General features: G+C 33.5%; 8 protein-coding genes across 8 annotated transcripts; all 8 read left to right on the top strand.

The window, feature by feature from the left end:
• The first annotated feature begins 1,260 nt into the window (after positions 1 to 1,260).
• LOC132699754 (trypsin-6-like) lies at positions 1,261 to 3,178 on the top strand. Its single transcript, XM_060666635.1, has 6 exons — positions 1,261 to 1,401; positions 1,456 to 1,511; positions 1,910 to 2,004; positions 2,384 to 2,558; positions 2,610 to 2,876; positions 3,023 to 3,178. Exons 1-6 carry the CDS (start codon positions 1,347 to 1,349, stop codon positions 3,164 to 3,166), a joined length of 792 nt encoding a protein of 263 aa, XP_060522618.1. The 5' UTR covers positions 1,261 to 1,346; the 3' UTR covers positions 3,167 to 3,178.
• Positions 3,179 to 4,302: 1,124 nt separating this feature from the next.
• LOC132699762 (trypsin-7-like) lies at positions 4,303 to 10,512 on the top strand. The gene is made up of 6 exons (XM_060666644.1): positions 4,303 to 4,445; positions 4,519 to 4,574; positions 8,486 to 8,580; positions 8,749 to 8,917; positions 8,975 to 9,241; positions 10,349 to 10,512. Exons 1-6 carry the CDS (start codon positions 4,391 to 4,393, stop codon positions 10,490 to 10,492), a joined length of 786 nt encoding a protein of 261 aa, XP_060522627.1. The 5' UTR covers positions 4,303 to 4,390; the 3' UTR covers positions 10,493 to 10,512.
• Positions 10,513 to 17,479: 6,967 nt separating this feature from the next.
• Positions 17,480 to 24,643, top strand: LOC132700066 (transmembrane protease serine 9-like). The gene is made up of 12 exons (XM_060667183.1): positions 17,480 to 17,621; positions 18,230 to 18,288; positions 18,739 to 18,833; positions 18,892 to 19,054; positions 19,113 to 19,373; positions 19,558 to 19,698; positions 21,105 to 21,192; positions 21,257 to 21,312; positions 23,602 to 23,696; positions 23,751 to 23,913; positions 24,166 to 24,426; positions 24,482 to 24,643. Exons 1-12 carry the CDS (start codon positions 17,561 to 17,563, stop codon positions 24,623 to 24,625), a joined length of 1,587 nt encoding a protein of 528 aa, XP_060523166.1. The 5' UTR covers positions 17,480 to 17,560; the 3' UTR covers positions 24,626 to 24,643.
• Positions 24,644 to 26,017: 1,374 nt separating this feature from the next.
• LOC132700067 (chymotrypsin-1-like) lies at positions 26,018 to 27,024 on the top strand. Its single transcript, XM_060667184.1, has 5 exons — positions 26,018 to 26,021; positions 26,066 to 26,081; positions 26,144 to 26,306; positions 26,357 to 26,617; positions 26,702 to 27,024. Exons 1-5 carry the CDS (start codon positions 26,018 to 26,020, stop codon positions 26,843 to 26,845), a joined length of 588 nt encoding a protein of 195 aa, XP_060523167.1. The 3' UTR covers positions 26,846 to 27,024.
• Positions 27,025 to 30,413: 3,389 nt separating this feature from the next.
• LOC132699808 (trypsin-7-like) lies at positions 30,414 to 34,278 on the top strand. Its single transcript, XM_060666704.1, has 5 exons — positions 30,414 to 30,499; positions 30,567 to 30,661; positions 30,711 to 30,870; positions 33,742 to 34,005; positions 34,063 to 34,278. Exons 2-5 carry the CDS (start codon positions 30,579 to 30,581, stop codon positions 34,204 to 34,206), a joined length of 651 nt encoding a protein of 216 aa, XP_060522687.1. The 5' UTR covers positions 30,414 to 30,499; positions 30,567 to 30,578; the 3' UTR covers positions 34,207 to 34,278.
• A 718-nt stretch (positions 34,279 to 34,996) lies between these two features.
• LOC132700068 (transmembrane protease serine 9-like) lies at positions 34,997 to 40,495 on the top strand. The gene is made up of 12 exons (XM_060667185.1): positions 34,997 to 35,096; positions 35,159 to 35,214; positions 35,264 to 35,358; positions 35,413 to 35,572; positions 36,469 to 36,732; positions 36,791 to 36,931; positions 38,163 to 38,307; positions 38,388 to 38,443; positions 39,199 to 39,293; positions 39,743 to 39,905; positions 39,957 to 40,217; positions 40,275 to 40,495. The coding sequence occupies exons 1-12, from the start codon at positions 35,042 to 35,044 to the stop codon at positions 40,416 to 40,418; spliced, it is 1,635 nt and encodes a 544-aa protein (XP_060523168.1). The 5' UTR covers positions 34,997 to 35,041; the 3' UTR covers positions 40,419 to 40,495.
• Positions 40,496 to 41,425: 930 nt separating this feature from the next.
• On the top strand, positions 41,426 to 46,723 carry LOC132699825 (trypsin-7-like). The gene is made up of 6 exons (XM_060666744.1): positions 41,426 to 41,554; positions 41,615 to 41,670; positions 45,549 to 45,646; positions 46,024 to 46,186; positions 46,235 to 46,492; positions 46,557 to 46,723. Exons 1-6 carry the CDS (start codon positions 41,431 to 41,433, stop codon positions 46,698 to 46,700), a joined length of 843 nt encoding a protein of 280 aa, XP_060522727.1. The 5' UTR covers positions 41,426 to 41,430; the 3' UTR covers positions 46,701 to 46,723.
• A 2,918-nt stretch (positions 46,724 to 49,641) lies between these two features.
• Positions 49,642 to 54,613, top strand: LOC132700069 (trypsin-6-like). Its single transcript, XM_060667186.1, has 3 exons — positions 49,642 to 49,812; positions 54,148 to 54,408; positions 54,470 to 54,613. The coding sequence occupies exons 1-3, from the start codon at positions 49,642 to 49,644 to the stop codon at positions 54,611 to 54,613; spliced, it is 576 nt and encodes a 191-aa protein (XP_060523169.1).
• Positions 54,614 to 62,382: the final 7,769 nt, after the last annotated feature.

Raw genomic sequence — 62,382 nt, forward strand, 5'->3', positions numbered from 1 at the left:
GCTCTACTTAAAAAAATACTCAAACTACACATCAAATACTTAAATCCAATGTAGAGAATATGAACTTTATGCAAAAATTACCAAAATATTTGATATAAAAGGTAAACAATTAAACGACAAGTTTTCACTGAACTGTTATAGTGTCACAATGAATACTGCGCATGCGCGTATTTACTACCATAAAAATCACATTCGGCACTTCCCTCCTTCTTCTTACAACTCTCTGAAACCCATTTTGTATGTATATTTACTTTTTGTAACGTTGACGAATGAAAACATTGAAAAAAAAAACAAAATTTTGAAATATAAAAAAAATCATATCAAAAAATCTAGACGTGATAGAAAAAATCGGCCAACGGGGATAGATTGAAAACGTTTGAATCGTTATATTTATCACAAAATTTTTTAAAGGAGGATTTCATTGCCAACCAGTGTAATTTACCTAACGAGATATAATGCGGTTAAATTGTTAAGAAGATCTCATGGGTGGACAGGGTATCAAAGGAGTCAGTGCTGGAAAGAACGATCAAGGAAAAGGAAGTGATAAGCACTATAAAGAGAAGAAAACTTGAGTACCTAGGCCAAATAATGGGAAACCACAGCATATACTACGTTCTCAAAGAAATACTCCAAGGAAAAGTTTAAGGTAAGAGAGGACCTGGAAGACGAAGAATATCATGGTTGAAGAATTTAAGAACATGGTTTTCCAAAACAACCACTGAATTGTTCAGAGCAGCCGTGAACAAGGTCATCATAGCCAGAATGATCGCTAATATTCGAAACAAATAGGCACCTGAAGAAGAAGAAACCGTCAATTAGCAAATCTGAAAATTTTAGTTCATATACTGTAGAAAAAAATGGGGAGTAACAACATCCTACGCATTTTTTTGTTTTCGTTAGTTCATATTAAGATCGATTCCAGCCAGTTGTTACTGCCATTTTAAGGGGGGCATAAAGTAGCTCAATGGCAAAATAATTTATTGAAGTCATATATTTATTAATTTATTTTCCTTAAAAAAAGCTACTCTACCTAAATTTTAATCTTCGATCTTCAAGGTCGCAGACGTGTTTTTAATAAGTGTGTGACAATTATCTAACGATGGAACTATTTTATCAACAGGATGGAGGCCCTTCAAATCCAATTGATAAAGTCACATACTTAGTAAGAAAATAAGTGTAATTTCTGGCATCGTTTTTTTCAACTCGTACAAAATATGAATATTTACTTATCATTGATGATTAAATTTAACTTCAACGTTTAATTCTGACAACAACTTTTTCGTTGCGTTTTCAACTAACGCTTTTGAAACTTAACGATAAGTTTGCTAGTTCATTAAGTATTAAGCATGTTTATTGCAGCTTCAATTTTGGTGTGTGTGTTGGCTGAAGCTTCTTCTTATCGTAAGTTTAAAAGTAGCAATTTTTAACTGGACATAACCTGCAAAACGTTTTCAGCGACACCGAGAGTTGTTGGAGGGCAAAATGCAACTGATGGCGAATTTCCCTTCGCGGCAAGTATTGTTTCGATTACACTGCTTTCAAAATTAACTGAAAATTTTGATTTCCCTTATTATGTTGACACTTAATAAGGGTTCTGGTTTCGCGCCGTTTAAATGAGACACCGAATCAAAAAACAAAATGAATTGAAGATATTATTAGGTTAGGAAACATTGGTTGTTCTATTTAAATCTGCATTCGCCAAGGTAGTCTCATGTTAGCAAATTACAAATATTTTATTCGTGTGTTAATAATTAAAATTATGAAATCCAGACTAACGCGTTTCTCACTTATATTTCTAAATGGTCTGGGACTATTTTAGGACAAATTCAAAAACAGTAACAATAATAAAATTATTATTTTTCCGCTTTCGCACTTCATTGTCTTATAAATGTCTATAAACTCACTTCAGGTGCAACTGTGGGAATATAACAGTTCATACTTCTATTGCTCTGGATCAATCATTGGAAAACGTTGGATATTAACTGCAGGTCATTGCGTGGACGAGTACGTAAACATTTAAATTGCTGACGCTACAATAGGCAGTTTTTGGGCCACTTTATGAGACTACAATAATACTGCAATGATACTTAGTTTAATAATAATACTTACAATAGAATAATACTTAGTTTTCATTCTTAATTTGATAAGCTTTTCGAGGAGGAAACCCTTATGACATAAATACCTTTAAATCAATAAAAATGATAAAATGTGGGCTTAAATGGACCGTACAGAAAGAAGCATGTAATATGGCAAATAAATCAGCTAAGAACATTTTTTTTTCTGGTTCAAAAACAACTTTGACTTTGTCAAATCTTCCCTTTTATCTGGTCCAAAAGCGCCTTAATAATTTGCCGAGTAAGTGGCTTAACTTCGACCATTTCAGAGATGCGAATGCAGTTCGATACGGAACAATAAAATTTGGCAAAAAAGAGTTCGATCCCAACTACGATGCAAAAATAATAAAGCAGTACCGTCATCCAGAGTTTGAAGACTGGTTAGAGGTCTTGTCCCCTACTTCTATTAAATGGCATTTTGCGAACGACATTGGTCTCTTCGAAGTAAGCATATTTGATTTGAATGCTGAGGAATCGCGTATATTCAAATTCTAGCTAGAAGAAGATTTACCATACGGACCCAACGTCCAACCTATTGCTCTCCCCGAACAAGATGCTGTCGTTCCCTTCAACGCTACCGCAACATTAATTGGTTGGGGCTACGTTAATGCAAATCACGATTTTCCGGAAGTGCTACAAAAAATTGATCAAACAATTTTCGACAATACGTATTGCGATTCACGTTTCACAGATAACGACCCCTACAATGGCACTCAGATGTTGTGCGCAGGAGATATACAGGATCGTACAGGAGAGTGCAATGTAAGGAAATGTAAAAAAAAATCGAGTGAAACACAATATCGCGATCAAGTGTCAGTCCTGATGTCCACGATAGAGTGTCTCAATTAACTTATTTTCAATCCTTAGACAAATTACTACAACACAGGGAGATTTCGTTATTTTTTCAGGGCGATAGCGGTGGATCAATCGTAGTTGACAATGTACAAATCGGCATATCTTCATGGTCTAACAAACCCTGCATATCAGGTCCCGGAGTCTTTACGAGGATCTCTGTTTACCGAGATTGGATAAGAAATGTATCTGGAATTTAAAAAAAAAATAATAAAGGTGTTTTTATGAAACTGCTATGTTAATTTGCTACCTCATCATCATCAAATACCACATAAACTTCATGAAATGATTTAGGCCAGTTTAAAGCTGCTATCCTAGAATTACATGAGTGATTGTTTGATTAAATAGCAAAGCAAGGCGTACTGCGCGGTTCGATTATTTCTCCATTATTGTTCTCCATTTGCACCTCTGACCTGTGACATTTTAAAGACTTCCAAAAGTCATTCAAAAAAGACGTGCATTTAATTTTACAAAATGATAATTTTCAGAAAATCTTGACCTAATGATGGATATTGATTTGAGATTAATCATATGAAAAGCTTGCGTAGTTTTAAAATTGCTCTATCTGTATAGGAACCTCCGTAATACAAAACAAAAGTTATTCTTTCAGATTATTTGGTTCATAGCAATTTCAACTATTGTATTACATTTGCATTGCTATATACTGACCACGTATTGCTCAGATATATTATTTAAATAAACATAAAAAATAAAAAATTTAGGTAGTCAATTGATTAAACAGATCTAAAATCTCCAGTCACCTTCCTTTTGCAGATCTCATTACATGTTTAAAATTGTATTGTTTATAGTTACAGACTTGCAGTATATGTCCATTTTGAACGACGCAACAGATCTAATTCCTAAAACTAATCGAAACTAATCAACCAATTGCAATGAAAGGCAACTTGAAATGGCACGAATAATTTTGAAGCAATCGAGTTGTAGCAAGGCGAATTCGTTGGCAACGTGGTTATAGCAGTTGATTGCTAAGTATTCCAAAACAACAATACTGCATAATGAATTAGAAATCAATAGAGCAAATTTGAAAACCTCGATAAGGATGTATACACAGAACAGTGCCCCCTGAAACACTATCGCTAATGAAGTTTGAAAACGCGCCGCGCGTGGGAACAATCAGGTGCTAACTGTATACCTAACCATGTCTGCCTAGAAAAACAAGGAAAAAATTTGTTCCTCGTTTTCCCGATATGAGAGTAGGAAGTGACGTTTGTTGGTGTTATTGAAAACATAAAATTGGAGTAGTATCTTTTGATTTTGATGGTCAATTTCCTAGACGTATTACCAAAATCGCGTCAACAACAGATTGTCCCTTAAGTTTAAATCAAGCAATCTGAATTTATTGATAAGATTATTTAAACGACCGGCAAACCATTCGAACAGTCAGTTGCAGGTATCGTTTAATCATGGCCCTTTCAGCAGTCGTTATTTTTTTTGTGCTTGCTAGTGCATATGCGATTCGTAAGTTTTCTCTTAATAGTTCAAATTAACTTTACACATAACTGCTAACAAAAATATTTCTAAATATTTGCAGCAGCCCCAAGGGTTGTGGGCGGTGTGAATGCCACCGAGGGGGAATTTCCGTTTATGGTAAGCATCGCATTTATTTATTAAAACAGTTTCATTATTGGTGTCTGTTTCATAAGTCCAACTTTTCCATTATATAGGTAGTCACGTGCCACTTTCAAATAACCCTGAACTATAATTTGAAAGTGAGACTGTGGAAAGAGATTGCTTTACCTTGGCAAGGATAAACAAAACGGTATTGAAAAAATGTTAATACGCTCTTTGGGTCGCGTATAAATTTCGTACCATTCCTGAATTATTGTATTATGACTGGAAAATCAACATCGAGTGCCATTCACTCATTTCTTACTCATGTGATTTTCTATGATCTTCACAAGGCGTTCAACTGCAATGGTCATGTCATGCGAGAACGAATGATAAGGTGCGGAGTTTGTACAGTGACATGTTGTACATTCTCATCTTTTCTCACAGATAGAAGGGAATTGGTGCAGATGAGTGATTCAGATGGTAGATCAGTTCAATCAAAAGATCTGAATGCCAGCGTAGTTCCACAGAGATTAATGGGACGTTCTTTTTATTATATTTTTAAATCCTCTGTTGAGTGAAACTATTCACAACGTTCTCACAGCATATGCTGAGAATTCAGCCGTTTTAAAATCTTTAAACGTCTGTTCAAACGACAAAGCTACAAACGCAGCTATAAAAGAATTTAGTAATTGACTTAACAGATATGTCCTTCTTTAATCTAAATAAAACTCATTTCATAGTTTTTCATACTGCACAAACACAAATAACTCTATATATTTGACTGTGAAAACGCAAAACTTGTTAGACAAAATTATGTTAAATTCAGAAGCAAAGTAACTATTGACGATACTCTTTTTGTCTTGATGTTGTCTCCCAAACTTTCTAAACTAAAGTCTTTTCTAGAGATAAATCATCAAACTTCTAATTTTAGCTATGCCCTCAATTGCAATTTTTAGGAAATGCGTATTTATGTGTTTAATAATAATTCCTCTTTTAAAAAATAAGTCGTATCAAAGTTATAAATAATATAAGTGAATAAAACTATAATTTGAATTGCAAAAAAATATACTCAATACGTACATCAAAACCTTTTTTATTGAATTTAGGACCACAGCTGTTTATTAAGCTACCATAACAAGTTCAAAATAATAAAACAGGGAAACATTTTTAGTTGAAAAATGTTTTTATAATATTAATACTTTTTAGATTATAATTGTAAATTTGGGTGTTATAAATCAATATTTAATATAACTGAAATCTTTTTTGAGTCCACATATATGAAATATTAAAGATTTATTTAGTTAGTTAGTTACGATATTAGATATGCTGAGATATAGAGGAATAATAAGATAGTAAGAATAAGATGTTGGTGCCTCAATTTAATTAAGCAACGGTATCATATTTTGTTTAATGTACATTACTCTTATTAAGGTATTATTTGAAAAAAACTCGAAAATAATTTATAATAATCCAACGATAATAATATTCGGAATTATTATTTCTTTGAAGTTTCGCCCTTATGATTATTACTAAACGCTTATTATTCATAGATATTCATATACTCTTTTAGATTTAATAATAACAAGTGAAGACCCCTATGTAACAGCCTCCGACACATTGCCTGTACCGGTATTATCAGATTGTGATTGTGAATTTGTCGTCCCTAAGCTTCAACGAAAGCCCATTATGACACAGTATCGTGGATATAGAGCTTTGGATGCTCGTCAGTTTTGGGCAGATCTCCAGTCCACACTGTGGGGCAACATTTTTCATTTAGAAAATATAAATGATAAAGTAATCTTTTCTAATAATAATAATGTCTCGCTATTAGATTTATATGCTCCATTGAGGAGGGGCCGATTTACGAGACGCTACAAGAAAACTAGAATCCCTCAGCATTGGGACTTTTATAAAAGTTTTAGAAATTTTACAACTTTAACGATACGCAGAGAAAAAAAAGTTTCTTTTCAATCTCAATTTCAAAATAACGCAAATATTTGGAATAATTTAAGAAAGTTTGAAGTCTGTAACTTTAAGCCAAAGATCGAACTTCCTAGAATTCTCAGCAACCCGAACGAGCTCAATAACTTTTTTGTAATTAGTGTGGATGTTCAATCACCCACTAGTGATGAATTTCTGAATTTCTATAATCAAAACATTTCTGAAACTGTAACATCTATTTTAACGTTTAAGGAAATTAATGAAACTCAGATACTCAGTATTATTACAGCAATGAAGTCCAGATCGGAGGATGCTGACGGTATTGGAATAATGGCTTTACAGCTTTGATGTCCATTCATTCTAGCTTTCCTCACTCATGTTAATAATTTTTGTATAGTAAACTCAGTCTTTACGGAATGCTGGAAAAGAGGTCTAGTATCGCCATTGCCTAAAATTTCCAACCCCAAAAGTTACAAAGATTTTCACCCAATTAGTGTTTTACCGTGCTTGTCGAAGATACTAGAGAAATGCATAAAGATCCAGTTTTTCAACAACATTCTTCCTGAAATTCAGGCTTCAGAAAAACTGATAGTTGCGCTACAGTACTAATTAATGTAACAGACGATATATTTAGAGCAGCATTCGAGGGTAATCTCACGGCGTTGGCTTTATTGGATTTCTCGAAAGTATTCTATATGATAGATCATAAATTGCTTCTGGCAATTCTGCATTATGTCGGTCCTAGTAACACATCGATATTTTTTTTTCTAACTTTTTATCAAGTAGATCCCAGCGTATCAGAATCGGATCTGTATTATCAAAACCACTCCTTCGAGGTGTTCCGCAATAATCAATTCTTTCCCCATTGCTTTATGCTGTACTATACATCGGATCTTCCAAAGGCACTAAAAAGTGTTTAGCGCAATTTTAAGCCGACGACACGCAGGTGTATCTGTCGTTTAGTAGGGGGAGCGTCGGGGAGAGCTGTGGAATATTGAGTACGTAGCTGAATGCACTGAAAGAATTGTCTTTAAAGCACTCCCTCCTTCTTAATCCCCAAAAATGTTGTTGATTATTATTAGGACGTAAATTAGATATTGCCAGTGCAAAGGACAATATAAGGGTTAAAATCGGGGATACTGTGTTGCCCATAAAGGAGACTGTGCTTAATCTCAGCTTAGTATTTGATGGTTCTCTTAGATTTACCGCTCATATAATAAGAAAAAAACATGTATATAGTAATCGTCACTTTATATCAAAAAAAGGTAAAGACTTTACTTTGCGACTCCCTCGTACTATCCGTATTCAATTACTGTGATGTCGTTTACACAAATTGTTTAAACAGTTCTGATAAAAGAAAAACTCAGTTAATTCAAAATTCATATCTTAGACTTATTTATGGAATAAGGAACTACCAGCCAAATTCACAAAACAAAACACAAAGAGGAGGAGAGAATTACACTCTGCTTGCTATTTTCATAAAATTACAAACTTCAAATGCCCTACGTACTTATATAGACGTATTGTATTCAGAACACATGTGCATAATTGAAATAGCAGGTTTAGGGTAAAGATCACTCCACCATCGAATAGGACGGCAATGTTTGGGCATAGTGTAACCGTTAACATTGCCCGACTTTTTAACTCACTTCCAGACGCATTCCAGGCATTGTCTGTCTCCAATTTTAAAAGAAAATATAAAAATTATATTTGGCAACGCATACATGCTACTTCGTTTTCTGCAACATATAGAGCTTTTTATTTATTTATATAAGTTTTTCTAAATTTCTTGCTTATATCACTTTCAGTTTTTTTTCTTTTTTTTTATGTATTATAGGTACACTTCGTGGCCTAGGTTAAGTTTATAAATTAATTTATTTCCTACTTTGTTAAGGGCAGGGAGTTACTCCTGTGACTTTGTTTACTTACTTCTCGCTATTCATTTGTAAAATTTATGTTCGAAAATAAATATATTATTATTATTATTATTATTATTATATTCCTAGGTGCAACTCAGAGAATATAACAGTACGGTGTTCGATTGTTGTGGAACCATCATTGGGAAACGCTGGATCTTAACTGCAGGCCACTGCGTGGATGAGTAGGTGTCACCCAAGAAATTATTTTCGAAAAGCTTTAGCCCACTGCCCGTTTATCTCAACAAATTAACTTTTAAATCCTGGAAGTAATTTACGGTTTTTTGGTACATTTGCACTGAAAACTCCTATTTTTGAAATATCTGAATATCACTTTGCCGTACGTATTTCAGTGAATTAACGGTTCGTTACGGCACAATCCACTTTGGCCAAGAAAGTTTCGATCCCGAGTACGACATAAAAGTTAAAAACGTGTATCCCCATCCAGAATTCGAGAATTATGATGAAGTTACGTGGACGTCGATAATATGGCATTTCTCGAACGATATCGCACTCTTTGAGGTAACCATTAACGAATCCCTTTCGCGCTAGGTAATTATCTAGTTATCTTTCCTATAGCTCGAAAAAGATTTGCCCTACGGTCCCAATGTTCAACCAGTTGCCCTTCCAGAGCAAGACGCACCGGTGCCTGTTAATGCCACCGGAACACTAATCGGCTGGGGATATGTTGACAGTCGCTTCGATCTTCCCGATACTCTTCAAAAGGTCGACCAAACCATCTTCGACAACACGTACTGTGAAAGCCGCTTCAAAAAAGACGATCCTTTCAACGGCACCCAAATGTTATGCGGAGGTGACCTTGAAGATAAAACAGGACAGTGCAATGTAAGCATTAATTTAGTTTCCATTTGAATTGAATGATCAGTATTTTATTGAGTCTTTATAAAAAAGTCTCAGGAATCAACAACATTTGTGAATGCTTTTCAATCTACTGTTGGTCTTACATAGTGGTGCTAACCAATAACTGTTATATTTAAGTCTCTAGCTCATGCTCGAAAGGAAAGGAAAATAAATATTACTATTTACACCACTGCAGGATACTTCCTGCTTCGGTTGTTGTCGTTTAGCCAATCATCCTGTTGGCTTCTTCAGAATTGCAGGAAGCATGCAAGTTCAATTATTTATTACAGTAGCGTCTGGAAGTTTCATTAAACAATTAAAAGACGTTTGTATATAAACTATTTATTACGCGTCTTAGTCATTGTACCATTAGGTACCATTCTTTTGTACGCATAGAATAATATAACAGCTGTTGAGATTTCAAGTTTCGTAGTACAAAATCACGCGTTTATATTTTGCACCATAACTGTAGCCAAATCTTGAAGAGTGAAGATTAAGGGTTTGCTATTTGGTAATTACAGAATGAAACATGCACTTTCTTCAAAACTTCGAGATTATAAAGCTTGCCTAGCCGTTTTTCCAATATTCGCGTTTAAGTTTTAGGTTTAGGTGAAATTATTAAAACTTAGACAAAATTTGTATAGCTATTATATAAATATGAATTAATTTGCATGACATTTATATGACTTTTTATTCTATGAATGACTTCTAAAGAATGGCCTATAAAAAAATTCAAATTATTTCTTTATAAATTATATATAACTTTTGTATTTTTAGAATCATAAAGAACAATTCTTTTGGAATATATTAAAATAACCTGGAGTCATACGGAGTATACAGTAGGTCGGATCAAAAAATAAAATATTATCTTATTAAAAATATGTCTGGAGATTTCTTTTACCACTATCAATATCCTTAAGTATATTAGTAGCCAGTAGCAAATATTAAATATCATCTGCTTATATCGCTAACTTGGTAACGACTAAGTGATTGTGACTTAGTATCAGTTTCCTTTTCAGTTTTTGATCTGAAGTGCAATTGAAACTCCAGTTTAAATACCTGATGACAATTGATTACCTATTTGTTTTTTAGGGTGACAGTGGCGGACCACTCATAGTTGATGATGTGCAAATTGGCATAGTTTCATGGTCAGACAAGCCATGTATCACGGGTCCGGGTGCGTTTACGAGAATTTCGATTTATCGTGATTGGATTAGAAATGTAACGGGCATTTGAAGAATAAAATAGATATATGTCATAAGAAAGCCGTTGTTTTACTCAACCGATGCATTAAATCAATGTCTCTCGTCGAAGAATGCGAGCGTAATGATCTAATATGATTTAAATAGATCTGTCTTTCCGATGTGGAAATCAAGCGAGGAGTTAGACAAGGGTGTGTTCTTTCACCACTCGTCTTCAACGTCTACTCAGAGGAAATCTTCAGCAAAGCCCTCGAAAATGATACCGCTGGGATAAGAAATAACGGCATTCCACTGAACAACCTGCGTTACGCTTATGATACAGTACTTCTCGCCGAAAACATGCAAGACCTGCAGAATGTGTTAAATAATGTCGTCAAGACTAGTCGAGAATATGGTCTGGCACTCAATGTTAAGAAGACCAAGTACATGATTGTCACCAAAACGAAAGTGCTCCATGAACATCTGAATGTTGAAAACCAAAAGCTGGACAGAGTCGAGAGATATGATTACCTGGGTACGAGTGTCGACTGCAATGTGGATTATTCTTCGGAAATAAAGATCCGCATTGAGAAAGCCCGTGCAGCCTTTGTGAAGATAAAGAAGCTGCTCTGTAGTCGCGATTTGAGCCTAGATCTGAGAACTCGAATGCTCAAGTGTTATGTATTCCCGGTCCGTTTGTATGGTGTGGAAGCTTGGACCCGCAACCTGTTTTGTGAGCGGAAACTTGAAGCCTTCGAGATGTGGGCATACCGTAGCATGCTGAGAATACCATGGACGGAACATGTGACCAACGTGGAGGTTCTGAGAAGAATGAAGAAAGGGGTAGAGATCCTACAGGAAGTGAAAGAAAGGAAATTGCAATATCTCGGCCACATCATGAGAGGACCAAAGTATGAAATTTTACAACTCATAATCCAAAATCAAAATAGCAATGATGAGAGCCAACCTCCGAAGTGGAGACGGTACATGAAGAAGAAGAAGAGTCTTTCCGATAAGAGGTCCCAGCATCTAAACAGGGATAATACACAATATTGTAGGACAATACATCTTTAGCGCTACATGATCCAAAAACTTTATATTCTCATCAATATATAGACCCAGATTTTTAACAGACTACAACATGAATAGGTTCATTTCAGTTTTCATATAAACTTTGCATTTAATTAGTGTATTGCCCTGAGTTGCTTTGCCAGCTGAACTTCCATATTCCACCTGTATTTTACCTAGTAACTCCAGAACCATTTTTTTTTATTAAAGGTGTTCTCTATCAGTTGTTGAAATTATTTAATGACTTCTGTGATGATATTGACGTTTTGTATCTTAGTCGCTCACAGTTAAACACATTAATTATACGTAAATTTCAAATATTATAATTGCTAATTACTTTGCTGGAGTGTATATAGTTGACTACTTATTATAGTTATAGTTATAGTTCTCAAGATGAAATTGTCTTCTAAATTTATTTTAATCTGTTAGACAATAAAGGTTATTATTATTATTATTATTATTATTATTATTATCATTATTATTAAATGACCTCTATTGCTGGCATACATATAGATTTGCCATCTCTAATGTGATTCTTTTCAACCCCATGGCACCAAATTTTATTTCTAATACGCTTTCGGTAATATAAGAAATTTCATTTGACTTTGTTATAAGAGCTTCAGCAATATTTTGCGTTACAAAATCGACCTTATCATTGTGCTAGGGAACATAGTGCAAGTAAATATAGAACTCCTCAATGTTTTAGGTCCCTATAAGTAAGTGCTACGTTTAGAACATTGAAAATATTTTCACACACATACAAGATGATGATCAGATATGTGGCCTACATTCAAGGGGGGATAGGGGATGGGTAGATTAAAGTTTCAGAATATTCATTTAATATTTGCTCTAAACCATGAGCACTGACTGACTGATGTAATTGTTTAAGTTCAAAAAAATTACGTTCATATCTTAAAGAATGAGAATATTGTTGAACGACGGGGCAACAAATAATATTATTTTACCAATATCGATGTGCGACTAAAAGACGTTTTTAACCATATATATATATATATATATATATATATATATATATATATATATATATATATATATATATATATATATATATATATATACATATTGTCACTTTCACACTTGCACATTATTTTACCAATATCGATGTGCGACTAAAAGACGTTTTTAACCATATATATATATATATATATATATATATATATATATATATATATATATATATATATATATATATATATATATATATATATATATATATACATATTGTCACTTTCACACTTGCACATTGTAAATGGCTCCTGATAAAAACACCAACACCTCCCCCAAGGCCTTGCCTAAAAAGAATCTAAAAGCCCACCACTATTCAAAGCAGAAAGTTATTAATTACAATTAAACACCGGATATTCCGAACTCCTCGCTATGTGTACTTTCTAAATGTCTTATTATAATTTATACAATATATACATGCGGATTAATCCCCACTGTAATCGTTAAACTTATGATTTTTGGTGCACTTGCAACTATATAAAAGTTTTTTTTTAGCCATTTCATTATATAAATTGGCGGTTCTGTCAACTTGACGCCAAACGGAAAAGTATTTACATTTTTTATTGACCGTTGCTGCGTCTCGTAGTATTGAATGACAGATTTTTGTGAATCATTAGTATATTCTAGCTCCGATAGCAGTTTGTCTAAAAGAACCTTTTTACGATGTAAACATTCTATTTCTTTAGGCGGAATTTCTGAGTTTGAACACCCGCTATTGTCCTTTGTAAATTTCGATTCAGTTTCACAAGAAAAACCAGAAAATATTCACATTTTCATTGATGAAATTTACCCACGAATCTTTCACGCTTACTGTGAGTGGAACAGTTTTTACACAAATCGCACTTGAAACAAGAAAGTTGACGGAGCAACTGCCGCCCACGTCCACATCGTGTGCCATCATATCGTCGAAATTAAATTTGAAAGCCGTACAATAACTGTAATTGAGCCACCCCTTTATATTTAAAGACATCGAAAGGTTGTAAAGTGCTATTTGATAAGTGGTACGATGTTGCCAGGTGCCATGCACCAGTAAATAATCTAAATAAATAAGAACTAAAAGTTCAGATTTTCAAGAAATTATATATTATGACATGACAATTGTTTCGACAACACCGTGTTTTTATCAAATGTAATATTTACAAACTACCTGCTACTATATATACCGAAAAATTGACCATAAAACCACAATTAATGTTGTTGCGAGAATTTAAGTTCCATGGCTTCCAATAAATTTAATTTTCTACTTTTTGTGGCTGTGTGTAATATATCAAAATTGTCGGCAAAAATGTGTTTTTCTGTATTTAAGTGTGTAGCATAATTAGAATCTAGACTATTGTTTTTAAACGCTCTTATATGTTCGTTAATGCGTTTCTTGAAGAATCTACCTGTTTGTCCAATATAAATTTTAGTACAAGATCCACATTTCAACCTGTAGACACCTGATTTTTGGGATTTTGGACATTTCCATTTATTGTTTTTTAAATATTTTCCTATTGTGTTGTTAGTTCTGAAAGCTATTTTTAAACCACACTTTGACAAATGTTTTGAAACTTTTTCGCTAGGTTCTCCTATGTATGTAATTGTTTTAAATTGTTCGTGTTCTGTATTTGGTTTCGGATAAATAGAGTTTGCTGTTGCCTGTATTTGTTTTTTATTTATAATTTTATCTATAATGGACGGATTGTACCCATTGTTCAGTGCCATTTGTTTAATGATATTAAGTTCTTTGTTGTAATTTTTTTTAGTTAAATTAATAAATTAGTAAATATTTTAAAGGTCCACACAGATGTTAAACCAAAATTTGCAATAAAAAATTCTTTTGAATTAATCAACAAAATTAAAGATATCAAAATCCCTTCTAACGCAACTCTATTGTCTTTTGATGTATAAAACTTATTTCCCAGTATTCCACCTATGGATGTGATACATTTAGTAGATTTTACCATAACTCGGTAACAGGTTAACCCATTGGTGAATCAAGATTTATTAGATTGCTTAATACTATCTTTAGACCAAAATTATTTTGAATTTAATGGACAGATTTATATCTCTAAAGAAGGTTTGATTATGGGAAACCCACTTAGTCCTTTGTTAGCCGAGATTTTTATGGATAATTTGGAAAATATCATACTAGAACATCCTTTAAGTAAAAGTTTTTTATGGTGGTATAGATATGTGGACGATGTCTTTGCTTGCTTTGTTGGAACGGACAGACAAATGAATTCTTTTTTAAATTACATTAAGTCAATACATAATCGTATAAAATTCACTATCGAGATTGAACAGTATAACTCTATTAATTTTTTAGACTTAACTATTACGAAAGTGCAAAACAAATTAGATTTTTTAATATATCGTAAACCTTCACACACGGACACAGTTATACATAACAGCTCAAATCACCCTTATACACACAAAATGGCTGCATTTAACTCTTTTATACACAGACTTCTTAATACGCCACTCTCAACAGAAAATTACAACAAAGAACTTAATATCATTAAACAAATAGCACTGAACAACGGCTACAATTCGTCCATTATAGATAAAATTATAAATAAAAAACAAATACAGACAACAGTAAACTCTATTTATCCGAAACCAAATACAGATCACGAACAATTTAAAACAATTACATACATAGGAGGACCTATCGAAAAAGTTTCAAAACATTTGTCAAAATGTGGTGTAAAAATAGCTTTCAGAACTAACAACACAATAGCAAAATATTTAAAAAACAATAAATCGAAATGTCCAAAATCCCAAAAATCAGGTGTCTACAGGTTGAAATGTGGATCTTGTCCTAACATATATATTGGACAAACAGGTTTATTCTTCAAGAAACGCATTAACGATCATATTAGAGCGTTTAAAAACAATAGTCTAGATTCTAATTATGCTACACACTTAATCACAGAAAAACACATTTTTGACGACAATTTTGATATATTACACACAGCCACAAAAAGTAGAAAATTAAATTTATTAGAAGCCATGGAGATTAACAAAATGAGACATTCAAATGTATTGCTTAACGATCAATTAGATTTAAATACCTCTCCTTTATTGAACTTAAATTCTCGCAACAACATTAATTAAGGTTTTATGGTCATTTTTCGATATATATAGTAGCAGGTAGTTTGTAAATATTACATTTCATAAAGACACGGTGTTGTCAAAACAATTGTGATGTCATAATATATGAAAATCTAAACTTTTAGTTCTTATTTGTTTTGATAAATGGATTTTCATCAAGTAAAAGCCACCTCAGTTCAATTTTAGTAAATAATCTGTCAAAATCTGAAAATTGCTCTAATTTACTTGTCAAATGGATTTTCATTAAGTAAAAGTCACCTCAGTTCAATTTATGAGATCTTGAATTAAATCAACCCTAAATAAATAAAAATGGTATTCTAGGTACAAGGAAATTATTACTTGTGAAAATAATTATCCTGTATTATAAACAATATAATATTTTAAAAGGATAAGTAAATCCAAACAAGTTTTATTTCTATAAAGTGAACACTTGTACAGAGTAAAGCAAAAGAAAAAATGTACTCTAGTGATGTGAAATATATGCGACCGCAGCAGCAACCTGTTCTTGTATCTACGACACTATAAATAATTAATAAAAAAGACACTAGTTTTAGCTAGCAGGACAACTATGATTCTAGAATAAAATCGATTTTGTTTTTGACGTTATTCCTTCAAAAGAAAATGCAATTTAAGTCACAAAGTAAATGCGTAAACATCACTGACACAGGAAAAAATCACACAATTTGTAACAATAAAGAATTTATTTTAAGTGCAATAAGAAGATTCGGGAAATATGGACTTAAAGTTTTGTCAAATCTTTAGCAAATTCTTGTTTTCTGAAGACATTATAATCTCTAATGGCATAGTACAAGACAAAACGGGTTTTTGGGTAAAAAGACTTCGCAAACATCAGCGATGTATTTATGTCATCTCATGCATTCGATCATGTTGTTCATGATTAACTAGCAACCAGTAAAGATTCATTAAGTATACTCAATTGAAATGGATATTCCAAGGGCTCCATATAGGGTCCAGCGTTATTCCTACAATAAGTAAATTATTTGAACATTTGCTTTGAAAAGAGTGCTAACCTAAACTGCTGATAATTCGCTATATCTAAATTCAGCAAAAAGTACGTATGAATAAGTTTTTCTCGCGCAAAATAAAATACGTAGCTGCATAATTGCATACATTTTTAAAAAGTCATTCCGATTCTTTGAGTATCTATTGGTCATTTTCCAATAATGTCGACTTAAGGTTCAAGAAAATTTCAATAGCTTTAAGCATTGTTCCAAAGTTAATTTTCATTTTTTCGATTTTAGTGTCAGAAATAATGTCGATTGTAAGGTTTAATTCGTTATGGAAATTTTGGAAATCGGTTACACTTACATCAGTTAACTGATGAAACAATCAATCTACGTCGCGTCATTAACAAACGTGTATTTTATCAGTTAGGTTTTTGATACGATGCTTTAGTTATGATTAGCAGCGCATGTATTTTTTATTATGTAGATTTTTTAAAATGAAATAAAACTTTTTAAATACAAACTTGACTATCGCTGATGAGAAAAAACTTTTGGTCTTGTCTCTCAAAGTTAGAGGTTTTGAAACCATTTCATATAGTTTTTGAAATATTGTTATCGGAAAAAAACCAAGAATTCTAAATATTGAAGATACTTTCATTCACTCGTTGGGCTGGTGTGTGGTTAGAGGTACATACAATTGAATCGAACTTCGACATTAAAAATATAGCAGATCTACGCGTTATTCGAATTTGTCCCGTTTTACGGTATCGATCAATCGATCAGGTAGCTCGACTTTATAAGTTCAAAGAAATGCTGCGATTGCAATCGAAATTGGAACATTTTAGACGAACTTAAGTGCAGATAATCGGCGAGACTACATTTTTCACTAGATAAGAAGCAATATTTAAAAATGGAACCCATTCGCACCATGTTCAGTTAAAAAAGTCACCAAACAAAGGCGGTCAAGTATGCTGTATAATATATTTGCCTTGTTAGCGTTGGCATTGCCTGCCACCATCCAAGCAGCTCGTAAGTAAACGGCAATTGTGAAGTGAGAAAACTTGATTTTTCTTCTTTTAATTATCATTAGATTTTTTTGTTTTTAATTTCTAAATTGAGAATCGCAAGATGTATTGAAAGTACTTCCCAATTTAAATTAAGAGAAATATGCTAATATTAATTTCTGATAAGACACATGGTACCTACCTTAGTACTTAAACTTTTTGTATTATCGCGAAAATAACTTATCTATTGAAAAAAATATTAAAGGTCTTCCTGGTTAATATGTTTCAAATTTATCAGAAACAAATTATGTACAGGGTCGTTACTGGAGTGCTTTACTATTTCTAAACTAGATATGATAAAGTCGACTTCACAGATATAAGGCATTTTTTACCATTTTCAAATCTTCTGGAATCTTCCTGTGGGGGTTAATGATGAACTAAAGTTGCTGGCATTTCGCCACAGTAGCCTGTGGAAGTTTCCTTGAAAAATAAGGAATTTTTTGTTTGTGTATGTATAAGCAGACCGGACAGCTATGTCGATGTCAATTAAATGCATCACAGATGATGCTTTTCTTATATCATACTGTTACAAAGAAAATGAATAATACTGTCAATACTATTTCTTTGTTTTAGCTGCTGCTGGCAGAATTGTCAATGGAACAAACGCCACTCAGGGTGAATTTCCTTATATGGTAAGTCCAGAATTGTTCACTACAGGTATTTGTTGTGCTTAAAACAATTGTTTGTGAGTATCATGCAACATGAGTCATGCAAAATTAATATCAACAAAACGATTATGATAAATTTTCATAACTCCATTCCAATTTAAACATTTGCTTTGGAATAATATGTTACCAATAAAAACTATTTATTCGTTATGTAATGTAATGTGTCGAAATCAAAATCTTGGACATTTGGTTAGTAAAAACGATGGAAATTATAATTACATTAAAATGCATCATCTGACGGGAAGAAGCAAAGTTTTGTTTTAAAAATTTTCTTGACAAATTTGTAAAGCAAGTACTCATTGCACCACATGTCTTTAAGTAAACAAGTACTTCTTTCATAAAATAAGACACCAGAACATTTACCGAAGTGAGAAAAAAGTTGCGCGTAGTCTGCACATTTGATTATTTTTTCAGGTATCGATCAGGCTCTATGACGGCACTTATCACGAGTGCGGCGGTTCTATCATTGGACCAAGATGGATATTGACTGCTGGACATTGCATCGACGAGTAAGTTTTTCATTTATCAGTCTCCATTCATTTCTGTCATTCAAGCTCTCTTGAACAGGGATATCTCTTCCGTACGATACGGAACAATTGTTCTGCATGATGGAAGTTATGAGGCGCAATACGACATTAAAGTAGCCAAGCAACATTTGCATCCAGATTTCATCAACAGATACAACGCTGCGAACGAATGGCTTTTTGCGAATGATATTGCTTTACTGGAGGTACTTAACACTATATTTAAATATTAGTTGGTATTCATTCTTTGTACTCGGTTTACAGTTGGTGCAGGACTTGCCATATGGACCTAACGTTCAGCCTCTCAGGTTGCCGGAACAAGAAGCTGCCACACCAATAAACAAAACTGCCACCCTTACTGGCTGGGGCTACACAGACGCGTTCTATCATGAACCACTTACTCTTCAGAAAGTGAACTTAACTGTTTACCCATACAACTACTGCGATCGGTACTTGACCGCACCCTTCGACCCCGTGCAAAACTTATGCGCAGGAGTTTTAGCTAACGATGAGGGACAATGCAACGTAAGTTCCTTGTCTATAATACTTAACATACTATGGAGCACACCAAATGAGTTGAAATTTGGTAACCGAGTAATGTCTTATACAAATTCAGTCCTTCGGATCCATTATGTCCGCATATCGGTGTTGTGTTATCAAGATGTGGAATTATCCTCCGCAATTGAACCATCAAATTTCTTGATTTTAGGGTGACAGCGGTGGTCCATTGGTGGTGGATGGCGTCCAGGCGGGTGTGGTTTCATGGTCAGTGAAACCCTGCATTTCAGCACCTGGGGTATTTACCAGGGTATCTCACTTCAGGGATTGGATCAAGAGTGTATCCGGAATCTAAAAAAATCGATATTTGATAAAATTGTATGATTTTTTTTAATACACGTAATTTGTTCACTGTTCACTGTAAAATTCACTGTAATAAATTTCTGTTAAAACGCATTTTTTGAAATATTCTTTAAGGAATTCAATTAATGTCAAATGATTAAAAATTTGAAATTAACAAAATTCACTTTTTTTCAAATGTAAGGAAAGTTAATAAATCAAAAGCAAAATACTCAAGCGTGCGGAATTTAACGAAAGCAATGTGATGCATTGCATTACATTACAATAGATATTTTATCCGGAACGCGCGTTTTGCAGAAGAAGAATTTAAATTTTTCTCATCTACCATATTTAAATGGATACGTAGTATACTAAAAAATGGAACCTTCACCACGTCCATAGGGGAATAGGTAGTCAGATTCAGGAAAGCCAGAGGTTGTCCTCAAGGCAGATTGTTCTCCCCTCTTCTGTGGACACCACTGGTGGCCAGCCGAATGGTTAGCCTCTCACCGTGGGAAGTACAAAGTAAAAACGATAGCTAATATCATCCTCCAAGTATCTTTGGATACTATAAATAAATAAATCCCACGAAACTAGAAAACTTCGTTATATTTAACAAAATATTGTCTTGTCATTTTTCAAAACATGTCTTCCTGTGATTTTAGTTAACAAATATCGAATATTAAATTGTCTATGTAAAACTGTTTTGTTCAGTAGCTTTTGATGTATCGCCACTCTAGAGAAATTTCTAGAGAAAACAGTTATAATCACAATAACAAAAACAACAAATTGCGGAAATATCAAATATCTTGTAAATTTTAATAGTTTTCAAAAATTATATGTGAAAAAAATTATTCAACTAAAACATCCACATCCGCATCCATTTGAAAAATTTATTCATATCACAAATAATACACGAAAAATAAGCTTGTGCAAAAGATTTGACAAAATTTCGCTATATCCCTATATCCCTATATCAAAGAACGAATTTAAATTTAATTGTTTAACAGTTGTTTTCCTGTATTAAGTTTACTTTCTTAAGCAACGTTTAATTGAGTATGTGTTGTTTTTTATCTTCTTGTGCAAGAGATGATAATATTGGTCATATTCATTAAATAAATAAATAAAAAATTCTCAATCATACTAATCTGTACTTTGCAGTACTTCAATTTACTTTGAATTGATTTTTATTTCTGTTATTTATTTAGTAATTTGTATTGTAATCGGATATGCTCTTTGTTAGACAATGGAAGAGATAATTATTAGTATTATCAACAAAATTGGCGAAAACGCAATTAGTAGATAACTTATCAAGTAACCGGATATTTTAAATTTAAATGAAAGGTAATTTACGTTAGAACAATTTTTTATGAAAACATGAAACTGATTGACAATAACCGCAGAAAGCAGTAGAACCAGCGAAAGCAGTGTTTGGGGAATATTATGGAGTACGTGTCTATGTTAATTGTATCGTTAGCATCGTTAGTGACTCTGGGGCAGGCTGTCCGTACGTATATTACCTATTTCTGGATTATTTAAGCCATAACAATACCTATAACTCTATTTCACAGCTGCGGGGAGAATCGTTAATGGCACAAACGCCACACAGGGCGAATTCCCCTACATGGTAAGTAAAATTTACCTCATTGAGGATGTTGAGGTTTACAGGTTAGTTGATATGCAAATCCTTGATTATTAATTTTTTTATTTTAATTAAATAATATAATAAAAATTTATTATCATTCAATCTGCTTTTCATTAAATATTTAATCGTATGTCGAGCTTGTTCCTCATCAAATTTTACCTTGGGTTTAGCTTTTAAATCCCTATTGATTAGGATATTCCTATAATATAAAATAGAGCGGCAGCCGTTCCATGTTGGCCGTCCCAAATTTGTTTAAAACTCCTTAATTTCGTATTGTCGCGACAAATATCATTGATAATGAAACAATGATATCCGGATACTGAAATTTATCATATAAATTGCTGTGGAAAAGATGCGACACCTACCAAAACTAACTAACTAACCAAAACCAACCAAAACAATTAGACGGGGCCTTTGTTACATTATAAATTACAACGCTACAGAGTATGTTTTTAGGTATGAACCATAATTTACTTTTTTTCAAAATACTCAAATTAGCCCATAAATTTTCAATAAGAAATTCTTATTCAAATAAAAATCTTCTTCTTCTTCGTGTACCGTCTCCACTTCGGTTGGCTATCATCATTGCTATTTTGATTTTGGAAGATGCGGCTTTAAATAGGTTAGATGATGTAACATTAAACCATTTTCGTAGGTTTCTAAGCCAGGATATTCTTCTTCTTCCCATAGATCTTCTTCCCACAATGTTTCCCTGGATTATGAGTGGTAAAATTTCATACTTTGGTCATCTCATGATGTACCCGAGATATTGCAATTTTCTTTCTTTCACTTCCTGTAGGATCTCTACACCTTTTTTCACTCTTCTCAGAACCTCCACGTTGGTCACATGTTCCGTCCATGGTATTCTCAGCATCCTACGGTATACCCACATCTCGAAGGCTTCCAGTTTCCGCTCACGAAACAGGTTGAGAGTCCAAGCTTCCACACCATACAAACGGACCGGGAATACATAACACTTGAGCATTCGAGTTCTCAGATCTAGGCTCAAATCGCGACTACAGAGCAGCTTCTTTATCTTCACAAAGGCTGCACGGGCTTTCTCAATGCGGATCTTTATTTCCGAAGAATAATCCACATTGCAGTCGACACTCGTACCCAGGTAATCATATCTCTCGACTCTGTCCAGCTTTTGGTTTTCAACATACAGATGTTCATGGAGCACTTTCGTTTTGGTGACAATCATGTACTTGGTCTTCTCACCATTGAGTGTCAGACCATATTCTCGACTAGTCTTGACGACATTATTTAACACATTCTGCAGGTCTTGCATGTTTTCGGCGAGAAGTATTGTATCATCCGCGTAACGCAGATTGTTCAGTGGAATGCCGTTAATTCTTATTCCAGCGGTATCATTTTCGAGAGCTTTGGTGAAGATTTCCTCTGAGTAGACCTTGAAGAGGAGTGGTGAAAGAACACACCCTTGTCTAACTCCTCGCTTGATTTCCACTGCTTTTGTCATTTCAGATTTACTATTATTTGTATATCTCTTGTGTCGAGGTTTTTTCGTTCTAGTGCTTCTATTAGCTGCTTGTGTCGCACCCTATCAAAAGCTTTATTATAATCAATAAAACAGGCATATATGTTTTGGTTGACATCAAGACACCGTTGCATCAAGACATTATAGGCAAACAAAGCCTCCCTTGTGCCGAAACCATTTCTAAAACCAAACTGAGTATCTGCTAAATCCTCTTCCAGCTTCTTATAAATCCTGCGGTGGATGACTTTGAGAAAGATCTTCAGTGTGTAGCTCATAAGGCTGATCATACCGTGTTCCTCACATTTTTTGGCATTAGGCTCTTCTTAGGAATTGTGACAAAAGTTGAATGGAGCCATTACTTTGGTATTATTCCTGTTTTATAGATCTTATTAAACAGGGAAGTTACAGCATCTAAGTGTTGTTCTTCAATCAACTTGAGCGCTTCTGCAGGTAGGTTGTCAGGGCCAGGTGCTTTTCCATCTTTGACTGATTTTATTGCTGCTTGTACTTCTTCCTTTAGAATAGATGGTCCAGATTCATTATTAGTGTTGGTAGTTATTTCCTCTCTTTGATCGTTGAAGAGGGTTTTAATGTAGTCTTTCTATAGAATCAGTTGATCTTTAATATCCAACAAATAAAAATAAAAATAAGTATCCCGAATTTTGGCACATTGCGCCCAAAATAAGGGTGATCCCGATTGGTTTACTTCAATAAACTATAAGTAAAGTGACAAGTGCTCTTGATACAAGAATAGCCATTTTAATTAATCGCAGGTTTCCATCAGGATCTACGGGGGCTTCTTCCATGAGTGCGGGGGTTCTATTATTGGACCAAGATGGATTTTAACGGCCGGACATTGCATCGACGAGTAAGATTAAGTTACTATTAATATCGTAAATGTTATAACCGATTTTTGATGCAGAGACGTTTCATCGGTACGATTCGGAACCATTGTTCTTGACGATGATGGATATGAGGCCCAGTACGACATTAAAGTAGCAAATCAATATTTACATCCGAATTTTACCAACGGTTACACCGCATCGGGTGACTGGCTCTTTGCGAACGACATAGCTCTGTTGGAGGTATGTTTTATTTCACTTAAAACTGGAAAAGTCGCAGAATTCTTTATTTTATCGATTTCTTGATGTTTCAAAATTATACACTACTATATTGGAAATCACTATAACAGAAAATAAAAGAATATTCAAAGTTAAGAAGTAATAATTATTTAGTGAATGAGAGAAGGATTGCTTGCTTGCGATATTTCATATCTGACTGCGATGAATCTTGTGCTTAGTAGTATTAATATATTTGCCCATGTATTCGCTTAAAAGTTGTCCGGGGACCTGCCTTATGGACCTGAAGTCCAGCCCCTTCCGTTACCGGAGCAAGATGCACCAACTCCAGTGAACGAAACCGCGATCCTTACCGGCTGGGGATACTTAGACGCATTCTATGACGAACCACTTACGCTTCAGAAGGTGAACTTGACAGTTTATCCTTACAACTACTGCGACCAGTATCTGCCGGCGCCTTTTGATCCCGCACAAAACCTTTGCGCAGGTGTTTCTGCTAACGACCAAGGTCAATGCAATGTAAGTGCTCGCATAGGGTAGGACATGAGTTTAAATATACTATGACACTTTACAGGGTGATAGTGGTGGTCCCCTGGTGGTTAACGGAGTTCAAATTGGTATCGTTTCATGGTCAGTTAAACCCTGCATCTCAGCTCCAGGAGTATTCACAAGGGTATCCCCCTTCCGAAACTGGATAAGAGCTGTCTCTGGAATCTAGAAGTTGATGTTTAGAAATATTTACATGTGCAAAATTGTCATCAGCTTTTCAAATGAATAAAGTTTTTAGTTTAAAAAACAATTTTGTTACACAGTTCATATGATGAAAATTTTTGCTGGTAATGAAACTAGTCAAAAATGGTATAACTGCATTGAAGAAGGTATTTAAAGAACGATGTTTTTTATGTTTGATGTTTGCATAGAATAACATTATTTAAATTAGAATTTTCCTTTGCAGTGCAACTTTTCTGGTTGGCAGTCTCCAAGAAAGTAGTATAACTTAAGTGGTCTAATTTCTAAAATCTAGTGAAGTAGTGACATAAAATAACTCTTGCCCCAAATTAATTTCACCATAAATAAACCATTTTCTAAACATTCTATTATTGTTTGTTTGTCTCTTAAATTTGCAACTGACATCTACTACAGATAACAACACTACAATGTTACATGTAATGATATAACGACTTTGTTTTGAAATTCAGACTAATATAATACTCTAAAAAAATCGGAAATTATTGGTTCTATTAAATTTATTGGTACATATTGCCGATCTAGAAGAAAGATTTTAAGAATTTTTTGACCTCATCGATATCGGCGATACGTAACATTGTAGTGTTATCTTTAGGAGACGTATTCTCGTTAGGGTTATTGGAAAGGCGGAATCAAATCAATTATATGTCAATAAATGAAAAATTGACCTTCGAACACTTATGCAGATGCAGATAACTACTAGGATATATTTTCAATAAAGATAGCGCCTATTATTTAAAAACAAATGAACACGGGTTTCGACCAGTGGGAAAAAGCTGCTTTGTCAATAGGCTACCTGAAACATGTTCTACGTTTTGCTCACTATTTTCGCATCGGTCTTGACCAGCCAAGCTGCCCGTAAGTATTCATGACGTGTTATTAAAATTTGCATGGCCAATTGTAATTTGGGGTTTATTCCACAGCTGCCCCGAGAATAGTCAATGGAACTAACGCCACACAGGGTGAATATATGTATGGTTGGGATAAATTTACTGTATAGGCACCAAATTACTGCGTTCAAATAGACTCTTAAATAATTTGTATGGGCAAATAATGCAATACCAAGATGCTATTACGTAAATTTGTCTCTTTTTCTATTTTATCAGATTAACTGATTTCGTGAAACAGCTGATTTGTTGGAGTTGTAGAGAAATTCGACTTTCCTTTCCTTGTCTTTCTGGATCAAAATACAAAAATGTGTTAAAAGTTATAATTGAAAACAAAATACTTTTAAGCTACCTGTTTAATGTTAAATTTAAACTCAGGCTGTTTAATGTTATAAAAACAGCGGGCGCAAAAAGTAACTCATAACGCTGCGATATACTATTCTAGGTATCCATTAGGCTTAATGCTGGTACATACCATGAGTGTGGTGGTTCTATAATCGGACGTAAGTGGATTTTGACTGCAGGTCACTGCATTGATGAGTAAGCCGTTACTAATTTAGATTTACAAACCAACCACGTTGCGATAATCTAATCTCTCGTAGTGGTATTTCCTCTGTACGGTTTGGCACAATTGTTCTGAATGATGGTGGTTATGACGCCCAGTACGACGTTAAAGTAGCGAGGAAACATTTGCACCCTAACTTCACAGACGGTTACAAAGCAAATGGTGAATGGCTTTTTGCGAACGACATTGCTCTACTGGAGGTACTACAATATCCTATAAATTGATCATTTTTGATATCATCTACTTACAGTTGGAAAAGGATTTGGAATATGGACCCAACGTACAACCGCTTCGATTGCCTCAACAGGATGTACCCACTCCAATCAATAAAACAGCCACGCTTACCGGCTGGGGATACTTAGACGCATTTTATGACGAACCTCTTACCCTTCAGAAAGTAAACTTGACAGTTTACCCATACAATTACTGCGATCGGTATTTGAGCCCACCTTTTGACCCCGCTCAAAACTTATGCGCAGGTGTTTCTGCTAATGATCAAGGCCAATGCAGCGTAAGGACTTTATGGAATCATGAACTTCCTTTCCATCTCTTGGTCGTTAAATTTTTTTTAATTTTCCCATTTATATCTTTGCAGGGAGACAGTGGTGGACCCTTGGTGGTTGACGCAGTGCAAGTTGGTATAGTTTCGTGGTCAGTTAAACCCTGCATCTCAGCGCCAGGAGTATTCACAAGGGTATCCCCTTTCCGAAACTGGATAAGAGCTGTCTCTGGAATCTAAAATTTGATATATGTAACTAAAATGCGCATATTATGATAAATGACCTTTTGATATTGTATTTCAACAACAACTTGTTTAGATATCGTACCAAATATCGTGGTAAACTCAGTATATTACATATACTGCTGCACAACAGCAGAAATCGGATAATAAATGTGTTTGGAATCTAGAAGTTGATATTTTTTCAAATAAATCAAGTTTTCATGATATTACAAACCCGGCTTTGATATTGATGACAATATTTCGGACCAAAAATATGCAGCTGCAAGACTCAGTATCAAAAGAGAGTTTCTTTGGACGTTGCGGTGGAATATATGATGATATGAATGAGGTTTTTCACCTTTGTTCGCTGTTCTCCATTTCCGAACGTAAAGTCGTTTAATTTGAAAAATCATTTAAAAATCTTTCTTATATCCCCGTTTATTAAACAAACAATAAAATATTTTACTGTTTTGAAGTACATATACGTGTTCATGTAGGTACAAGCGGTTTGGTCGAAATATATGAGCCGCTCAAAGGAAAGGATATAACTGAATAATACCATTTTAATTACATTTTTGCTTTACAATAATATTTTTCTAGAAATTCATTGTTAAGATTTAACAGAAAAGTAGTATAGCTGATGAGGTTGCATCATTATAATGAAGTCGTAACAACACTGCATTAAATTAATTTCATCATAATCAAGAAATGTTCTCACCTTTGCATAAGTTTTGTGCAATTTAGTTTCTTATTTTATTCGCTATTATTATCCTTTTTAAAATTTTACCAAAACGTTATTAAAAGTTGAAGAAACATTCTGTCTAATTAATCCGGAAAGTTGTTGTGAGACTGCTAGGCACACCCTTTTTCATTGAAAAAATTATGACAAGCAAATTGTAAAAACTGTTTACTATTCCTAACTTAATAGAGGACTTAACACTTAACTAAGATGCCATTAATTTCTGTGAGAAGAGTATTGCTACACTTGTTGATGACGAAACGCAAATAAGCTGTGTAATTGCTAGCCTTTGCAAAATAGACAAGACGCAAGTACTTAATAATGCTTAATAATTTTAAATGAGGGGTTAGAAAATGGCTGGCCAAACTATATATGCCCAAAAAACTAAAAAATCTACAAAAGCATTTAGAAGTTATAAAACCATTCAACATAAAAAACTATATGTTTGTGACTTGTTAGCAGAAGAAATAGGACATACGCTGTTACTTCTTTCACTATAATATTGTGTCTTCAATCCTATTGAAGAATATGCGGCACCAATTAAAATCAAGGACAATATTCTCCTCCCACTTTAAAGTGTCAGTGTTGAAAAAAATATACTTTCAATCATATGGTTAATTTCATGAGAATTAATTTATGGGAAATTGGTGACAGTGATACAGAACTACATATAGAATAATATTAATCCCTTCTTCATTAAATATGCGTCGGGTATATGCCATAATATTTGGAAAACTTTTATTTTTAGTTATTATATTCTTTTCGTGGTCCAAAAACTTTTGGTACTGCTCACTTACAGATTGTTTGTTGCCAAGCTATTATCTACTAAACACTGGAACCTATATAGGTAGTTTTATTTCATCCATTAAGCCAAAACTATTTCCCTGTAGCAGAAAAATGGTATAACTCACTGACCGACCATTCGACAAAGCAGTCATGAGTAAGACTGACCTATATTTTCTAGTGAATAAGCGATACCAGTAGGGAAGAAAATAGTGATACAAACCATATCGTTAATTGACGTTGTGGTAATGAGCCTGTCATAAGCAAGGCAAAATTAACCATTTTATGGTATGGGTACAATATAACAGCAAAAAATATAAGTAACAGACGTTGTAATTCAGATAATTTAGCTAATTGTTAAATAATTATTATATTTCAATATTTTGTTTCTGTGAATTTATTCAAAATTACAGTAAGCTAGGGCTATTGACTGTTTCTAAATAATTAAGGCCTTTTGGCATTATTCCAGGTATCGATCATTATTATTGATGGTGCCTAGCATTTATACGGTGGTTCAATAATCTCACCCAGATGGGTTTTGCCAATTACGATTCGGAAAGTGAACTTGACAGTTTTCTCGTACAATTACTGCGATCAGTATCTGAGCGCACCGTTTGACCCAGCACAAAACTTATGGGCTGGCCAATACAGCGTATGGAATAGTGACTAATTTGACTTCTTTTCAACCTTTCAGTGGTTAAACTTTATTTAATGTTTTTATCTTTGTAGGGTGATAGTGGTGGACCTTTGGTGGTTGGCGAAGTCCAGTAGGTGTGGTTTCGTGGTCAGTTAAACCTTTCACCTCAGCACCTGGAGTATTCACCAAGGTATCGCCCTTCCGAAACTGGATCAAAAGCGTTTCTATCTTAAGATATTGATAAGCAGTAATAAAATTTTTGTGTGCTCCTTGGAAAGCTCAGGTTCTACTGTGTTACCTAACAAATGAAGCACAACCGAAATAAATTAAAAGTTGGTTAATTTTCGACCAATCGCACCGGACCATACATCGTTGCGAACCCTACAGAATGTTGACTTTCTTGGAGCAGGGGCATTTATTTTTACTAGAAGAATTCATATGCACTTCTTTAATACGTCTCGTTCAAAACATATTTAATCAATAATTTTTAATAATTGCAAATAGTTCGAACAACTCTACGAATCTCTCCACTACGGACCTAGATGTCCAGGAGTCTAAACACATATCATCGTCATCTCGACAAATTTTAACAATTTCCTCTAGCGCACTAAATTAAATTTGGTAATATTTTGACTGTAGTCCCCTCTGAAGCTACTTAGTATATTCTTAAGAACTTCCCGATTACATTTTAATGTAACATGTTGACTTAATAAGAGAATCAATAGAAAATAAAATTAGACAATATGGAACAAATTTACACTTGTTTCACTTCTTGACGGTTCAATACTAGTCACTACATATCATTTTCTAGCTTTTTTAGCTATTGTTACTACTATAAACCAGTCACTGCAACTGTAAGCCTTTAAAACCCTGATTGCAACCGATTACAGCCAGTTTTCATTCATCCGTCTCGAAAGACAAAATGTCCATTTCAAAGCTCAGGTTGGACTGTGTTATAGAATAAATGAATCACAACCGAAATACATTGAAAGTTCATTTTGTTATGCCGCAGGGAAAGGGCATAAATATTACTAACTTTGCTATTGTCTAATATACAGATTCGTAGCAGAAATATATGTAGTAAGGCAACTTCCCTTTTTGTAACCCTCGTAATAAGAAACTAGAGTTCAACGGTAAACCCGATGTGATTTTATTTTCAAAATTATTTGCAAAATTGCAATTTTTTTTTAAATTCTTGCTTCGATTTCTGTTGTTATTTTAAAATGATCCTGGATTCAGTATAAAAGTGCGCATCATCGAAACAGACGATGAAATCTGTTCGTTGTTTTTGTTCATCAAGTCACCATCGAGATATAATTATAACTGATTGGCCAATGAATTGCATTTACCTTATCGAGATACGCCATCTCTATTAGAACGCCACATAAAGATAACTCAAGATGTTTATATTTAAATCACTACCATAGAGCGAAGAGCAGGTGGTGTTTCATCTGAAAAATGCTTCTTCTTGCAGTAGTACTGATTTCCGTGTTATTTAGGAGTCAGGCAACTCGTAAGTACAAATTTCCTATTATCAATCACTTAAGTAAAAGAAAAGTTCTAATAGCAGAGGATTTTAGGTTTCGATTAGAATGGCTGATGGGACTTTCCATACATGCGGTGGAACCATTATCGGGAAAAGGTGGATTCTGACCGCCGGTCATTGCTTGAGCACGTAAGTGTGTGTGAATATGTGGCGTTTTAGTAATCTTTCTTTGATGCAGGGGACTGAGTTCAATCAGGTTTGGCACGATCGTTAGAAACGAAGGAGGTTTTGAATCGGAACGTGATATTAAGATCGCTAAGCAAATTAGTAATCCAGATTACTTGAATGATTATATGTGGGGAGAATGGATCATTGAAAACGATATAGCACTGCTTGAAGTAAGTCTTAGTTTATTTAGTTACTAAGCTTGCGAGGAAATTCTAATTTGTACTCGATGTTATGTTACGTAATGCACCATATAGAGAGAGTACAATAACAACCCACATTTATTCAAAAATTGAACTGAGATGACTTTTACTTGATGAAAATCTAAAATAAATAAGAACTAAAAGTTCAGATTTTCACGAAATTATATATTATGACATGACAACTGTTTCGAAAACACCGTGTCTTTGTCAAATGTAATATTTACCAAATACCTGCTACTATATATACCGAAAAATGACCATAAAACCTTAATTAATGTTGTTGCGAGAATTTAAGTTTAATAAAGGAGAGGAATTTAAATCTAATTGATCGTTAAGCAATACATTTGAATGTCTCATTTTGTTAATCTCCATGGCTTCTAATAAATTTAATTTTCTACTATTTGTGGCTGTGTGTAATGTATCAAAATTGTCGTCAAAAATGTGTTTTTCTGTGTTGAAGTGTGTAGCATAATTAGAATCTAGACTATTGTTTTTAAACGCTCTAATATGTTCGTTAATGCGTTTCTTGAAGGATCTACCTGTTTGTCCAATATAAATGTTAGGACAAGATCCACATTTTAACTTGTAGACACCTGATTTTTGGGATTTTGGACATTTCGATTTATTGTTTTTTAAATATTTCCCTATTGTGTTGTTAGTTCTGAAAGCTTTTTTTAAACCACATTTTGACAAATGTTTTGAAACTGTATATAAGTGTGTGTATAAGGATGACTTGAGCTGTTACGTATGACTGTGTCCGCGGGTGAAGGTTTATGATATATTGAAAATACTAATTTGTTTTGCACTTTCGTAATAGTTAAGTCTAAAAAATTAATAGAGTTATCCTGTTCAATCTCGATAGTGAATTTTATACGATTATGTATTGAGTTAATGTAATTTAAAAAAGAATTTAATTGTCTGTTCATTCCAACAAAGCAAGCAAAGACATCGTCCACATATCTATGCCACCATAAAAAACTTTTACTTAAAGTATGTTCTAGTATGATATTTTCCAAATTATCCAAATAGTGTGGAGTGACAAAGACAAGAATTGTTAAACAATTTTGAATCCACAATCGCCTAAATTATATTCTTTAGTTAAATTACATAAACAAGATATGCCCATTAGACCAGTGGTGTCTTATGTAACAGCTCCAGCAGCTAAACTCTCTACAAAATTAGTAAATATTTTAAACTTCCACACAGATTTTAAACCAAAATTTGCAATAAAAAATTCTTTTAAATTAATCAACAAAATTAAAGATATCAAAATCCCTTCTAACGCAACTCTATTGTCTTTTGATGTACAAAACTTATTTCCCAGTATTCCACCTATGGATGTGATACATTTAGTAGATTTTACCCTAACTCGGAAACAGGTTAACCTATTGGTGAAACAAGATTTATTAGATTGCTTAATAGTATCTTTAGACCAAAATTATTTTGAATTTAATGGACAGATTTATATCTTTAAAGAAGATTTGATTATGGGAAACCCACTTAGTCCTTTTTTAGCCGAGATTTTTATGGATAATTTGGAAAATATATACATACATACATACTAGAACATCCTTTAAGTAAAAGTTTTTTATGGTGGTATAGATATGTGGACGATGTCTTTGCTTGCTTTGTTGGAACGGACAGACAATTGAATTCTTTTTTAAATTACATTAACTCAATACATAATCGCATAAAATTCATTATCGAGATTGAACAGGATAACTTTATTAATTTTTTAGACTTAACTATTACGAAAGTGCAAAACAAATTAGATTTTTCAATATATCATAAACCTTCACGCACGGGCACAGTCATACATTACAGTTCAATCACCCTTATACACACAAATTGGCTGCATTTAACTCTTTTATATACAGACTTCTTAATACGCCACTCTCAACAGAAAATTACAACAAAGAACTTAATATCATTAAACAAATAGCACTGAACAACGGCTACAATCCGTCCATTATAGATAAAATTATAAATAAAAAACAAATACAGACAACAGTAAACTCTATTTATCCGAAACCAAATACAGATCACGAACAATTTAAAACAATTACATACATAGGAGGATCTAGCGAAAAAGTTTCAAAACATTTGTCAAAATGTGGTTTAAAAATAGTTTTCAGAACTAACAACACAATAGGAAAATATTTAAAAAACAATAAATGGAAATGTCCAAAATCCCAAAAATCAGGTGTCTACAGATTGAAATGTGGATCTTGTCCTAAAATTTATATTGGACAAACAGGTAGATTTTTCAAGAAACGCATTAACGAACATATAAGAGCGTTTAAAAAGAATAGTCTAGATTCTAATTATGCTACACACTTAAACACAGAAAAACACATTTTTGACGACAATTTTGATATATTACACAGATCCAGAAAAAGTAGAAAATTAAATTTAATGGAAGCCAAGGAGATTAACAAAATCAGACATTCAAATGTATTGCTTAACAACAACATTAATTAAGGTTTTATGGTCATTTTTCGGTATATATAGTAGCAGGTAGTTTGTAAATATTTCATTTGATAAAGACACGGTGTTGTCGAAACAGTTGTCATGTCATAATATATAATTTCGTGAAAATCTGAACTTTTAGTTCTTATTTATTTTCACATTTATTCAAGTAAATCGATTTAACTCGCGGTTGATTGATTTACTTCCGGCCTTCAAAGATATATAAGTAGATAAGATCAGTTCTAAACATTGGGCGAATCTGCATAGCGTATTACAACTCCAGATCTTATTAATTTAGAGTATATTCTCAGTATTCAATCAATTTTGACGGCAGGTTCCAGTTTTTGGACAGTTTTTTTGTGTTGCCTCTAGCTCGCTGAAGATTTGCCATACGGTCCAACAGTTCAGCCTGCGACATTGCCAGAACAAGACGCTTCTGTCCCAATAAACCAAAGCGCCGTTCTTATTGGCTGGGGATACTTAAGCGGCTTCAGTGTGGAAAAACCCGAAATCCTCCAGAAAGTTAATTTGACTGTTTACGGAAACGACTACTGCGACAAAGTTTTGACGGTTCCCTATAACGATACCCAGAACTTATGCGCAGGGGTTGACGCTAACGATAAGGGACAGTGCACCGTAAGCCTCTGAAATTAAAACTTATTTGATTAACATTAGATATATAAATCGTTCTAGGGAGATAGTGGTGGACCATTACTTGTGAACGGTGTACCAACAGGGATTGTCTCCTGGTCCGTAAAACCCTGCATATCGGCTCCAGGGGCTTTCACTAAGGTATCCTATTATAGGAATTGGATAAGAAACGTAACTGGAATCTAGAATGTCCTCGATCATCAGTATCAGAGTACTAAGACCGATATCGTGAAACGGGAATTTTCGAAACGAATTTGTTTAATAAATTGTACTTAATTGCAGATGTGCTTCATTTCCATAAGAGTCCAACAAATATAGGGATTTAATGAAATTCAAATGTAACATAGGTCAATTATTTATTAATAAATAAAACAGGCATATAGATTGAGTTAATCAAACTCAAATTTTGTTTTGTAGGCTAATAAGAAATAGTAAATAGCCGTACAAACGCAGATTTGCCAAGTTATCTCAGAAAATTGACTACTCGGCTAAGACCGTAATTTTCTCTTTTGGGTCTCAGTTTTTTTAAAGTTTTCTAAAAGATAATTTTATTTATATGAATATTGATGAAATTAATTTTAGTTGAAAAATAGTTAATTCGATTTGACAAATGAATTAATTAAGGGTCCTATATCCTGCTATGTGCTATGCAAAAAGCAGGAAATATAAGTAAACCTAGTAGTTTTATTACTGTCTAACGGATGAATTCGTAGCAGTAAAATGTGGGGTCAAGCAACTTTACTTCTTGTAACCTCGATAATAAGAAAATCGAGTTCAATTGTAAATTCGTTGTTTTTTAAAATATTTGGGATTCAGTTTAAATGCGTTTCCAAACAAACAATGAAATCTTGTCGTTATTTTTATTAATAGGGTAACAATCTGATTTGCCCATGAATTGCGTTTCTATATAAAGATACGCATCTCTATTACAACGTCACGTGAAGATAACGCAAGGCGTTTAAATTTAAACCACTACTATAGTGACAGGAGCAGATGAATTTAGACTATCACAATCTAAAAAATGTTTCTTCTTGCTGTGGCATTGGTTTCCGTTTTGGCTAGCAGCCAAGCAATTCGTAAGTACATTTTTTAAATTTTCATACATTGGAAAATTAATTAAGTGAAATGTGTATTACAGCCCTTGCAAGAATTGTTAATGGGACAGATGCTACAGAGGGTGAATTTCCGTTTATGGTAAGCTGTTTACTACAAAAAAAAGGGTTCCATTCGCAGAAAATTTTAGGTGTCCATTAGAATGGCCAATGGTACTTTCCATACATGCGGCGGAACAATTATCGGGAAAAGGTGGATTTTGACCGCCGGTCATTGCCTGAGCACGTAAGTCTGTGATTTGTGAACATGTGGCGTTTCATTAATTTTTCTTTGATCCAGGGGGCTGAGTTCAATCAGATTCGGAACGATAGTTAGAAACGAAGGAGGTCTTGAACCGGAACGTGACATCAAGATCGTTAAACAAATCGGTAATCCGGATTACTTTAATGACTATGTAGGCGACGAATGGATAATTAAAAACGATATAGCATTGCTTGAAGTAAGTTTTGGTTCATTTAGTTACTAAGCTTGCAATGAACGTTTGGATGCAGGTAACTTGAATATGTTATTAATATATAATTATATAATAATTGAAATCATAATACATGAAACAGCTATTCATTATAATTTCGCATAATTAAATGGTCATTTGCATTTGGGCTTTAAACGTCTACCACTAGCATATCCTTTCCTTCATCTATCACCCTGCATATCCTTTCTTTTCCACAAGAATTCAATGCATTTATTTGTAAATTTATTTCACCATTTTCCTTTTTTTGACCAGGACACATAACGACCTATAACACTATCATATCGTCTCTTCCTCCCTTAGGAAATTTCTCAATAAAGTTGTTTCAAGGTTTGAATAATTATACAAGCTCAATAAATTGATCTTACTGACTGTTATTGACCTGTCCGCTAATGGTTCCCTTAGTTGACGAATTGGAGCATTTTCCTCTTCTAAAGATAGCCAACCTCATCTCATCGGCAAACTATCTAAAAGCAAAGGACGGCGATGTTGAGATAGATAGAACAGTCTCCTGAACTACTGCCCCTGTAGTAGGACAACTATATTTGTTTCCCGACACTATTTAGATTCGCATATCTCACAATTTTCGATATGGAATATATTGGATTATAAATTAAATTATAAATGGAAGCAGACGAGGCGCAGATACTTCAGTTTCTAACATCAGTGTAGTGTATATTTTCTTTTCTTGCATATAAAGCTATGTATTAATCTTATTCTTACATTAAATACTGAGTTTGCAAGCACCACAACCAATGCAAACTTCTGCTTCAGATCTTATTAACTATGAGCTTATACCAAGTATTTAATCATTGTTCTTCTGCAGTGTCCAATTTTAGCAAAGTATCTCTGTGTATTGCATGTAGCTCGCTGAAGATTTACCATACGGCCCAACAGTTCAGCCCGCAAAATTGCCGGAACAAGACGCTTCTGTTCCAGTAAACCAAAGCGCGGTTCTTATCGGCTGGGGATACTTAAGCGGCTTCGGTGTGGAAAAACCCGAAATCCTCCAGAAAGTTAATTTGACTGTTTACGGAAACGACTACTGCGACGAAGTTTTGACGGTTCCCTATAACGATACCCAGAACTTATGCGCAGGGGTTGACGCTAACGATAAGGGACAGTGCACCGTAAGCCTCTGAAATTAAAACTTTTTTTTATTAACATTAGATATATAAATCGTTCTAGGGAGATAGTGGTGGACCATTACTGGTGAACGGGGTACCAACGGGGATTGTCTCCTGGTCCGTAAAACCCTGCATATCGGCCCCAGGGGCTTTCACCAAGATATCCAATTATAGGAATTGGATAAGAAGCATTACTGGAATTTAGAGCTAAATCGAATTTCGATTTCGATCAGGAAATTTGTTATGAATTTCTAATAAAAAAATAATAAATGCATCTCTCTTGCTCTCCTTTACCATCTTGGAGTAACTGTCGTGCTTGAGATATCTCTAAGACCTTATTTTTCATGGACAGGGAACGAGCTTTACATTTTTGTATTTAAATGTCAAGAAATGATCATGTCCGCTTTGGGTTGGTAATTACTCTGATGACTATGCCAATTGTATCGCGTTTCAGAAAGATGAACTTAGTTGAAACGCCGTACTTAATATGGAAGGATTTACGCTAGATCCGCTGAACCGTAGTGAGAGTCAAGCGCTAGCCTTCCCAGACTTATCATCTGGAATCTGCAATTCGTAAAACAATATAAAAATGTCGAGAAAAATATTTCTGTATGAAATAATACCAAGCAAGTAGCTAGCTTATATCGCCTCTTATCTAAAAAGGTTGGTCTTGTTTATTGATACATAATAAATTTTAGGAACAAAATTTATCTAATTAACCTGGCACACTTATTTGCACTCCACGTATACAGGCCTATATAGTGCGTATGATGTTTTGTAGACGGTTGCAAAAGAATGTTTTGGTGTCTCAAAGATAAGTTTCTTGTCGAAATATAGGCACTTAGCTCCATCTGTCAAAGTAAACAATGAATGGTCCATAGTGGTGGTACTCTGCCTCATTTTTTTGAAAAATTTTACCTACACAATGGAATTGCTTCATTTCTGGATATATATAAGAGACGGTATCTTTAAATTCAGCAAGCTTAATCGCAATATCCAAGGTGTTAATTTTTGTTAAAGAGGAGGAGTTTTATATTAATAGGAGAAAATGTGTAGTACTCGAAAAATATTACCTGAATACATATTCGAGATGAAAAGTGTTATGTGGTTATGTAGTTGCAGTAATACTGAATATTTTTTCGTTTCTATCAATATCGCTAGATTGTTTATTACAGCGAATGCGGCTAGTAAAATGTGTTTTGCCTTAATTCCAGTTGCAAAATATAGAATAAACAGCGACTTATTTTCACTGACAATCAAAATGACTCATTAAATTTTATAGTCATAAATATTATTTATATATACATATTAGTAGTATGGTGGTATAAATCTGTTAAGGTCAATTGGAAGATATTTAAGTTTCCATTACGTTGCTGGCATTAGTACGTTAAAAAATTAACTTACAAATGTAAGATAAAAATCGCAACCAAAAGATAACATTCAATATTAATAATCTACTTCTCAAATTAATGAGGAGTTGGATGCGAATGCTTGATTACGACGGGCCATTTTCTTCAAAAATGATTTATCTTTTAGTTGGATTGCTCGTCTCACTCTCAGCTACCAGGGGTGCTGTCCGTAAGTGTTAAATTTTTACATCATTGATTGAGAATCAAATGCTAATTTATTACGATGTCACGTCGGTATCTTCCTTTTAGCAAACCCAAGAATTGTAAATGGTACCAACGCGACTGAAGGCGAATTTCCTTATGTGGTAAGTTTACCTCAATGTTGTAGGATTTAAGATGAACTGTACTCGATTCTGAAAAACTTGGCCAAAAATTGAGTGCATCTATGTCTTATCAACTTTTAGATAAATGACTGACAGCTATTGGGAATATAAATACTCGACAAAATAGTTTTATGTTGAACATCAGGCAACTCGAAATTTACACCTTCACAAACCCGAACTATAATTTACTACGAGGTGTTAACGGGAAAACAAACTAACTAAAAACTATAAATTCCAATTCTGAAGTGAAAGAACACCATCTGAAGATAATGAATAAGATAATAGGATAAATGAGATACTGAGAACACCTTAGAAACATGTCTTCAGTTGGCAAATAAATATGTTATATAATAAATAACAATAAATTGTTATACACAATTGTATTTACTAATTAGAGCCAAACCACTGAAGTTAAAAATTGTTTTTGTTAAAACCGAACTGAATATTTACTTTTACTTATAGAAAAAAGCAAGGAGTTGGTACCATATGGCATTTTTTGAATATAACAACGAAATGTTTAATGATCTTTAATTCCAAAAAATTTTTTCTTAATGCTTTTATTCAATTGATTGACAACTTATTTTGAATCAGCTACGGAAAGCAAATTTCAACACCAACTTAAGAAACATAGTGACATTTAGCTAATTCTCGAGTGATACGGTTAAAGTTTATAGGCTGCTTTAACTTGTGTAGTCATATTCTGTTCAACTTGGTTCAAATTCTACTAACTTCAACAGGTATCCATAAGAGTTTTAAGCGGCCGGTACCATTCTTGTGGAGGCTCTATCATAGGGGAAAGATGGATTCTGACTGCCGGCCACTGCATCAGTGAGTAAGTGTACCGAAAGTGAGGTCAAAATATCAGGAAAATGTTATTTTTGCTTACATTCTGGTACCAGGCACAGAAATCCAAAATTGTCTAACTTTTTTTGTGAACCTTGCCTAGTGATGGTCAATATGACACAAAATAAACAATATTTTATTTATAAAATTTTAGGCATTGACTTAATCATAAATTTTATAGGATTCAATTTGCCAGGTTGGCAACCTAGGTGGGTGACAGTTTTTTCAGTCTGACATTCGTTTGTCAATATTGGCAACAATTATGGAGCCCTATTAGAATTATAGTCCGTTTCCGTCTTAATATTAGTTTAATATTTTATCTATCTTAAGTTTTAATTATTACGATCACCATGTGGTTATCAATAAATCAATTTGGCCTATAAAAATTAGGTTGTACGTACGTACTGGACCAATAAATTATTATTGTTATTAAACCAGGTATATCGAAACTATAAAATTTGGAACAATAGTTCTGGACGAGGGACGAGCTGTACCTTCTCTGGATATCGACATAGCGAACCTGTATTTGCATCCTGGGTTTATTAATGAAGACGACGAAAACGGAAATTGGCTTTTTGCGAACGATATTGCGCTTTTAGAAGTAAGCATCCAATTGATTCTTTTTAACAGTATTTGAAGAATATAATTTCAGCTTGAAAAAGATTTACCTTACGGACCAAACGTCCAGCCCATAGTTTTGCCCGAACAGGATGAAATGGTACCGTTCAATAAGACAGCAGTTTTGGTAGGGTGGGGATATATCGACGCATCTATTGATGAACCCGACGTTCTTCAAAAAGTTAATTTAACGATATACGACAATGAATATTGTGAACAATATCTGACTGCTCCTTATAACAATACCGAGAATTTATGCGCTGGAGTATCGGGGAATGACAGAGGACAATGCAGTGTAAGACGGAGATCTGGTCTGAAAATTGAACCTCCTTTGACTATGGTTTTCATTTAGGGAGATAGCGGCGGTCCTTTGGCAGTTGACGGTGTTCAAATTGGCATCGTTTCATGGTCACTCAAACCGTGCATCACGGCACCTGGTGTGTTCACGAAAGTATCTTTGTACAGGGACTGGATCAAGAGCGTTTCCGGCATTTAAGATGTGACGTGAATAAAAAAATTATAAATTTCGATTTCAAATATTTGTATTTTTGACGTAAAATAAAAATAGTTATTTCGCTGCTGGCTTGCATATACGTGTGAATCACCTGGAAATATAGAGAAACGAAAAAATTGATAGAATCGAAAAATTCTGCCAGAGTTGGATTTTGGTTCTACTCCCAACTGTAAGCTACTCAATTACGATACACGTCGAGCGTTTCGGGTACCTTAGTCACGGCTTTGGGAGCGATCGGATATATTTTTTAGATTTTAGCCTCTGATGGTATTTTGCCATTGGTATGGTTATCTTACCTTACTATTTCCCGAGTAATTCAGAGTGAGATGAAGCATCTACTTACATAAAATGTTAAATTCTTAATTTCGTAAACCGGAACCTCAGAAAATATTTTGTTTCATCTTCAAACGACAAACACCACAACAGTTCAATAAAACAGATTACGAAAGAAACTGTTTCGCTAATGATTTTACTTTTTCTTTTGCTATTGTCAAAGGTTCTTGATTACAACAAAATCACCAATTCAGAAACTTAAAAGTTTTCTACCATTGTGAGTTTCACAAAATTTTGCATTTAGGCGACATTCAGACACAATTATGCACCAAACACACACAATTAAAAATTTGAAATTTTCGGATTATACTATAGTGGTCAGGAAATTGAGGTTTTGGGATTATGCTATGGTGAATTCAAAACGCAACATGCTACATATTAGTGCATTTTTCAGTTCATTGGAATGTTCTATATTTCTCAATGGTAATTAGATGCGTATCGCAAGTAGATGTTTCAAAGTTTCGTTAGCCTAAAAATAAAATCGGAATCTTTTCATTTCTTTATCTTCTTGTTTTTATTCACGAACGTGAACACTTTTACATCGCTAACTGTATTGTATCGACGGGAAATAATAACTTAAAATATATAGAAAAAAAATGGTATCTTTGAAGAAGCTGATGTCGTATAATCAGAAACAGTATAAAATCGTCTGATAAGCAAAATGGAACTGGATTTTGGAAATCTTGAATTGGGTGTTTTGTTCCTAGTAAAAGTTAATTCAGTAGACGCCAAAATGATGTTGTTGGCGTTGTTTTGCTTACTGTTCGCGGTTGCCAAATGTTCGCGTAAGTACCTGTATCAATTCAAAATTACACGTAAACTAAATTTAATTTTTTTATCGCTAGCGATTGTAAGAATGACCGGTGGAACCAATGCAACCGAAGGGCAGTTTCCTTTTATGGTGAGTTTTTTTGACATCCAGTGTTAAATATAATTTTCACAACTGTCCAACTAAACGTGAAACGTTCCTTCAAACTATTGTACTCCTAATACAAAATCTATTTATGTGTCTGTCCTCAACCTTTTTGTTTTCAGCGTTTATTAGTAGAACAACGTTATCTATTGCTTGTTTAGTGGATGAGTGTCTATATATAATTTATTTCAAAATAAATAAGAGGTCACCCCTGCTTACGTCTATCGCTCTAACTTGTTGCTGCAATAAGTTTTCCCGTGTACGACGAGGATGTGTTTTTTGGATACATTCTACCCAGAGTTCACGTACACTGTAGTGATATATAGGTTCTACCCAAAATGGTATAACTTTCTTAGGTCACAGGAGTCCAGTTAGAGCTTAATATTGTGCTCTTTGAAAAGATTTTGTGCAAATTGCACCACATCTTGAATTCCGTCTAACTGCTAAATTGCAATCTTTTTTCATTCGCTTTGATAATGAATGAAGTAAATAAGGAATGCTGGAGATAATTGCTTATGCAACTGAAAGCTAAACAAGAATCAACTAAAGTTAGGGTATCTAATGGTTGGCATTCGTAGTCTCTTTTTTTCTACGGACGTGCCGTAACAATCAATTCCGACTTCTATAGTCACATTATAGCAAGTTATCCGAAGTTTGTATTTGTATTTGTTTGATTTGATAATGATTCGATTACAAAGAATTATATAAGTGACTCTCACACACGCATTATTAAAGTCTCATCTTTTTTACATTAGCAAACAGATTGCTAAAGTAAAAAGGCGAGAAACTAACTCAAAATAATTTTGTGGGTGGTTCATCTGATAGCAAATAATATCTGCGTTAAAACTATTATGAACTGCATTGCTGTAATAAGTTTTACCTTAAACCTCCGTATCTTGCTTATTCGTGTTGAGTAAATTTCGAGTTGTAATTGAAACACAAATTGGTGAAAACGTTTGTCAGATGTTGTTGACGTTCTTGTGATTTTGGTATTCTATGTTATTCTATTATAAAGATAACCACACAGAACAGAAGATTGGTTACTTAAATATAATCAATCATAATTTATTCCAACTCTACAAACTAGTTCAATTAATTCTCGTATACCGACTATTTCAAGTATAGTTTAGATTTATGGGTGATATAGTTTTGGTTAGTCGAATACCCTATTGAATCAACAATTTCTGGGCCATAAAAATATAATACTAATATGGTAATAAGCAACAAGCATCAATTACCATCGCCTTGTATATTTGGTAGTTAAAGTAGATTGGTTGGTTATTTGTAAAATATTTTTTAATTTACAACATTCTCAATTATTATCATTGTTATTAATATTATTTGATATCTTCATTTCTGTCTGGTAAGAGTCAACAAGTCTCCGATTCTGTAACTGAACATACTCCACCCATTTGCTGAAAAAGATGATTTCTTAACAACTTCAAGAATTTGGATCCAGAAACCTGTAAAGATCAATTCAATCGACAACTTCACTTTCAGTTACAAATCGTTTGCTACATAAACATGGTAATGTAATTACGTTTGCTTGGTTTGCTACGGTAGTTTTGACGTTTGTTTCATCCATTGTTATTATTTTTTCAAAATGATATTATACACCAAATGTGTTTATATTATCATTATGTAAAACCTTTATAAAAATTGAAAACTAGCTCTGAAGTTTTCGGCCATTAGGGTAAAAGAGGGATAGATGCCCCACTTTTCGTAAGCTGACTATAACTTTTTTTTTAAAGCACTATTCGAGTGAGTTAACTATTTGTAACAACTATAGTCCTTATATTTACTATCTACTCATATCATCATTCAATGCATACTGTAGATTCCTAGATATTCGGCTCTAAAAAAAACTTATTGTGTGAGGATAGACGCCTACTGTATGGGGTAGTTGCCCCTGGCAAAATTTCGACATGACTATAGATGCCCTACAATGGGATAGATGTCTCCGTAATAAAGAAAAAAATTCGTAGAAAATTAAATAAAATGTTTATTTGCTTTCTTAGTTGCAATAATATATTGTAAGGTTTTCTTATCCAAATATACCGTAAAACTAAAGTAAATGGCACTTTTATAGGAACAAATGGCTCAGTCTTTCAATCATTCTTTGGGTAAACTTAGCAACTTAACAGCGTCTATTAAAAATTATTTAAAACTTTACCTAACTAAATTTAGGAATAATAAAACTTAAAACAAATCCGCCCCTTAGGACTTCTTTGGACAAAAAACAAAGCTTCCTTCTTAAAAAAAAATGACAATAAGCAAAATTTTCAAATAATCAACAAATATTGAGATACTGTTTACTTTGGCCAGGTTACTTATTCTTTGAATTCACTTTGGCCAGGTTAGCTTTTAGAGCTGTAAGCTTCTTCTTGTGTCCACATCTATTACAGTAATCGCCATATAGAGTGCAATCTTCGTGTAACCAGGCACTGAATCCAGTCCGCCGTGGACTTGGTACTTGCATAGTCATCGAAACATTCTCTGCATTGAGTATTTTCTTTATCAGATTTAGTCTGGTCAGAATCTGATTCATCGAACTCTTGTTCACTTTCAGAGCTAAACCTAAGTCTTTTCTTTTTAGGAACTGATTTTTGGTTGTTTTTTCTAGGTTTGTCTCGTGTTTGCTTGTTAGCTTTATCTTTCAACTTAGCTTTCTTAGAGTTAATATGTTCTTCTGAATTTAAAACGGTAGCACCTTGCTTGCCTCTTTTGTATAATGGAACAGGAATTTTCGTTATAGGTGAACATTCGTTAAGATTTTACGTAAAGTTTTCCCAAAATCTTTGCAAAGATCTTCTTCAGACGAAGCAGCACGAACGGGTGTCCCTATTTTCCTTTTATATTTTCGCGACATTTTATCTAAAATAAAAAATGAAATTAGGTGATACGCTGCATTATTTTTTAAAAGTACAGTGAAGTACGGACATGTAAAGTTATAAACGGCTCATAAATAAACTGGAAAGTCAATTTTCCTACTAAGTTGCATATTAACTATTATATATATATATATATATATACATATATATATATATATATATATATATATATATATATATATATATATATATATATATATATATATATATATATATATATATATATATATATATATATATATATATATATATATATATATATATATATATATATATATATATATATATATATATATATATATATATATATATATATATATATATATATATATATATATATATATATATATATATATATATATATATATATATATATATATATATATATATATATATATATATATATATATATATATATATATATATATATATATATATATATAGCCTATAGCCTAAGTACCTGTGAATAAGTCATAGATGATATATGCCTCTAAGGGCGTCTATACTCAGTCAATAGTGGGGCCTCTATCCTTTTTAGTAGGGATAGACGCCACAGTAAATAAATAAAAATACTTAAATAATTTCGTAATTTTATAAACACACCATAAATATAAATGATACATACTATTTAAATAACAATACATACTTAAAACTTACCTTCGAAAACAAAAGTTCTGAACACATCAAAATGTCACTGTCACAAGAATCATGCAAGCGCGGTAAAATTTTGCAACGTTTTTTTAACTCAAGCGGCGACACGTGTAGTCCTGTCGAAACGCGTGCGCAGACTGTGCTGTCCGGGGCGTGGTTTGTCCGAGGAACTTGGTACTAGAGCGTGAACTTGGTTTTAAATTCTCTTTTTTTAATGTGCGGCGTCTATCCTCCAAGGGCGTCTATCCCACTTCTACCCTACACATTTTCCTTAATTTCTAATAACCTTAAAAATTGTGTAATTAACTAATTCGCCATTTTTAGGTCTCTATCAGAAATGGTTATGGCACCTATCATTTGTGCGGTGGCACTATTCTAGATAAGAGGTGGATCCTAACAGCTGCGCACTGTATGGATGACTAGTAAGTTTCTGCGGTAAATTCAAAGTTAGTTTTTTTATAATTATTGTAAAGTATTTGCAATTTTAAGCAATGATAGAGGCATTTTTGAAATTGAACATTTCAACTGTTTTTGTTAAGGTTTCTTTACGCGAAAGTCTCTTCATTTGTAGTTAGGAGTTCCATGGACCTTCTCAACATTTTTATCATAGTTTATCATAGGCAGGGCTTCTATATTACAAAAACCAAAAATTTTACAAGGTGTGTTTACGTTGTTTTTGTATTGTTACCTTTTTGAAAATTGATGTTTAGCAACACAAATTCATTTGAAAGTTAAATTTAAGGCATTGCATTGAATATGACAATAATTAGACATTTATTGATAATAATTTTCAATTTAGCGGACTATGGTCAGTGAGATATGGTACAATTGAATTAGATGAAGGAGGTATGGAAGAGGAAAGGAATATTAGAATCATGAACAAATTTGTCCATCCGGGATTTATTAACGATTACAATGAAAATGGCGATTGGGTTACCGAACATGATATAGCGCTCGTTCAGGTAATTAATTCTTCTATCCCAATTTTAGCTTTCAATATTTGCTCTAAGCTTGTAGAAAGTTTACCATTCGGTCCGACAGTGCAACCGATCGAATTACCGGAACAAGACGCTCTTATACCCTTTAACAAAACCGGAGTCCTTGTCGGCTGGGGACATACGGATTTGTTCGATGAACCTTCTGTTCTTCAATACGCCAAATTGACAATCTTCGATCAAGATTACTGTTACAGTAAGTTGGGATTTCCCTATAACTACGAACAGAATTTATGCGCGGGAACTCCAACAAATGACGCCAGTCAGTGTTCTGTAAGTGCAAAAACTTAATTAATTAGAAAATAATACCTAATGTTTGCTACTTTGATTGTGATAGGGTGATAGTGGAGGTCCATTGGTTGCTGACGCAGTCCAGGTGGGAGTGGTCTCCTGGTCCTTAAGCGGGTGCGGTAGAGGACCCGGTGCAATGACTCGCGTTTCTATCCACAGGGACTGGATAAGAAATGTCACCGGAATTTAAATACGCTGAGAATAAATTACGTATCGAGACAAGTTCTTTTTTTTCCATTTGCGTTGTAACATTGTCCTTAATTCCTTGTCCTTGCTTTGTAAAATTGGTTTTAAAATATTCGTTTGATCTCTGGCAATAAAATGAATTCAATCATAAAGGATGGTAGATTGTTCCTTGAAACGGAGTTTTGCCAATGCAATATATTGCGAAAAGTGCTCCGTCCCCCTCAAGCAATATAAAAGCGGAGTAAAGCAGAGTAAAATGCGATCCAGTTTCATTCAAGCTCTGAAGAAACCAACAGGATGATTGGCGAAACGTTAGCAAGTTCGACTCAACAAAAATCTGTTGTCAATGCATCTTTCTTTGCCAATGTATTCAAACGCAAATATATATTTAAACCTATTTAAACCTTAGAATCCAATTCATAGCCGAAACCGTAGGAAATTTGAATATTCGCCTTTCATAGTCACTCGATCGTCAAATAGGAATTTAAAATCTCGGAGTAACGTGCAGAAATTCGCTTACAAGGAATTTAATAAAATACCATTTTAAAAGCCACCTCCGCGGCCATGTTAAAATTAGCGTATCGGCATAGTGTTCCCGTGCCCACAAAAGCTAACGCAATTCCGTGTACCGCTAGAAACTAATTTACGTCCCTTTTTAATTTTTATTAAGGACAAGCTTCGACGGCCTGATAGTTTAAACAAATTCCGCGTTTGCTCCCAAAGGATGCGGCTTTACATTTAATAGCTATAATTGCAATTATTCCTGACGATGATTTCAAAAATAACATGGCGCGCAACTGTTTTGATATTATTATATTACTTTAAATGTAATTAATGGAAGGAATTTAGATTGTTCTGCAAATGTATTTTAATTAGTTTAGGTTAATTAAAACTCATTCGCAAATAAATAAATAAGGCAATTTAAACGTTCCGTTGCAACAACAGGAACAATGTTTAATTAATATTGCCGAATGTATCGAATCGTGTTGGAATTGCGACTTGTGGCACAAGATAGTTTAATAATAAAGCAGCAATAAACCAATAAGTCAATGTTTTATTGCTGTGTATCCAAGAAAATGTTCATACCAATATATGTTTTAATATTGCTTCAGTCAATCTAATGACACCGAATAGATAAATTTTCAATGCCAAATGTCATCGGCAGTTGCTTACAAGCTTGAACACATTTATTCCATACAACATACAACATTTAAAAATAATAAAAATAAAAATAAAATACACATGTAAAAGCGTCAACCGTCGAATATATTAAAAGAATGTTATTTATAAATTAATTTAAAAAAAAAATGCACACATAGCATTACTTCTTTTGATTTTAGGAAACTAGCATAAAAAACTAACTAACAAACTAACCAAAACTAATTACCTGTTTTTGATTCTGAGCAATAAAATATAATAAATTAAGCGTTTCTAAAATAAATGACTTATCCGATCACTATGACGGCTAACAATGCCACACAACTTTTACCTTACACATTTATTATTATTGACAGTGCATTTAAATTTTAATTTAATTATATGTTAATATACAAGGGTTCCATAAGTTTTCAAAACTCGATACAGCAATATGATACGGTGGAAACACTGTACCATATTGCTCCCTTAAAAATTTGAGTTCTTAGAATATGGCGGCACAATTTTTTTTCTTCTTGGTATACATTAAATTATAAAAGTATTGAAAATACTCTTTGTACGACAGGTTGAGAGTGCGTCGAAAATGATACGTCGCTTCATAGTGATTGAACTTACTTTGTGAAGCACTCTCCGAATCTGCGTCTATTAAAATTTGAAAAATAAATGCTCTGTTAATGTTAATCATTAATAAACTGGGAAACTTAGTGGTCTTAGGCGTACTCCGTAGGTGTCAACAGTCCCCAGAGTGGCAGGTAGATGCACAGGTTGTTAACCTACCGGACTCTATTTGAAATTAACATTATTGTTATTTTGTGGTAGTTGTTGGTAAAGTTCGTTCTTGAAAATAGCTAGTGATTCTAATTTGATTCGTATAACTGCGTTTTATAAAAATTCAAAAATTATTATCCTCAATTTGTTCAAAGCTTTTCGTCCCCAAAACTCAGCATTCAGAGTTGCAAAACTAGTTAAAAAAACTATATACCGACAAGTGCAAACGCGGGTCAGAAACACTATTTTTAAAATTAGGAACGTTGAGACCCTGTTGCATGTTATTCCTACTTCTATATTAGTTTTTATTTACTTGAACTCAATTATCTACCAATTTCTATAATTATACAACCGTATAATGGTCATTATATTTATTATTTGAATAAATTACCTATCTTTCTATTATATTGGAAAAGTGTATATACAGAATTGAAGTTAACACGACTAAAGTCATTTTTTTATAGATGGGAGAGTGGGTGATCAGACTTTGAACACGTTGCTTTTTTTTAAGAACATTAAAAAGGTTCCTACATTCTATTTTCTGCTGTTTTATAATTGAATTATTTCCACTAGCCGAAAGCTATGGCTTGCAAAGAGCAAAGTTGATTTTTTTTTCATTACAACATTCTTTTTATTCCCGATGTATTGCTACTTAAGTTTTGAAAATCGATCCACTAATTAAGTACGGACTTTGGACTAGCAGCCATACGTTTGGGGAAAAATGCAAATATATATTTAATACTGTTTCGGAACCAAAAGACTGTAAAAAATTTGCTAGTTAAGCAATTTAGATTAGCCAGTTGTATGAAATTGTACCACATTATTGAACCTTTTAAAATTTACTATTGGGCTTTGCGGAGTTGCTTGGGTGCATTTTAACCCATGCGATCGCGACAAACATGATACATATTAACTGTAAAAGCAAACTAAAACACGCAATTAAACAGATATTTTCGTATATTTATACAGCGATATTTACAAGTAATATTCACGAATGTTCATTTACACGTCCCATTTACAAAATGGCAGCGGCGCTTTTCATCAGCAAACTTGCCGAACCGAGGCATACCGTCAACATAATTTGGAGGCCATCGCCGACTGACAAAATGGCCCCGCCAGACACAGAAATGAGCTTGGCTTTGAGACAATATTCAAATTGGGAACGGTCCAGACATGCTATCGAGCAGTATCGCGTCTGAACCCAGGTGGAGTAGCAAGACTTACGGGGATGTGCGCCAACCCTAACGGAATTTGCTTTGTAATATTTAGAACAATAGAAAAACCTTAATCCAAAAGCACTTATTGTAGTTTGACTGATAACGAAATAAAATCAAAACTGGAAATTGATTTCTATATAATATGCCACTCGCACCATTATCTCGTACTTGAGCCAAATTAAAACGCAATAAATAATTTAAGATATTTTTGTGACTGGAGACCGATACTTCCTAGATAATAATTAGATCGATAGCCTCTAACGCTTTGACCTGTATGTTCGTGGTATACATTCAAAACTGAAACGTCTTTCTTTTGCGAATCTGTGGTGGAGAGGGATCCTCCATAAAAAATATTGTTGTGCACTTTGTTAAAAAAAAGTAAACCATTATTTAAAATTTTTCTAAATATTTAAAAATCCAAATATGGAAAATTTTTCAAATTGCAATTTAAAAACTTATTCAAAACTGAGAATCTGAAACATATTCAAAACTTTGTATGGCCTTTACTCTATCAATTGGTGAGGAGTGTTCTACCATTTTTGGAAATTTCAATAACCAGACGTTAATAAACTTAGAGAGGTGCTTCCCAAGGCGGTTTTCGCTGGATTTCTGGACGCTTGTTGGACTACCTATTAACGTAAAGCAATATCATATCGTTAAATTAATTATTTTTAACAAACTAATTGTGATTTTGTCAGAAAGTGCCATCTGTTGGTAATAGCAGGAGTAGATTCACCTTACTCAAAGCACGAGTGATAGTCTAGGAAATTTCCTTTTTAACAATTTTAACAATTAAATTAACGATTAAAATTCCGTTATGGAGCTAACGACGTTTATTTGAATTTGCGCTATAAAATTAATTTTAAGTCCTTGATAATGTCCAAAACTATCTATATATATATATATATATATATATATATATATATATATATATATATATATATATATATATATATATATATATATATATATATGCCTTAAAGATTCCGTTAGGTGACTATCTACAAACTAAAAAAAGTGATCTAGACAGCAATTTTAAGGAATCCATGTTACTATGTTTTTTTTTGCTTTCATTTTTCATAATTTGTTACATACTATTTTAACCAAGTGAGCGCAATTTTAAGGAATCCATGTTACTATGTTTTTTTTTTGCTTTCATTTTTCATAATTTGTTACATACTATTTTAACGAAGTGAGCGCAACATGATCTTAATATAACGTATAATCAGTTCGCCTAGGTCTTCACAATTATTTGTATTGTATTTAAGTCATTTTTAGATATGCAGCACCCTCAAGATTCAGCTGAAACTGCTGTGTCAAAAGAGGATTTCTTTTGACAAGAATGAGGTTAATCCATCTTGGTTCAGTTTTCTCAATTTAAAAATGTTAAGTCGTTTAATTTTACAACAAGCACCTACATTTGTAGTGCGGGGATGTTCGTGAAGTAGACCCGCGATGGATGGTTACTGAAAGGAGATCCTGGCTCTGTATTGGATGCAGACAGCCGACTACTCCTCGGAGGTCAAAAAAACTTAATGATATAGTTACCTCTCAATCGATTGATGATAGATCTGATGAGATAGCGGACCTGAAGCTTATGGTCATAGGTCTGCAGTGTGAGGACAAAGAGATAATCAGGTCTCTTAAATTTCTCAGCAGCCAATTTGAGGAAGAGAGAAAACTATCAAAGGTTTTGAAAAATATGGTGTTTGAACTATCAAAGGACCATCAAGAACTAAAAGTTAAGGTTGACAAATTAAAATTTGCTTTTAGTCAGGAGGAAACGAAGAGAATTGCAAACAATTTGTACATTTGAACCTCATGGCAGGTCAAAATCAGAAAAATAAAAAATTGGTCACATAAGTATGCGATCCTGATTTCATGAAATTAAAGTCTTGGCTTATCTAATAATGAAATTCATATTCTGAATTTTATTTTTTATAGGGCAGATCGTGAGTCTCGGGGAGGGGAATAGGAGCTTACATTCGATCAAAGATTAAGGTTACTCACATAGATGTTGAATCAGTAAATATTGGACTAGATATAAACGTGTTCACCGCGTTACATCAATTGGATGATTCGATTGCTAATATTATGATGCTAATTAATGAGTTTGTGGTGATGGGTGATATAAACATAAATCTTTTAAAACATAGCAATATCACCCATCAGTTTGATAACCTTGACGCTTTTAACTGAAAGCAGATGGTTCTCAATCGCACGGTCCTACTACGTTATTATTCTGTGCGATGATCGTCTGTTAAGTAGCCATGTTCATTACAATGACATTCACGATCAGTCGGATCAAAAATTATTATATATCGAAATTTTAAACAATTTGACATAAATACTGTTGGCAAGTCTTTGATTGTGTTGATATAAGCGAGAAGGCTGCTATGCTTCCTGACATTATCATAAAACGGGTAACGAGACCGCCTGCTACTTGGTTTATCGATGCTTTGCGTATAATGAAAGAATATCGCAATCATCTCTCGAAACATAGGCGTAATTAAAATGCAGAAACTTTGAGGCTTATAAGGAAATTAGAAATCTTTTCACCTCGGCTGTACGGGCTGAAAAAAGTCTTATATTGACTTTGTTAGTCTTATCAGAAAGTCAAATTAACAAACAAATGAACATCTACAACAGATCAAAGGACGTAGATATTCCTAAACGTCTGAGTTCATTCATTATTTGTATTGAATTATTTGTATTGAAAGCAGTATATTTCCTGCGCAGTGGAAGATAGCAGAGGTTATACCTTACCTAATGTAAACAAGCCTAACACCGTCGTAGATCTGCGACCTATTAGTCCGTTGCCACTGCTTTGTAAAGTATTTGAAAAACTGATTTTTAGGTAGATCTGGGATTATTTCACTAATAACAACCTATATTACAGTCAGGATTTCGCAAATGGTTTTGCTCAAAGTTATGGATGATATTCTCTCAGCAGAAGATAAAGGGGAAACATAGGCTTTGGTCTTATTATATTATAGTAAAGCTCTCGATGCCCTCAGTCATACTATACTTTGTGCCAAGTTAAAATACTACAGGTTTTTTTAAGACAATTTAATTGATTCGTAATTATCTGGATCACAAATATCAGCTGGTTTCAATTGACAACATTAGATCGAAAGCGCTCATTATTAGGACCTCTTTTGTTCATTATATATAGCAGATTGTAGCTATGCTTAAGTAAGTTCCCAGGTATGTTGATGACACGCAAATACATTTCTTTCTCTCGTTCTGATGTACTGGAAATGCTTAGAATCGGTCTTTAAATACTCAAATCATCATGGCTTCAAATTAAATGCCAATAAGTCTGCATTAATATATTTTGGGCCCGCTAAGTATTGGACCGCCCAAAACTTGGATATATTTATAAATTGGGTTAAAATTCCAGCTGTTGACGAATATAAAACTTACTTGTCATCTTTGATGATGAACTCAGATTTCCAAAATTCTCCAAAACGCTTATATTAATCTGCGCAACATCTATAAATGATGTTCTAAACTTTAGATTAAAAAAAAATCTCTGTGGAGCACTGCGTTTGAGTCTGATTCTATTTATTTATAACCTTAAACGAAAAGATCATGTAAGTCATAAACTTCACAATTTCAAATGGTTAAATATATCGAACAAAGAAGAATTACATTTTTGTTTTCTTCACAAACTACTTAAAACTGGATGCCCCTCATATTTGTTGGAAAAACTGACTTGTAGAAATCGCACTCATTTCTGTGGAACCCGCTTCAATTGTCAGTATGAAATACCTAAAATTCTGAAGTCCATGACTAGAAGCTGCTTCTGGTATACATCTGTTAAATTACTTAATAAATATCCTCAGATTAGTCAATCACACAATGCCTCTCATTGCGCTTTTAAATTTATTTTAAAATTACATAGATTGTTAATCTCATTTTGCATTTTTCCAGGTATCGATCAGGTTTATGGATGGTGAATACCATTTATGCGGTGGTACTATAATCTCACCCAGATGGATTTTGGCTGCCAGTCACCAGATTAAAAAGTAAGTCGTTACTAATTTATATTCCGAATCCAATTTCATTCCGATAATCTGATTTCTAGTACCAATATTTCCTCTGTACGGTTCGGTACAATTGTTATGAGTGACGGTACTTCCGAGGCGGAGTAGGACATTAAAGTGGCTAATAAATATTTGCATCCAAATTTCACCAACGATCAGAACGCAAATGGCGACTGGATTTTTGCGAACGACATTGCTCTGCTAGAGGTACCTACCAATATTCGACATATTGATCAATATTTTAATATCATCGAATTTACAGTTGGAAAGGAATTTGGAATATGGACCCAACGTGGAACCGCTTCAATTGCCTGAACAAGATGACCCAACTCCAGTCGATAAAACAGGCACGCTTGCGGGCTGGGGAGACATAGACGAATTTAATGATGAACCACTTACGCTACAGAAAGTGAACTTGACAGTTTTCTCATATAATTATTGCGATCAGTATTTGAGCGCACCGTTTGACCCCGCTCAAGACTTATGCGCAGATGTTTCTGCTAATGACCAAGGCCAGTGCTACGTAAGAACTTTATGAAATCATGAATAATAGAAACATATCCCTTTCAACCCCTTGCTTGCAGGGAGACGGTGGTGGACCCTTAGTGGTTGACGGAGTGCAAGTTGGTATAGCTTCGTGGTCACTTAAACCCTGCACCTCAGCGCCAGGAGTATTCACAAGGGTATCACCCTTCCGAAACTGGATCAAAACTGTGTCTGGAGTCTAATAGTTTAAATTTATAACTTCAATAAAAGACATTTTCATACTTATGCTTAGTATTTTATTAATGTTTCATATCAGATCGCAAATCTTTTTGGATAGGAATTTTTCGGTCTCTTGAGTTATTAAGCAACAGATATAAAATTTGATGTGCTCCTTCGAAAGCTCAGGTGCGACTGTGTTTCCTAACTAACTAGGACGGGTTGGACCGCCACGCGCGGGGGGACCCCGCTGCGAGGGGGTTAGGAAATTGAGGTTATGTGCGGTTTTTGCTTCTTATATCGGTACTATATATCTACTACAGAACAGAACTATCTTCAGAACTGTCTGTTCAGCTCGCACAGACATCTGCGCCCAAGGAAGAGTACCATGTTTCCTTGTATGTGTTTAAACTCTTCAAATCACCTAGTCCTTGAGGCACAAAAACTTTATCCTACAACACCCAGTTCGTTTATATTATATATGGTAGCACAAGACGCCGAGATACTTTACGTCACAAAAAATATAGATCAAATGACACATACTTTGTACGTCACAAAGTCCTTGCAGAAATATTGTAGATTTCGAGAAAAGGAAGTTAACGCATCCACAAAAAACTATGTATGTATTTGGTATATATTTCTTCCGCTTGGGTACACATGCATATAGAGCTACATCGAAAAAACCGTATTAGCATTTACTGTTAGATTAAATACTGAGTTTTCAACCACCATAGCTAATACAAGCTTCTGCTTCCCAACCAATACAAAGTCCGTCCAGATCTTATTAGTTGTGAGTATATACTAAGTATTTAATCAATGTTGGATGGCAGGCTCCAGTTTTTGCAGTCTTCTGTGTTGCAACTAACTCGCTGAAGATTTGCCACTTAGTCTAGCAGTTCAACAAGACGCTTCTGTTCCAATACACACGTTCTTGTTGGCTGGGGATGCTTAAACGGCTTCAGTTTACGGAAACGAATACTACGACGAAGTTTTGACGGTTCCCCATTACGATACCCAGAACTTACGGTTTTTTATTAACATTAGGTATATTAATCGTTCTAGGGAGATTGTTGTGGACCACTACTTGTGAACGCTGTACCAACAGGAATTGTCTCTTGATCCGTAAAACCCTGCATATCGGTTATCACCAAGGTATTCTATAGCAATTATATAAAAATCGTAACTGAAATCTAGAACGTAGTCGATCATTATTATCGGAGTAGTAGTGACGATATTGTGAAACGGGAATTTGCGACACGAATTTGTTGAATAAATTGCACTTATTTGCAGATGTACATTCATTTCCTTAAGAGTCCAACAAATATAGGGATTTAATGAAATTAAAATGTAACATATGGGTCAATTATTTATGAATAAATAAAACAGGCGTATAGATTTAGCTAATCAAACTTCAATTTTGTTTTGTAGGCTAATAAATAATAGTAAATAGAGTGACAAACTAATAAAAAAATATCTTTGAGCAATATAGCTTTTTGAAAGCTTTCTAAAAGATCATTTTATTTTTATAAATATTAATAAAATGAATATTAGTTCAAGTGTAGTTAAAGAGCCGGAAATATAGCTATAGTTAGTAGTTTTATTATTGTCTATCAGATTAATTCATAGCAGTAAAATGTTGGGTAAGGCAAGGTTTTGTTAGCCTCATAATAAGAAAGCTGAGTTCAATGGTAAATTCGTTTTTTTGAAAATATTTGGGATTCAGTTTAAAAGTGTACATTCTCGAAACAAACAATGAAATCATGCCGTTAGTTTTGTTAATAGGGTAACAATCAGAATATAATCACCATTGATTGGCCAATGAATTGCATTTCTATATCCATATACGCATCTCTATTACAAAGTCACGTTAAAGTAACTCAAGACGTTTAAATTTAAACAACTAGTATAGTGACAGGAGCAGATTATTTTAGATTATCACAATCTAAAAAATGCTTCTTGCGGCTGTAGCTTTGGTTTCCGTTTTGGTTAGCACCCAAGCAATTCGTAAATACAATTTTTTTTCAATTTTAATTCACTGGAAAATTATTTAGGTGAAATGTAGAATCCAAGAATTGCTGATGGAACACATGCTACAGAGCTGTTCACTATTAAAAAAAAACAATTCTATTAGCAAAAGATTTTAGGTTTCCATTAGAATGGCCAATGGTACTTTCCATACATGCGGCGGAACCATTATCGCGAAAAGATTGATTCTGACCGCCGGTCATTGTCTGAACACGTAAGTCAGTGATTTGTGAACATTTGTGGCGTTTCATTAATTTTTCTTTTATTAAGTTCAATCAGGTTTGGAACAATCGTTAGAAACGAAGGAGATTTTGAACCGGAACTTGACATCAAAATCGCTAAGGAAATTGGTAATCCGGATTACTTGAATGACTACATAGGAGCCGAATGGATAATTGAAAACGATATAGCATTGCTTGAAGTATCTCTTCGTTTCTTTAGTTACTTAGTTTGCAATAACCGCTTGGATGTTGGTAACTTGAGTATATTATTAATATTCAATAACATAAAAATTTAAATCGTAGAAGTAATCGTAGATAATCATGAATTTGAAATTTGAAATCGTAAGCCGGAATTAACTCATTGGATAATATCCGTTTTCCACAAGAATTTAATTCGTTTAATTGTAAATGTAGTCCTTCAATTTCCTTCTTTGACCAGGACACATATCGATCTATAATACTATCATATCGTCTAAATATTGTGGATTTCAATAAAATGTTCTAAGGAAGTTTCGCATGCACAAAACACTATGTTTAGTGTATATGTGTCAGCTGTGTCAAAGGATCGATATTATTAATCTCTTTCTTAGATTAAATACTGAGTTTGCAAACACCACAACCAATACAATTGTCAGCTTCAGATCTTATGAACTGTGAGCATATACCAAGTATTTTATCAATGTTCTACTGCAGTTTCCAATTTTAGCAAAGTATCTCTGTGTTGCATCTAGCTCGCTGAAGATTTGCCATACGGTCCAACAGTTCAGCCTGCAATGAGTCAAATGCCGTTTACCGCACTTGTTGCATAGTATACTATTACCATCTTGAAGTAATTGTCATGCTTGAAATATCTCTAAGATCTTATTTTTCATGTACGGGGATAAGCTTTACATTTTTATAATTAAATGTCAAGATATATAAAAATTATCATGCCTGCTTTGGATTGGTAATTTCTCTGATGATTGTTGTATCGCATTTCACAAAGATTAACTTAGTTGAAACGTCATACTTAATATTGGAAAGAATTACACTAGATCCGCTGAACCCTAGTGAGAGACAGGTCAAGCTAGCCTTCCAGATTTGTCATCTGCATCTGAAATTCGTGAAACAGTACAAAAATGTAGAGGAAAATATTTCTAAAAACGTTGGTCTCGTTTATTGATAATAAATTTTAGAAGAGAATTTATCTAAGACATTTCAATTAATATTAGCATAACACTTGTGTTATCTCACTACACCGAGCGTTAACTACGATAAGAAGAGTCAATTTCTGTCGGCATTATCCATGTCGTTGCACTAACAGTTTCTAACAATATCGCTAGATTGTTTGTTACAACGAATGCGGCTAATAAAATGCCTTCATTCTACCTTCAAAATAAAAAATAAACAGACTTATTTTCACTGCCAGTCAAAATCGTTCATTAAATTTTATAGTTATAATATTATAAATGTGGTGGTATAAATATTTTAAGATCAATATAAGATAAAGTCTGTGGTTTGATTGATCTTAACTTATTTATAATAATTTGTATTCGTATTTACTGTTGGTTTACATAATACACTTTTCAATGCTCAAGGGATTCTTTAAGTTAATCATTCTAAAACTATGTTTGAAAAGGTTACCTAAAAGCGAAAATTCCACGTCGGGTGTTGAAAAAATTGATTTTTTTTTTTTTGAAAAATTGCAATAATTTTAAAACGGCGAAAAATATCAATTATCAATATTAGTTTCAAGCTAATTCCTAGAGGTCGTATATTCTGTATTGAATTCATTCTGCCAATATCGAAATGTCAATCTTTTGGAGGGATATTCGAATTTTCATTATATGCCTTGTTTTTCTTATTATTTTTACTTCGAACGTTTTTTTATTTTTTTAATTTAGCTGGCTATGCTCATTGCCCAATAAGATATGGTATAATTGAATTGGATGAAGGAAGTGTGGAAAACTAAAGGAACATTAGAAACATGAACAAATTTATCCATCCAGGATTCATTAATGGTCACAACGAAAATGGCGATTGGGTTATCGAATATGATATAGCGCTCGTTTAGGTAATTCTTCTATCTCATTTCCCAAATTACTTCCAAAATTTGCTCCAAACTTCGAATTGATATGATGATAATGATTTATCCTGCATTATAACCAATAAGATCTTGTCTAAATCCCTAAGCGAAAACAACATGATCTGTCTTTGTTCCGTTCAAACAAATACAGTTACGCTCACATTATCGGGTCATACCACTTACTGCCCTAGTGGCTAAGAACGTGAGATCTTCCAGACTCCTAGATGACATTGCCACAGCAGTATCATCTGCATATAAGGAAACATAATTGCCTGGGAAATAATCAGAAATATCATTAATAAATATTATAAATAATAAAGGTCGCAGTATACTTCGCTGTGTGACACCGCTGGTGAGTTCTTTAGATGAAGATCTAATCACAGACGAATCACTTCTTAGCACAACTCTTTGGTCATACCCTTCAATTCAGGCGAGCTATTCCCCCGTATACCGCAATTATTTAACTTATTCAACAACAAATTAATATCAAGGACATCAAAAGCTCACTTGAAGTCAAAGAACGAAAGAAAGAAAGAATGTTTTATTATTCTGATCCAGGTTCTAGACTATTTGGTTATGTAACTAAACTAAACAGTCTTGGAACAAGACGCTCCTATACTTTTTAACAAAAAGGAGTCCTGGTCGGCTGGGCTTATATATTTTCACCGAATCTTCTATTCTTTAATATGCCAATTTGACAATATTTGATCAAGATTATTGTTACAGCATGTTGGGATTCCAGTATAACCACGAACAAAATATATGAACAGGAACTCCAGCAAATGACGCCAGTCAGCGTTCTGTAAGTACAAAAGTTAACAAAAGACAAATAGTTAGGTTACTAGAGCTGTCTCCACCCATCTTAAGTAGTAAATAACAATTTCAAATAAACGTAGTTTTTATGATTTCAAAGTTAACAAAGCATTTTTTCTATACCTTTTTCGGGTGATATTAAACAATATAACATGAGATATTTTCCATAGTATAAACTTTTTTTTGTTCTTTGCAATTATCTTGCAATAATTGCTTGAAATTTTATTATCTTTTCCAACTCGACCAACTCAAGATTTATCAATCGATATGATTCATTATTTTTCAATTATAGCATATTTGATTTGAACATTCACAGATCTATTTCTTCTTCTGAAAAAATTGCATTGGGATATTTCGGGGCTTTATTATCAAAATTACTTTGCAAAATTGTTTTCCCTCCTAATTGTCGATAGTTTTGGTTCTAAAATGCCGTTAACAATTATTCTAAGCCCATACAAATTTATGATCTATGACTAATAAGCGAATTCCCGACTCAATTCGGCAAAACAGTTTTTTTGAAACTTCTACATAGTACAATATGATACTAATAGAACCGTGGCACGATTAATAGATTGTTGGTAAAAGTAATAGAGGACCCGGTGGAATGACTCGCGTTAATCGTTATTTGCCAATTTGTGAACTTTGTTTTAAAATATTCGTTTAACCTCTGCTAATAAAATCAATTCCTATCGTAACGGATATGAAATTTTGCCAAATTCGATATACTGCAAACAGAAATCGTATATCTTACGGAACACATTTAATCATAATTGCAGCTTGGAATTTTAAAGATGTTTGCAACAATCTGTTGTCAATGCTTCTTTCTGAGCCAATATATGCAAACGCAAATATCTAGTTAAACCGATTTAAACCTTAGAATCCAATTCATAGCCGAAACCGTAGGAAATTTGAATATTCGCCTTTCATAGTCACTCGATCGTCAAATAGGAATTTAAAATCTCGGAGTAACGGGCAGAAATTCGCTGACAAGGAATTTAATAAAATGAAATAAAAAACGTGCGTCTTTTTTAGATTTTCTTAAGGATACGCTTCCACGACCTGATTATTTAAACAAATTCCGAGTTTGCTCCCAAAGGATGCAGCTTTACATTTAATAGCTATGATTGCAATTTGTCCTGACGATGATTTAAAAAATAACATGGCGCCCAACTGTTTTGATATTATTATATTATTTTAAACTCAATTAATGGAAATAATTTTGATTGTTCTACAAATGTATTTTAATTAGTTACGATAATTAAAACTCATAGACAAATAAATAAATAAGCCGTTGCGACAACAGGAACAACGTATAATATTGCCGAATGTTTCGAATCGTGTTGGAATTGCGACTTGTGGCACAAAACAGCTTAATAAAAAAGCAGTAATAAAGCAACGAGTCAATGCTGTGTATGCAAAAAAATGTTCATACCGATATTTGCTTTCATTTATTTCGCACTTTTTTTTTTATTTGGATTAATTTGGCTGATTCTAAGAATGCACACATTGCATTTCTTCGTTTGATTTTAAAAATGTAGTATAAAAAAGCTAACTAACTAACCAAAACTGATTACCTCTTATTGATTATGAGCAATAAAATATAATAAATTAAACGTTTCTAATATATCGATCACTTTAATGACTAACAATGCCGAAACCCTTGCCTTACACCCAGATTATTATTATAAGCTAATATACAAGGGTTCCATACATTTACAGAATTCGCTACAGCAATATGATATAGTGGAAACTGTACATGTTGCTCCCTTAAAAATTTCCGTTCTTAGAATGAGGCAGTACAATTTTTTTCCTGGTATACATTAAATTAGAAAAGTATCAATGATTTCATAGTCATCGTACTTACCTTGTGAAGCACTCTCCGAATCTGCGTCTATATGGCTTTCAATTTAAAATTTGAAAAATAATTTCTCTGTTAATGTTAATCATTAATAAACTGTAAAACTTAGTGGTCTTGGGCGTACTCTCTAGATGTCGGTGGTCCCGAGGGTGGCAGGTAGATGGACCTTTGCCTTAGTATTTGAAATTAGAATTAGAAAATAGCTAGTGTTTCCGATTTTGATTAGTATGACTCCGGTCTCTAAAAATCCAAATATTATTATCCTCAATTTGTTCAAAGTTTTTCGTCATCAAAACTCAATGCACACAGTTGCAAAAATAGTTGAAAAAAAAACAGTATACCGTAAAGCGCGAATGCAAACGTTGAAACCCTGTTGCTTATTATTCTTTCTTCAATATTAGTTTTTATTTATTTCAACTTAGAATAGTTAAAAGCTCAATTATAAAACGGTATAATTGTCATTATATTTATTATTCCTGTCTTTCTATTTTATACGTAGAGTGTTGGTCTTAAAAACTGCAATTCGGAATTTATTATATTTATCATATTAAATAACGCAGCGTAGACACACTGTATATAAAAAAAAGGTAACATACCTAAAGACATTTATTTGTAGGTGGGACAGTGAGTCATCTGACTTAGGACAGGTTGCTCTATTTGAAAGAAAATTAGAAACTTTTCTACATCTTAGTTTCTGTTGTTTTATAATTAAATTGTTTCTACTAGCCGAAAGGTATGGACTGTAAAGAGCCAAGTTGATTTCTTTTCAACAAAACAGTATTTTTATTCCGTATGTATTGCTGCTTAGGTTTT

This window comes from Cylas formicarius, unplaced genomic scaffold (assembly GCF_029955315.1).
Source record: "Cylas formicarius isolate icCylForm1 unplaced genomic scaffold, icCylForm1.1 PGA_scaffold_3__17_contigs__length_32017465, whole genome shotgun sequence".
NCBI classification, from domain to species: domain Eukaryota; kingdom Metazoa; phylum Arthropoda; class Insecta; order Coleoptera; family Brentidae; genus Cylas; species Cylas formicarius.

What these genes read in the sequence shown, in the direction of transcription:
- LOC132700066 (XM_060667183.1), top strand. Translation starts at nt 17,561, where the DNA reads ATGCTGTATAATATATTTGCCTTGTTAGCGTTGGCATTGCCTGCCACC. An exon ending in GCTGGACATTGCATCGACGA is followed by an intron (nt 18,834 to 18,891) that starts GTAAGTTTTTCA and finishes TCTCTTGAACAG; the next exon opens with GGATATCTCTTCCGTACGAT. An exon ending in GCCGGACATTGCATCGACGA is followed by an intron (nt 23,697 to 23,750) that starts GTAAGATTAAGT and finishes TTTTTGATGCAG; the next exon opens with AGACGTTTCATCGGTACGAT.
- LOC132699762 (XM_060666644.1), top strand. Translation starts at nt 4,391, where the DNA reads ATGGCCCTTTCAGCAGTCGTTATTTTTTTTGTGCTTGCTAGTGCATAT. An exon ending in TGCTAGTGCATATGCGATTC is followed by an intron (nt 4,446 to 4,518) that starts GTAAGTTTTCTC and finishes AAATATTTGCAG; the next exon opens with CAGCCCCAAGGGTTGTGGGC. An exon ending in AGGGGGAATTTCCGTTTATG is followed by an intron (nt 4,575 to 8,485) that starts GTAAGCATCGCA and finishes TTATATTCCTAG; the next exon opens with GTGCAACTCAGAGAATATAA.
- LOC132700067 (XM_060667184.1), top strand. An exon ending in ACGACATTGCTCTACTGGAG is followed by an intron (nt 26,307 to 26,356) that starts GTACTACAATAT and finishes ATCTACTTACAG; the next exon opens with TTGGAAAAGGATTTGGAATA. An exon ending in ATGATCAAGGCCAATGCAGC is followed by an intron (nt 26,618 to 26,701) that starts GTAAGGACTTTA and finishes ATATCTTTGCAG; the next exon opens with GGAGACAGTGGTGGACCCTT.
- LOC132700069 (XM_060667186.1), top strand. Translation starts at nt 49,642, where the DNA reads ATGGCAGCGGCGCTTTTCATCAGCAAACTTGCCGAACCGAGGCATACC. An exon ending in ATGCTATCGAGCAGTATCGC is followed by an intron (nt 49,813 to 54,147) that starts GTCTGAACCCAG and finishes TCGAATTTACAG; the next exon opens with TTGGAAAGGAATTTGGAATA. An exon ending in ATGACCAAGGCCAGTGCTAC is followed by an intron (nt 54,409 to 54,469) that starts GTAAGAACTTTA and finishes CCTTGCTTGCAG; the next exon opens with GGAGACGGTGGTGGACCCTT.
- LOC132699754 (XM_060666635.1), top strand. Translation starts at nt 1,347, where the DNA reads ATGTTTATTGCAGCTTCAATTTTGGTGTGTGTGTTGGCTGAAGCTTCT. An exon ending in GGCTGAAGCTTCTTCTTATC is followed by an intron (nt 1,402 to 1,455) that starts GTAAGTTTAAAA and finishes AAACGTTTTCAG; the next exon opens with CGACACCGAGAGTTGTTGGA. An exon ending in ATGGCGAATTTCCCTTCGCG is followed by an intron (nt 1,512 to 1,909) that starts GCAAGTATTGTT and finishes AACTCACTTCAG; the next exon opens with GTGCAACTGTGGGAATATAA.
- LOC132699825 (XM_060666744.1), top strand. Translation starts at nt 41,431, where the DNA reads ATGGAACTGGATTTTGGAAATCTTGAATTGGGTGTTTTGTTCCTAGTA. An exon ending in AAGGGCAGTTTCCTTTTATG is followed by an intron (nt 41,671 to 45,548) that starts GTGAGTTTTTTT and finishes CGCCATTTTTAG; the next exon opens with GTCTCTATCAGAAATGGTTA. An exon ending in ATGACGCCAGTCAGTGTTCT is followed by an intron (nt 46,493 to 46,556) that starts GTAAGTGCAAAA and finishes TGATTGTGATAG; the next exon opens with GGTGATAGTGGAGGTCCATT.
- LOC132699808 (XM_060666704.1), top strand. Translation starts at nt 30,579, where the DNA reads ATGGCTGATGGGACTTTCCATACATGCGGTGGAACCATTATCGGGAAA. An exon ending in GCCGGTCATTGCTTGAGCAC is followed by an intron (nt 30,662 to 30,710) that starts GTAAGTGTGTGT and finishes TCTTTGATGCAG; the next exon opens with GGGACTGAGTTCAATCAGGT. An exon ending in ACGATAAGGGACAGTGCACC is followed by an intron (nt 34,006 to 34,062) that starts GTAAGCCTCTGA and finishes AAATCGTTCTAG; the next exon opens with GGAGATAGTGGTGGACCATT.
- LOC132700068 (XM_060667185.1), top strand. Translation starts at nt 35,042, where the DNA reads ATGTTTCTTCTTGCTGTGGCATTGGTTTCCGTTTTGGCTAGCAGCCAA. An exon ending in TAAGAAGCATTACTGGAATT is followed by an intron (nt 36,932 to 38,162) that starts TAGAGCTAAATC and finishes CGCAACCAAAAG; the next exon opens with ATAACATTCAATATTAATAA. An exon ending in AAGGCGAATTTCCTTATGTG is followed by an intron (nt 38,444 to 39,198) that starts GTAAGTTTACCT and finishes TAACTTCAACAG; the next exon opens with GTATCCATAAGAGTTTTAAG.